A 61157-nucleotide genomic window follows, 5' to 3' on the forward strand; every position below is an offset into this window, starting at 1 on the left:
ACCTTTCTTATCAAGCCATTCTTTCCACCAGGTACCCAGCTCCTTTGTGTGTTGTCTGGCCTTGTGGGGTTCTTGTTTTCCAATTCGGGTGAATTTGGATCACAGTTTGCACATCTGTAGCTCCCATTCTTCCTTATTAGCAAAGTGCGTGTGCTACCAGTTCATTGTACAGTTCCTTTCTTTGTAATTTCTTAATGTATTCCAAATTTCCTAAGCAAAACAGAAAGAGAACTTTAAAAAGGAAGTGAATAATTTCCTAGGTTTAGAGACAACCACTGTTGTTGTTTCTCAGGTGATTCACTCACAATTTACTTCAATCTTTTTGAATGCATGAATTCTCTTTGGCTAAGATAGCTGTTTGTGCTGGCAAAGAAATTATTTAAGCCAAAATCCTCTTTTCCTTGTTCAATGCTATTTCCTTGCTGCAATTCCACTCATTTTTTTCTTTCAGTGGACCAGTCCTGTGCATTCTACTGTTCCTATCCTCTGGTGATTCTGTGAATGGTGTCAGTCATCCTTTTCCTCAGCCTAATTTGCTTTCTTTCTACATGCTATGCTTGCAAAGCTGCTATAGACAGAACTCTCATTTAAAAAAAAAGAACTGAAACTTCTCACCTCAAACATGACAGAAATAGTCTTTTTTTATGCTGAATTTTACTTAAAATAAAAATCACTGATGCAAAAAACATCAGGGGCACTTCTAGGGGTGATGAGGTTATTCTTCTTAAATGTGAAATGGCACAGCAGGGAGCTTTCTTTGTCATGTTCAGCGATCTGTTAAATGTCACCAAGCAGTTTGTACAGGTGGGTGAGAAGTCTGGGCTGTTTCCACTCTGAGGAGCAGCTGATACCTGAGATTGAAATTTTTCTTTTCCTAAATGTCTCAGCCATCACCTAATCATCACTATGAGGTCCTCTTAAAGTCGGGTCTTCCCGGAAAAAAAGAAAAAAAAAAAAAGAAAAAGAAAAAAAAAAAAGGCTGTGGTGAAAGCAGAAGTGTTCTCAGGCCACTTTTGTGATGAGTTTAGATAAGAGGAAGGAACGACAATGTGGTGTAAAGGCTTTGTGTTCTGTGTGCTTTGTGTTGGTGCCCCCAAGTCTCAAACACTCCCGTTGCTGGTAGCCTTTAAAATATTATTAAATGACTGGCCTTATCCTAAACATTTACATCTTCAAAGCCCTCCTGCCATGCTCCTCCCAGGCAGATGTAGTATAAAGGAGGCTAGTTAAAAAAATTAAAGTATTTGCAGAGGATCAATAGGGAGAAAGAACTAATACTTGATTTTAATGATTACTAATCTTTCCATGTTTGCTAAGGCCCAGGCGCTCTGTTACCCCATGGAAAAGCTGTTTCACTGCAAGGCCTGTTCAACACAATCTGTACAGCCAAATTATACAATATTCAGTTCACTTTTAGTAGCAGGGGATTTATCAAAATAAAACTGTGACAGGCTCATTGGAGCATCTCTGTCATCTTTGTGATTCACAGGATATTCTGATGTGCTTTGTGAATTGTTGGTGAAACTGCCTGTAGTTAATTTTACATCCACAGACTTTCATTTGCTCACCAGCAAATAAATAAAACCCCAGAGAAACTGTTTCTTCCATCAGCACAATGTAATGACTAATTTTTTCTTACTTTTCATAAACATATTTTTTACACTCTGTACTTGCTCATCTACTTGCTTGCCCCGCTTTAACCATGAATGACTTTCAGGTCCAATGGAGTTTAATAATGCCACCTTCTGGTGGAAATGTAAAGAAAGCTGTGAAAAATGTGTATTTTATGATTGGCTTTTTGCAAGTATTAAAATGAATATTATATTTTAGAAAGTTATGCTGTATTAATTTTCTTAAGTATTAAATTAACTATTAAATACTGTTTCAGGTTATAACATAATGTTAAAATAGAACCTATGCTATGTAAGATATTTGCTTAAGAAAGGACTTGCACCAGATAGAGGCCACAGGACACCTAAATCAGAGAAAGGGAATTTATTGCTCCCTTATCAGCAGAAAACTAATTTCTTCCCACCTGGCTCAGACAGGAAGACGCCATAAGGATTAAGAGGAAGAGGTTGACAGTGACCAGACAGAATCCTGTGTTTGAATGGAATTTATGCATTATGTATGAGATGTATGAATATGCAACAGGCGATGGTTTTTAAGGGTTAATCCTCTGTTAACCGGGGTCCTTTTTCGGGCTCGTGTTGCCCAGAAAAAGGTGCCCGGACGTCCGTATCTCTTTGTCTTTATTGTCTCATATTGTCCTAATTTCAATTGTTCTAACTTTATTATTCTGATTATATTACTACTATTAAACTTTTAAAATTTAAAAAAAAACCCAAGTGATTGGCGTTTTTCACAAAAGCACTGACATTAAGATGGGCAGAAGGAACGATGGAGTGAGCTCAGGGCAGAGGGTCCTTCATGAATAAGAGTGATTACAGGGATAGTGAGAGGGTGTGGTGACTCTGGAAACATTTGGCTCCAGGCGCTCTTAGCCTTGTGCAAAAAGACAAATGCCACTCTCTACAGATGCACCTTCTGAATCTGACTTGAACTGTAAACGCTGGCCTGGGCATTCTGTGTTGCTTTTATTGTACCTTGAATTTTGTCCATCCCTTCACTGTAGCCTCCTGAAACCTGAACTACCAGGAGGGTCTGGATAGCAAGGCTCAGGAATGGGACCAAGAAAAAGGAACTGAACAAGAGACCAAGTGAGGGTGAGCCTTAATGAGTCAAATGAGGGCTCCCTTGGGGAAAAAAAAAACAATAAAACCAAAACAAAACAAAACACAAAAAACCCCAAACCCCAAAACCAAAACAACAAACCAAAACACAAAGCAAAACAAAAAACATGAGTAGAAAACCAACCAACCAAAAAAGAAAAAAGAAAAAGCTGATCACAGTATGAGGATACCTGTTTTCTAAGACATGAGTCCAAGGGGGAGGGTGACTACAATAAAGCAGAGACTCACTGCAGAGGGGCTCTGAAGCCATTTAGGTGTTACAACCTGGTACATTTTAGTCAGCTCTAATACTGCCATTCCCAAAAGAGGCAAAGCCAGCTTTGAGCCTCCTCAGACACAATCCTTCCAGGGCAAAGAAGATGTGAGGTGAAGGTCCTTCATCTGTACCAGAAGACCTAGCATGATGTCCCTAGGAGGTGCTGAAGAAGCAAATCCTGGGCACGCTTACCAGCTCCCCATGCGCTGCTGGTTCCTGTGCTCCAGTGGGGAATGCTCCCATTGCCTTGTGCTCCAGCCATGGCCAAACTGGCATCGATGAGCTCGGTCTGTGCTCCTCAGCAATTGTTGCCTGAGGCGAAATGGGTGGCAAAGGACTGTGGACAGAGGTGGTTCAACAACCTGCTCCAGGTGTGTTTCAGATTTACCATTCCCTTCTGGTTCGCTCCGACCTGCTCGGAGACTGGAAAAATAATTGAAGCAGCAGCTCAGGGTTTCAAGCAGGGTTTCAAGGAATCATCCTGCTCCAGGGCACAGGAGATTCCTCATGGGGAGAGTGGCTCGTGTGTGACACCAGGGGGAACTGTCTTGTCACAGGAGCCATTGTCGCTCTGCTCCTTCAGCTTTGTCCTCTGACGTGCCCTGCAAGTTTGGCCACTGCAATCTCTGCTGACATTTCTATGCCTCTCGGTGGCGCTGGCTTTAATTTTAATGCAGCAAATTGATTGGCTAAATGTGAACTCCTCATGGGAGAAATTCAGCTTCTCAGTTGCCTTCATTATCCTGGTGTATTGGACCTATGTGTTGTGGGACTGCTGTGCTGCACTGGATATGGGGCAGTGACAAATGCATGGAATTTATCAGAGACTTAAAATCTGAGTGGGGTGGGAAACAGCCTGTTCCAATGACAGCTGCAGTGGGAAAGTGGTTTATATCCCCTATATAGTGAAACAGCAGTGCCAGAATCCTTGCTGGTATTCTCTATCCCATTCACCAACCTCTGCCTTCAGTGATACAAAGTTCATGTGCTCCTTCCTGCTGATTGAAATATCATGGTTAGAAATGTGGTAAATGCAAATTGTTCTTCAAAAGCAAACCATTTTCCTCATGTCCAATGGGAGTGATTTCACAGTATTTCTTTGGGGACAGGAACAAAAAATGCAATATATTAACATTTTTGTGTTGCATATTAGTGTAACAAGAAAATCAGACAGGAAAAGTTGGTGGATTTTTTTTTTTTTTCCATTTTGAAAACAATGTGTTAACCCTGGCCATGCAAAACACAGACCTTGAGGTTTGGGTGTGTATGGTGAAAACCAAGTTCTTACAGTGGCTACCAAGTAAATTAGGAAGTTCTGCTTACAAGTGGCAGCAGAATTACTGCAAATTTCAACAGAAACTATATGTATGTGGTTAAGTGTCAGAAACCGATTTTTAATAGTTAGAAATTGTTCTCAATTTTTGCTTTCATTACTGAACTTCAATTTCAAAATAATAACTCTGGATAACACAGATTTTCATTAGAGTTTTGAGTGTCCTACAGAGTTAAGAAACAGAAGTGTAAACTGAAAAACTTTGAGCAGGACTAGGTATGTTCTTAATACAGAAAATATTTCATTCAGTGGCTATTTTAGAATGGTGTGTTAATGGCCTTTGGCAAATATGCATCATGCTTGGGCTATAACTACATTAGCAGATGGAACCTGAAAAAGCAACAGTGGGTGGAGATAGTACAACATCAGATTTTCTTTGATTGGTTCTCATTTGTTTTTAGTGATAGCAGGACTTGGGATTTGCATGGATCAGACTTGTTCCCTCATTGTCCTGCTAAGACAAGGGCCTTATATCACTCACAAGATCTCAGTGAGGGACCTCACAAAGGTTATAGAGACAAAATGGAAATAACAGAATTTAACCCATAACCCATTAATTCATTAATAGTTTTGCTGTGAAGAACATCACTAAAACTTCAGGCTACCCTGGGCCAGGACTCCAAATCCACTCCCACCAAATGCTGAATCCAAAGGAAATATGTGGGTAGTGACTGGTCCTTCTGATGCCAGTGTTGGAAATGTCAGCTTTCACTGCTGAGCAATTTCCTGGGCCAATGTGATGCTTTGACCGGCTGCACTTCTAAGATTTTTGTACAAGTTTTAAAGTTCTTTGTTGTTAAAAAAATCCCCAAGAATCAAAAAAAAAAAAAAATCTATTGTTTTGGAACTGTGTTGTAATATCTGAATGAGATGCATTCACAGTGGCACCTAAAAAAATACGGATGTCCACGTGTCTCACTGCAGGCAGTTCAGTTAAATATAGGTCTTGTTTATTCTGTTTTTAAGTAGAACATTAAATATAGTCATGAACCTGCCAAGGACATTTGGATTCATGTTTTACTAGTTCCCCAAACTTAACCCAGCTGGGAAAAGATTTATGGTAAGTGTCAGCATGATTCTCAAACAGGAAAGAAGTTGATAATAATGAAAAATTAGGATGCAAAGATAGCTCATCAACCTTAAAACCCCAAAGGCCAACACCCACCCCCCAAACCCAGAGATTTCCTAGCCTTCTTTTTGCACAACTAAATTCTATTCAATGGATAGATATAAGTGTTCGTGCATTTCTATGTGTAAATTGTGACTTGCTAAGTAAGCAAGACTCTGTCCTTAAATTATAGCTGGAAAGGTTTTATCCCATACTGAGAGTGGTTTACTTTCTCATGGATAATGGGGAGGAACTGGATGTTGCTGGTCCTCAGGGATGTGTTGATCCAGTCTAAGGATAAATGTGTCATTAGTGCTGTACATAGAAAAGCTTTGCAGGTCGTAAACTAACCAGGCAGTTAGAAAACACCAGTTTCCTGCTGCAGAGGTTTTGAAAGAGAAGTTGTGTCTTTTAAAAAAGGCTACAATTAACTGAAAGTCCAGTTCTTAAAGAGACATCAATGGGCTTTCTGTCAGGCTCGAATGGTGCAGTGCAGCAAAGAGCAGCAATGCCTGTCTCAGCTTGCAGCTGAACCCAGACCTGGTAAACTTTGCTACTTGCTGCTCTCAGAGCACACGCATGTCCCATGGAGGCCAAAGCTTTTTAAGGAACAATTTCAAAAATACTCTTCTTCTTAACAAAAACAAAATTAAAATGGTGATTTTGGTTTTCACTTGGATTTTCAAAGATTTACCGCTGCTCCTGTGAAGAGGAACCTGCATAAACTAGCAGTTTGCAGTGCAGCCAAACGCCTACAAACCCCCTGAAGTTTTTAATCTCATACAAATACTCACATATTGAGAAACAAAGCCATGAAAATAAATGGCAAACATAATATCTTGTAAATTCACAGCATAAAACTTGACAATGTTATGCTGGCAATCCTCAGAAGTCTTCCATTGCACAGTGTGGCAGAGAAGACAAGAGTGCAGGATTTCAGGAGGGGCACTTTCACTTGGAAGTGAAGGTTTTTGGCAGCTTGCAGAGGACCCAGGGCTGTCGAGACAGTCTGACTCACTGTAGCAAGTCTGCCCTGCCAGAGGGAGATGCATCTGGAAGGAGAGGGATGCATTGTGCTACTGATGGGTAGCATTGCTGGGGAACCACTGGTTCAAAGCAGCAAAAACCTCTCCTTTCCTGGAGAGCCGGCATCAAGCTCTGGGTTTCCACCTTTCATTCTGCAGACAGCACATGGATCATATTTAAAGATGCCTTTTCCTTTTCCCACTCAGTAACTCACCATTGTCTGAAAAATCAAAGGGAAGTTAAATAAACCAAGTGTGATTGCATTGCTCAGTTTGGCAATCCACTGTCTTCAGGCTGACTTCAGGCTGATAACTTCTTGTTTAGTCTCAGAGCCTTCCTCTTTCTTTCTGCACATCTAAGCATTTATTTAAAAAACCTTGTAAAAATACCATTTCTTAAAATACCACTTTCTTGGGGGGAGTGACAAACAAAGTTGCCTTATATCACTTGATTGGGCAGACTGAATTTTGAAAAATAATTTAATTTCAAGTGATTCATGCTACACTTAATCTTAGACAACAAGTCTGGAGTCTGGAAGCCTACTTATAACTGAAAATTACAAAATTGAGCATAGAGAATATATTTCCACCAAATACAAAGAGTTTTAGGAAAAAGTGGTTCAGTTGGGTTTTTTTACTGTAGATTGTGATGAATGTTCAGTAGCAAAAAATGGAATATTTGTGCAATTATGGGGAAATTGCTCAATGGACACACTCTCCTCCGCATTTTCTAGGAAACAAGGTGGTACTAAGGTCCACAAAGAAAGGCCCTACTCCTCCCCCTGACAGTCTGAGACAACTTTATTTTGTTAGTTCAAAAGTGAGAGTGTTTCTCCAGATTTAGTACATTACCAGTTCCATCAGAGTTCAAAAATAGGGTTCCACTGTCATGGACTTGTTTTATAAGACTGGTCCTTGATTTTTCCTTGTAAGGTGATCTCAATTTCATTATTGGCAACAGTCCTTCTTCCATTCACCTAACTCTAGTCCACACTGCCAACAAATTCTCCTCTCTTTTGCAGCAGATGAGACAGGGATGCCTAGGTAAAGGACTCAGTTGTCTGATGGACATTTTGCATCCCGGTGCATTGTTAGTGCACGAGTAACAAGGATATTTGGAGGATGTGCAGCGCACATGGGAAATGTGTCCTCTGGGATGCATTAAGTCCGGGTACAACTGCAGTTTTCCCTGGGGAAATCACCTGTGGTGGGAGAGGCCCCAAAGCTTGAGGAAGGTTGTGGTAAGGAGCATGGGCAAGTGGTTGTGTTGTCCCCAGAGCCACTGTCTGTGATAGTGTAGTCATGGCTGGTGTTTACAACATGTGGCAAGCAGGGCATGGGTGAGAGCAGGGACTTACCGTGCTCAGCTTGATCGTGCTGTATTTGGACCAAGCACAGGGGTATCCAAACCCATATTTCTAGTTCCCATTGTTCCAGAGGCTGCTGATGTCCTCTGGTCAGAGCCCTTGGGGATGTGCTGTGTGAAGGGCTACACTGAGCTCTGGCATTTGGCTGAGGCCAAGCCCATGGAAATCAGGAGATACACCCACTGGCTCATCTCTAATACTAAAGGATGAATTAGAGATCCTTGCTCTGATTATTGCATGCTATAAACACAGAGTGAACAGGTGACACTAAACACATGTTCAGAAATAACTCTTTTTTTTTTTTTTTTTAACAGTGGGACTTTATTACGTATGAAAGCACAGTTAAAACATTTGTTGCAATCAATAACCACAGAATCACTTCCTTCTGGATATATAGCATCAAAAATACACCCCTTTACTATAAAAAATATTCTCCTCTCCTAAAAGTTAGTCACCATTCATTAAAGAGATTTCTCTTCACTTATAAAAAATGAGTTTAGGTCTATGTACATCAGTATCACATGCACATACACTGACACATACACAAGTGCCAATGGTGGAACTGTTCAAAAAGTTCCCTACCCTTAAATTCTTCTCCTCTTTCTTTTCTAGGCATAGAGCACTCCTTTTGTTTCTACTTTCCCTCTTCCTTGCTCTTGATTCCATTCCATGTCCAACACTGACATACTGCATTTCTTTTGTTTTTAAAATCTCTGCTGTTTTAGAATATTTAACCCTTAACTAGAGGCATGTCAGTAATTCAGTGCAGCCTTTAAGGCTCTTCATATGGGTAAATGCAACCCCTCAGTGGTTGCCATCCCTGCAGAAGACACATATCGATACATTTCTCCTTCTGAGACCCTTTTAGACGAAGACAGAGGCATCCTGGTCGCTGGTGTTCTGGGTTATGTTGCTGTTCACCACACTTTCCGCATAACTAACTGAATGAGAGACCTGGTAGTGACTGCAGGGCCCACAGAAACACAGGAATGGACAGTACTTCATGCAGACATGATAAAGGTATTTCCTGAATTTTTCCCCAGCAAAGGCATAGATAAGAGGATTGAGACAACAGTGACTGAACGCAATGGTTTCGGTCAGGTGCATTGCATAGTCCAATGACTTAATTTGGTTGCAATTTGTGAATAACTCATAGTGATTTAAAGTATCCAGAAAAATCAGTACATTGTAGGGGGACCAAAACAGAAAAAAAACCACCACCACAATCAATATCAGCTTTATGGCTCGTGCTTTTTTCTGATTTTTGCAGGATAGGAGGGTTTTGATGATCCCACAGTAGCAATAGAATATGATACAGACTGGGATGAAAAAGCCAACGGTGTTCAGCTCCATATTGCAGAACACTGGCCAGATGTTCTCCAGCTTCTCTGGGAAGACAGCAATGCAGTCATTTTCTATGAGCTGGGAGAACACAAAGTGTGGCACTGACACCAAAACCGCTATTGCCCACACTCCGCAGGTTACAAGAAAGCCATGTCTTACTGTTCTGGATTTCAGAGAATAAGTTGCCCGGACAATGGCCAAGTACCTGTCAACGCTGATAACAGTGATAAAGAACATTCCCCCAAAGAAACCAATGTAATACAGTGAGGAAACAGCTGTGCATGCAATAGTCCCAAGGGTCCATCCACGGACCGTGTTGGACGCCCAGAACGGGAGGGAGATCACAAAGAGAAGGTCAGAGATAGCCAAGTTCAGGAGATAGATGTCAGTGATGCTTTTTTTATTGCCTTTCACAATGGCAAAAACCACCATTAGATTCCCTGTCAGGCCAAGAGCAAACACCACAATGTAAAATAGTGGCAGAAATATTTTCCCAAATTCTTGGATGTCGGTTTTGTTGCAGGAGAAAGCATGTTCATCATAAGTGTATTCAGCTGTGGTTTCTGCGTATGCTTCTGTCATGCTGAATTTGCTGGCTAGAGGCAAAATGGAAAGAGTAAAGAAAATAACATTAGAATGATCTTATATATGCTGTGGTAAAATACTGAAGGACTGCACCAAGCATGCTTTGGGATTTTGTCACTATTTATTTTAGTGAGGGTTGTATTACTGTGGAGCTGATGGTAATTATGTTATGGCAAAAGCCCAGACTCTGCTATTACATGTACTTCATGAAAAGTTAACTCTTTAGGATAAGAAAAAATAATTAATGAGAATTTCAAGCCCCTACTTATTGAAGTGCAGCAGGAGCAGCAGCAAGCTGAGATCTGGCTGAGATCTGTGCATGTGGTGCAGTTCTTGGCAGTTCTTGGCAAAGATCTGGTCTGTGGGCAGTTCTTGGCAGGAAACAACAGTTCACAAGTAGATATTGAGCAGATTCGGTGCCTGTCAACACCCCAAGAGCCCCATCTCCCCCTCTCACCAACCCTGGGCTGAAAGGGTACAAAGCACCCAGTTTGGCCAGGCCTGAGATGATGCTTGCTGATAAGAGAGGAGCAAGTCTGCAGTGAGACATCGCTGGCAGCAAGCCCATCTTTTATGAGGCTTTTCTAAAAATCATCCTATGATCAAAAAAAGAGAAAATATATTGACCCTTTTCCTTAAAAGCATCTCATGACTGCTGCTGCTCTGGTTGTAAGGCTGGACCCAGGAATTCACCTTGGCTGAATCCAAAGAGACTATGAGGTGCAGGTGTGTGACTTCTGGGCTCATTGGTCTGCACACACAAAAACCCAGAGCACCTGTCATTTCATCTGTGCTCCTTTGGGACGTGGTGTTCAAGTCTCTGCAAAGATTTCTGTTTGCAAGGAATTAAAAATCCTATAGGAGTGCAGATGTTGCTGTATTTGGTCTGCTCCCTGGCTAGGTAAAGAGCTTGGAAGTATCCATTACTTGGTCTCGCTATAGAAGATTAAAGGGAGTGTGATATGTTGTGCAGAAGCCCAGGGAGGTGATAACATGGCCAAACCACCCTGTTAAAGCTGAGACCAAAAGAAAGGGTCAGTGATAACCAAACTGCGACTAATAACTACCCCTTGGCCACATCTTCTTACAGGAATCCCCTGCTGCCTGTACAGAAGGCACTCAGTTCAGTGACCACAGGCTGTCTATGTTTACATCTCCTGTTAGTAGGAGATATAATCAGTACAGCCAACAAAGAGCAGTGCATCCTCATCCAATGCAGGTCAGGCCAAATCTGCTTTAAGACAAGACAGACTGCTTTCCAGACTGCTGGCCACACTGGTGAAACTTCTTTTCCAAAGTATAAGGCGAGCATGGACACACTGCTCAGTAGTAGGGGCTGATGGTGCACAGCTACTCCGACTCCTGGCACCTATAGCTAAGTGATTGGAATGCACATTTCACCAACAGCAATAGTTTTTATACCTTCTGTTTCAAATAAGCCATGCAAGATTAAACATGAAATAAAGATGTCCTCAGGTGTAAGAGAGTTTTCTATGACATGGTGGTAAGTACAACAATCTTCCCCATAAGCAGCTACTGTGATTATACTGACATTTTCCCCTAATGCCTCATTGCCAGAGCATCGTTTTTGGTGTTGGCTGCGAAGTTCTGGCCTCTTATTTTGTATCAATATTGTAAAGAGTGTATTTTTGTGCTAGTTGGAAATGCAGGCTCTCAATTTTAAAATATTTTTTAACCTGAATGTTCAAACACTAATGATTAGTGCCTGCAGACTCTAGAAAACATCTTTGTGGTTTGCACAGGAAAAGTGGGCTAGAAAAGTCTGTCTCAGCACTGGTAGCTCTGGGGCATGGGCACAGCATGGGGAAAGCTGTTTGCAGCAGGCAGGCACACCCATGAGCAGAGCGGCTCTTGCAGTATCTATCCACTTGAACTGGGAGCTGAGTCTGCCTTCAGAGTCTGTCCAGCCCCCGCCTGTCAGCCCAGTTCAATTCTCCATCCTCTGACACCAGCAGAGTTAAAGGGATGCAAAGCTGGAAAAGCTTAGGTGCTGGGGCAGAAGCTGATAGCAATTGCAAACAAGATACTTATTTTCTACTGGTGAAATAAATAAAGAGTTGTCATCTCTTTACCTGCCCTGTTGAGTGATATAGATACGAGCAGGAGACATCACATATAATCTCAATAACCCATAATTTTCTGCCATCCCGTCCTGATTTCTTTCTTACTTTCTGAGAGTAAATGTATGCAGCAAAAGCAGCAGGGTACACCAAGTCTCCTGTGCCGAGTGTCACTCTAACAGCCCCCCCAGCTCCTTCGCCACTGAGCTGTTACTGCACCCATCTGTGCACCCAGAGCCTATGCCTTTCTCTGCGGGCTTATGTGCTCCACAGCTGGTTCTTCACTCCTGGAGCAGTAGCTGGGGGCTGCAGAAGTGACTGACTGGGGCAGGGGCACATGGCCTATGAGAAGACACTGGATTTGGTAAGCCTCAACAGGAGGTGTCTCAAGAGGAGTTTAGAGAGAAGGTGTAAAGGTGAAACAGACAAGTTTCCTCAGGGGAATAAACAGCAATACCCATGGGAAATCGTTACTTAATGTATGGAAAATAAATTTTTGCTATGATGGTGGTCAAACAGCAGGACAGGGCTCCAGATAGGTCATGGGATCTAATCTCTGGAAGTACTTGAGACTCAGCTGGCCCTGCTCTGTGCATGGGTTTGGACAAGAGACCTCCAGAAGTCCTGTCCTATCCTTGTGACTCTGTGGCAATGCCAGGCAGAGAGCACGCTGTTTCTGCAAACTGCTCCAGCTTCTTCTCTGCCAAATCAGCTCCTGTTTCAGACATGTCATTCCTGGTGTGACAACCAGAAGTCTCATCAGATGAAGAGGAAAAAACTGATTGAAGCTTGCTCGTATCCCCTTAACACCTTTGCTAATTATCCATTTGCTGCCATCCAGAGAGGGCTGTTTGGTGGTGCTTGCCTTGACTGTCTGGGCTGTGTGAAATCCCTGCTCTGGAGAGAGGGAATACACATTGCTTTACTCTCCTCTCTAAGAACCTCGAGTTAAGCTGATTTTTAACATGCTTGCTCCCTTAATTCACATTGAGAAAGACAACTTGTCTGTCTGGAGAGTTTCCATATGTGTCCATAGAAGTCACTGTGCTCTGTTGGACACAGGATATTACACACATATAAGGAAATGCAGCTCCCACCAGGGGTTAGCCCTCAGGTCTGGCAGAATTCTGCAAAAACTTCTGAATGGGCCTTGCCGGGAGAGAAACCTGGGCTTGGGAATGGCCACCTCCTTCACTGGAGAACATTTACACAGACAGGCACGAGAAACTCCCAGCCTTAGTGAAGTAAACAGAAACATTGCTTGTGCTGGGATATTTCTTGAAATACCTTTTCAGTCAAGTAATCTCCTCTAGCTTACTGATGGGGATCATTTATTTCTACAGTAGCAAATTACTTCCTTTACCCTTGGATGGGTGCTTGTGGGGCCTGTGGAACCTACAACAACAGGAAGGGTAAGATTTTGCATTGCATGTCCAGGGGCAAGCAAGGACTGCACTTACCAGAATGACATTGGTGTTTGAATCTGCTGGCAGTCTGTGGCTTATTCACTCTCTATCTCCTGGATTTCATTTACCAGCAGTCATTAATATCCTTCCAGCACCACTCATACTGCACAGGCAATGACACCAGTACTATTTGAATATTTAGCTCTTCTGATACCACTTTGCTCAGCTTCAGCTGATGATTCTCAGTAGATGAGCTGCACATTTCAAAGGGCTCCCAAAACCCAGCCCATGCCAGATAGGGATAATGTGTTGAAATGGTATTGCACCTTAAAGAGAGAAACTTAGATCTGACCATCCTCCATTCTTCCACCCTTTCTTGTCACATATTCTCTGTCAGCCTCTCAAAGTCCACTGCAGCACACACTACAGGTTTCTCACCATCAGCTTCAACACAATTTTCTCTTTTATGCTTACAATAAATGTTCACCTAAGGGACAGAGTGAACTGAAGAGTATACAGGACACAGGAGGACTGCAAGGCTTTGAGGTTTCTCCACCAGATATTTTCCCTTGCTGACTACAGGAAATAGTAGATTCACTTCTGCTTCTCATGGAACTGCTCAACCACTTTTCTCTCTCTCCGGATTTCCCCATCGATTTTACACCCTACTCTTCACAAACACTTCTGCTCCTAATCATGTTTACAGTTACCTCAAAGACCGTAGTCTGCAAGACCAGGACCCCTGTTTCTCAACCCAACCACCATGTGCAGCCCATGAAATACAGAGGGAAGTGAAATTGTGAGAGGTCTGCAAACTCCTCTACGGAACAAAAGTTGCATTTCAATCTCCAAACTACACTGGCATCAGGCTAGGTGACATATGAGCAAATCCTGTTTATATATCTAGATATCAGATAGATTCTTTCCATGTGTCATCCCTGACACTTCAGCCAAGTGCCATGTTACAGGCTGTACTGCCAAAAAGAGAGAGATCTACAAGCAGTTTGCCTCCCCGTGATGCCGCTCCTACCACTAAATTAAAAGAAGTGAAAACAATGACCAAATCCAGACCTCTGCTAGAGGGTCACGCTTCAGATTTGCACAATATGCTAATAAAAGTATTTCAGCCTCAGAAAGATTTTCACACCTTAGTCAGCATTTCTAAGTGATGCTTACACACTTTTCTCATGCTAGAAAAACATGTTTTCAATGCACACTGAATAGCCTGATGAATCAGCAGGCCCTGAGAAGCTGTAGGCTTTGTGAGAACCCATGCGAAACCCTACAGGTGTGTGTATATCCCTTTTTCACCCTTAGATCTGAGCTGCCATCACCCTACCCAAAGATAAATGCTTTTGCTTTTTTGCATTTGCAACTACACCCACCTGCTTCTTACCAGCTGGTGATTCTCAGCAGGAGCACAGGGATGACCTCAGGCACCTCCAAATTTAATGTTGAAGCTATGGTGGCAGTTCTAACACAAAAAAGAAAGAGAACTAGGAGGAGATAGCACTCTGGGTAAAACTTAACCAGCCTGGCTAAGCAGCTACCACAGAATCATTAGACTGCCACAGACACCTCTACCTGTGGTTTAGATGACACACCACCCAAAACTTAGGCTTAGGGTTATTACGTTAACCAGAGATGGGGCCTGGTTGCTAGTCCTATGCCCTGCTAGTTCCTGTAATTCACTTACTTTATTTTTCAGAGCAGGATGGTTCCATTCATAGGCAATGGCCCCTGGAGCTGGTTGGGATCATGTTAGATAGTCAGGGTCAAAAGCAAGCCCATCCCACCAAATGCAGTTACTTTAAATCTTAAATTTCAGTCTTTCATTCAGTCCTGAAGTGGGGAGATGTTCTCCCTATTCCACCTCTACATGCAGACCTTTGAAAGTGGGAAGCAAGATGAGAGGGCTGATCTAACCTAACCTTTAACTCGGGCAAAATGAATTTAAACTGTTAAGGGGCAGAGTGCAGCTAAGGCAAATCTGTGTGGCTTTACAGAAGAGGATTTTTAGTTTGGGCATCTGATGGGATTGCAAGGTTGAAAAAGGGAGCTGTGTGAGTTGGAGCTCTGACTTGCACTACATGCTTATTTGGTTAACACATGTCTCCAGCCCAAAGAAAGACCAACAAAGCATTGCAATGGGATTTGGACCAGTTAGATATCAGATCTCAAAAGACAGACATCATGGAGGAAGCCTTGCTGAACTCAGAGTATTTCTTGTAAAATGTCTGTGGAAATGACAAGTTGAAAGCAACAAACTCTTTGGTGTTTTCATCATTGTTCTGACAGCACACTGGCAATGAGAGCTGGCAGGGGCATGTGATAGAAGGGTTACAGGAGAGTGATTCAGACAATCTGATTAATCTGGGGCTTCCTAGATGATTCACATTGGCCCTAATGGAGCCAAACGTAACCAAGGTGACATGTTTGGGAGTTAAACAACACAGGCCATGTCTCAGCTGTGGCGGCATATCTGAAAGGAAACTTGACTGCAAGAAAAGCTGATGCAACCCTCAGGTGTTAAAAGAGCTTCCAGATGGGAAGGAAAAAAAGAGGGATGACTTTATCATTACCATGTGTAAATAATCTTGCTAATTATTTGAGTGGGATTAGATGTCCATTACAGTGATGCAGGGAAATTCAAACCACAAACATACAAGACAGGAATAAGATTAATATTTTTAACAGTGAAAGGCTAATAACTGGAACAGACTACAGGAAGGAAAAGGACATTTTTGCATGTCTGAGAGTCTTCACTTCAAGAGAAGATATCGGTCTGGGAAATGGATTTAGGCCAGACATATTGGAGAAGCTCAGCAGGAGGGTGCTGGATTAAACCCTACAGCCCATGATAGGCAGGGAAGCAGACCAGGATGGGGCACAATTCTCTGAACAACCACGACTCTCTTCTGGTAATAAATGACTGAAAAAGCTAAACTCTTTGAGCTCTGTTCTGCACCAGCTAGGTCAAATCTTAAATGGGATGTGAGCTCTAGAAGGAAGCAGGATCCTGTGAAAACCATGGAGCAGCTGCTGGTTTTGGGTTAGCAGTGAGGCTATCATAATGGCTGTGGAAAGAAAGCTGCACAATTTGGAGATGCTGTTATCAAATAGCCACCCTGTTGAAACCTGTGTATTTTCCCACCTAACCAGAGCTTTTTTCATTCTTCCCTAGCTTCTGAGTGAGTGTGGAGCAATGCCACATGCTTGCTGTCCCTCCAGTTCTTCCTCCATGACTTTAAGGTGAGGGAATTCCTTCCTTTGGTGTTTCTTCTTTCTTCTGTCATTTACTCTCAGATCAGCTAGACTATTTCTGTGTCACATCAGAATTCTGCAAACCTAATAATTGCTTTTCAGTTTGGGTGATTTAATTTATGGAGGCTTCCCCCAGTAATTTGAGGATAAGTTTTTTTAAAAGCAAGTAGTTCTCTGAGATGCTTTGTTATTGAATTTTCCAATTTAAGGTGAAGTTGAAGGGGCAGAAACATGATGCTGAGGCTTTCAAAGAATTAGGCCTCTTAAATTGTCATAAGTAAATGACTCAGAAATAGGAGGTGATAAAACCACTGCTGATAAGAACAGGACTGAATATTGCAGAGGTCTTGGATCCCCTTACAATGGTATTTAGGTAAAAAAATATTTTTAAAATGCCAGTTTCCTCATCCCGTTTTACAGTTTTTATACCAATATCACAAACTAAATTAGAAGTAGACACCACTACCTGAAAATGAGAAGCATGTAAATCTACAAACTTAAACCAACGGTTTTCGGTGGAAAAATACATTTGGAAAGATCAGATTTTGATCATGGAAGGCAGGAGGAGATAATGCAGAGTCCAAAATCCCTAGGGTCTCTGTCACCTTTGCCTAGGGCATAGTTTTGGAAAGTATTTTCTCAATGATGCTCCTTGCATACCTGGAGGTAACAGCAAGTAATCAGAGCATAAGATTTATATTAGCCCATCATTTCAAAATTAGGTGTATTCATGATTTACAAAGAAAACCCAAAAACATGGACTTTCTCCTGGATGTCTCTGCCAATGTCAAGGGCTATACCACCTGTCTTTCAGAGCAAAACTGGGGTATTATTCTGAATAAGATCTTGCCCTTGCTCCTTCAGAGCACTGGCCGGGCTGGTGGCCTCACTCAGGCTGTTTGTGCTGCCACCACAGCAAAGCAGGCACAGGGGACTGAACCCAGACATCCTGGGCACATCCTGCCCCCAGCAACATCCCCCCACTTGCTGGTTTTTTTGCTCCACCAGGCAGACTTGCTGTGAACCAGCTGGAAGGGACAGCTTCACCACAGCAGTGCGTGGTTTGCGGGGGCCAAGTCCTGCCAAGCCCCTGGCAGCTCACCTCCATGGTCGCTGGTGTATTTATAGAAAGAGCTGAAGCTTTCAGTGGTTTCAGCTCAGCACTGGGGGGACAAAGGCCCGCTGGCTGACAGGATGGATATTCAGGAGTTTTGGTGCCTGCATACTTAATGGAGCAGGGAATAGGTTCATGTTTCAGGGCGTGACCAAGTCTTTTGAGCATGTGAAGCTGTTTCAGAAATGACTCCATGCATTTAGGAAAGACCTGACAGTATGACTCAGACTCCCTCGTCTCCCCTGCATGTTAAAATTGAGGTTCAAAAATCACTGAAATAGTTCTCAAATTTGCATCCATGTCTCTCACCGTGGTCTTGATCCTATGACCAGAAGCAAGGGACCTCTGCAGAGCTTCTGCAGCCCGAGAAGGTTTCTCAGCAGTGCCCTGCTCCCAGGGATCAGCCAGGGGATAGAAAATTAGGTAAATGGTGAGTATTGTTGTAAGGCAACATTTATTTTGGTCCTCACAGAGGCTGGGGAGCACTTTAACTCAGCTACTGGGGAAGCAGTGGCAGAGCTGAGGGTGCAGGTGCCCTCCCAAGAGCTGCCCCCAGGGAACTGGATGTTTGGGGCTGTCATCTGGCAATGGTGACTGACAGGATCAGGATTTTCCTGGAAAATTTATTTCACAGTTATTTCATCTAGCCTGTAAGTTCCCCTAATTGCCTTTCTGCTTGCACAGTTGCTCAGGCACTCTATCTATTTTTTCAGATGTATAGCTGACCATTTTGCTAGTGTTTTCACTTACCTGCTCTTCTTCAGTATTTCTTTTCCCAGTCTTTCTCTTCTGAAGCAGCATTCAAATTTCTTTTGTATTTTCTGTTGAAGGGACAGCAAAAAACAGGTGATTATTTGTAGCTATGAGCACTGTTTTTACTTGTTTATGGTTGCTGTTGGCTCCGTCCTCTCACTGCCTTTATTGTGGCATCTATTTGCTTCCTGTCCCCACCCTCTTTCTGTGATCAATAATTTCAAACTGCCCCAGCATCCCTGAGAAATCAGAGAAGGCTCTCCAGCAATGGGAGATCTTTTAAATCATCTTCTCCATCACATCAGAGAGCAGAGCACATTAAACCTTCTTGATTATGTATGGATGAGATTTACTTTCTGGAGTTGCCAGCTCCTTCCTGGGAATATCAAGTTTAGAAGTTTTTTATGGGATTTAGTCTCAATTTATTATGTGTTGTCTATTGTAAAATTTTAGCTTTTTCTTCTCCCTTTTGGACTTCTTCTGCACTGCCCAAACATTTTTGATTCATCACAGTTGCCCTCTTTTATCCTATGATCCAGTACCCTGCCTCTGGCTGCACTGCCTGCACACAGGGCTTGCCCCAACAGACCAGATTTTGAAAACCACTGCTGTGGATCTGTGTTTATATCACACAGGTACTCAGTGGGTTGCCACCACTGTGGCATTACCCAAAAGTCTCACCCAACCAGCAGACATCTTCATGTAACATCTTTCCCGTGGAAAGCTGAGTCACAGAAAAATCAAGTATCTTATACAGAAAGGTAAGGGTTTTCAAATGTCTTTAATTTCCATTGCTCTCTTGCTGGTCTGTCTGTATCAGACACTTTCTATTGACTCTACCAGATTTTCTGCTTTGGGCTGTCTTTCAGTGCCAATGATGTTTTGGATGTTGGTTCACTAACTAAAAGTAGAAGCAAGCAATGCTGGTGAGTTGTGAAATCTCTGCAGACATCAAAGAAAAATCTTCTAATGAAGTAGAACAGCTGTATCTTCTTGGTCTGTCCTTCTAGGTTAATGTTACACACTAGTCATATATCAGCATTTACTAACCTTGAGGATTTCTATCCAGGGTGAATATTCCTCTTGCTCAAGATGCCACAAATAATTAGTGACCGAATAAAATTTATCTGCCCTGTTCACTTTATTAACAGAAGTGCTTCCCTTTTTACTTTCACAGTTTGTAAACAGTACCCACATCATCTTTATCCAAATTAAATATCATTTAGGTTCCAAGCACTAAGCAGTGAATAATTTCCTTAAGTTCATGAGACACCATTTTGTCTTAATTTGGTTCTGTCAAATTATAGGGGAAATATAATTGTCTCTTACCTTAATTCATAGCTGCATTGAAAACCAATGATTTCTTCAAGCTGAGCCTGTTTGGATTTAAATGTATGTTTCCTCTTCTCTAATGCTCATGCCTACATGAACGTGTTTGCTTCCTGGGCTGAGCTTCAGGGCTGAGCTGAGAAAGCACTGATGTGCTTGCTTGGGTCCTGCTGGCTTCTTGTGAAATTGTCAAGTAGGATGCAGCCACTCAAAGGGACAGAAGTACTTACAGGGGACAGGATTTGCACAGAGACAGAAATGTCTGAGGCGCCACGACAGCATGTGAAAGCTGTCACCCCCTTAGTTTCCCCCCTTCTGTGCAGAATGAGACATTTTTCACTCAGACACAGAACAATGTGTAGAAATACAAGTTTGGTACAATAGCAGGGGCTTTGAGCTGTGGGAATGCAGGATGCAGCACAGAGTAGTACAGGTATGGAAGGGTAGAAGATGGGGCACAGGCTGGCACTGAGGAGCCCCACAGCTCTACACAACTCACTGATGGTCAGATAAAAAATGCAGATCTGGAGATGGCAAAACTAGGTTTAGTGGTAACAGAGAGAACAATATTAGTATCTAACATACATAAGGGGCATTGCCTATTGTTGGTTGTGTATAGACCAGTGAAGAGAGAAGGTATAGAAGCATGTTGGAAAACATAGAAAAACAATCCAAAACAGATCCTGGAAAAAGACAGAAGGAAAATCAGGGTGAACATTGCACTTACCCCAGGCAAGGACTGACAGCTCTCTCTGACACCTCACTTCACCACAACCACCAGCCTTAGGACCCAAAGGAGCAGGGATAAGGGTGAGCATAACACCAAAAAACAAATGGATAGAAACTATGTGTGTGCAAAAAATTGAAGCTGCAATAATAAAGTTCCTCTTCTTCTGCAACCAGCAGATTTAAACTGATAACAATTGGAGCCTTGAGAATGCCATTGCACTCACAATAAATTCTTGGTTCTACCTATGACACATTGTGCCCCTTCTTTGTCTGTAAACAAGATTTTAAGCATAATGTCTCTCTGCAGCCCAGTGGAGTCAGAGGGTTTAAAATATTGGGATGCTCATAAATCAAGGACCCTTCTTGGCCCCTGACCTGAGCATCCTGCTCAGGGTTGCGCTATGAGTGCAGCACAGCTGGGATGCTGCGCAGCACATTGCCAGGCACCACTGGGGCACAAAAAGCAGTTCCTCTGGGGTGGAACGGGACAGGAGGCTGTGCAGTGGGCTGTGTTATAAGAAACAGACATTGCATCCAGTTGGCTGCTCTACCAATACCAAGGCCCTCCAGGACACAAGGACTGCAGTCCTGGAAACACCGCCAGGTAGTGCCCCTGCCTCAAAACTCAAGGGAGAGTAAAATGCCATCTTCCCAAAGGCAGAGTTGTGCTGTCTTCAGGCAGGCTGACCTTGGTGGGATTTTAGGGGTGGAGAGTATCTTCCAGGTTGCCTGAGCTGTTGCTTGTGGATTGATTAGCAAGTTGCCAGGCAAACATCTTCATGTAAGTTCAGTTCTGGTATTTCTGCCACATTTTGTGGTTTTTTACTGTGTTATGCTTTATCTAGCAAATGTTACGCCCTCAACAGCTACACAGCAATGTAATTAAGGTCAAACCATGGGCCTCCAACATCAGCCAAATTATGCAAGTGATGTCAGCCAGCTGGGCCAGGACAAGCACCTGTGGAAATAATCAGGGAACTGACTCCTGGATAGGACAGCAAAGATACACTTCTGGAAGTAAAGTTTAAAGGGTAGGGAATTATAAAGCGCCAGATCAGTGGATTTTCAAAACTCACCTTTTTCTCTGATGAGTGTCAGCAGACCTCTTTAAAAACAGATGTAAAGCACTCTGCACTGTTTTCAGGACAACATCGAAAGGCTGGTTTCCCCCCACACCCTGAAAGTAGGATCTATGACTTCTCAAATTATGAACTTTTAACTTTCAGAAAGATAATTTCTGGTAGATGGTACTAAGGAAATGTTCTCATTGTGTGATGATCATGAGATTCAGAAAGTTGAAATAAGGTTTCCTTAATGCCAGTGATAGTCTGATACTATCAGAGCAGCACCGCCCTGTCTGTAGAGGTGCTGTTGTTTAGAGGACACCCAAATCTAAATTTGTCTCCCATGCTGCCTTATAAAACATGGGCAGAACCCAGACAGACACAGCCACCCTCACCCTGGTGGGCACCCACTCCTGTGTCACCAATACTCAGCACAGTACCTCTGGTGTAGCTCTTTGCAGGCAAAACCCTTGAGAAGGGGGGTCAGGACTTCCCAGAAGGAACAGCAGGAGAGGCTGTCCCCCGGCACTGCTTGCCTCCAGGTAGAAAGAACCTCCTAGCAATAGGGTTTGTCTGAAGGTGATCATCAACCTCTTCTTCCTGTGCTGCCCTGAATTTAACTGGAACCAAGCACAGAGCAGGCTATTACCCTCAGAAAGAAATTAAGTTTGCCAAATTTTTACCCACACAAGTTTTATCTGGCAGCTTCAATTAAAAAGAAACCAAGTCAAGCTGACTCATAGAGATCCTCAGCAGGTGTCCCTGGGAGACACAAAGGCTTTCTACTGTATTCTGCTATGACTGATAAACCTAGATAAGAGTGCTACTCATTATTATGGTGTGCACTTGTAGTGCAACATAGACAGATGTGAAACCAATACCACCTGAAAGACAACTGCCACATCAACCATATATCTGCTCTCCATCTTCAGCCTCTGTTCACATTCATATTGAGGACAGTTCAGGAATAAAAAATTCTGAGGAAGCTGCTGAAAAGACTTTCATTCAGGTCCATACACAATGGAAGAAAACACCTTTTGTTTCTCCAAGCTACAACAAAAAAGACGTTGCATCCCTTGTAACCAGAGAGACTTTTCCTGAGAAGGGCTTGGTACAGTGTGCTGCTTTCCCAACTGGGAGGCACACAATGATTTTACAGGAAGAAATCAAGAGTAAAGGATGTATGTGCAGGGACACTGTGGGTAAAGAGGGGAAAACACCCTTTTCTTTTTATTCCATCTTCCTCTGAGTGGCCTTGCAAATTTGAAAATTCATTTCTTTCAACATTTGGGAAGACCAGAGGTTCTTCAACACCACTGGCATCTCCTACTGCTTCCAGGTCAGCTTGGGGAGGCAGGGTTCTGCACAATATCACTGGCAAGTTCAAACTTTGTGGACTAAAGCACTTGGTAAAGAAATGTCTAGTCTGAAGGATCAAAATGCTGCTCTCCCCAGCACGCTCTGCTTTTGCTGCCATGGAGGAAAGCTTGATGGTGGGGATTTTCTATGAAAAGAGGCTCTCCTGGTTCTCAAGAGTTTCACTGGAGTCCCCTCTGCAGGGCCATTGGAGAACAGTAGTGGCCTGGGGGTACCTGCACCATCCTCCCAGGATGGAGCCCCTGAGTCCCTCAGGAGCTCTGGGATGCAGAGCTGTCCTGCTCGGCACAGCAGCGTGACACACACCATAGCCATGACTGCACTGACCCCTGCTGGACATTTTTCTCTTAATCTCTCCAAAATTCTCATATTTTCTGTCAGCTGGGTAGAGGCGCTTCTGAAGGTGCGCCTCTGCCACATCGGCGTCCTGTCCCTCCCATGCTGCCCTGCAGCAGAGCCCACCCGGCAGCTTTTGGTGCAGATGGGAGCACCAGCTGCTCACACATAGACACACCCAAAAATCACAGAAGTAATTTCTGTGTCTCACTTTTGAGAGAAAACCCAGCAGAGGGTTTCATCTTCATGCCACTGTTCTGCAGAGATACAAGACAACTGAGCTCTGGTGTCTTTCCAGCCACCAGTGGGAGATGCATTTATTCTACATTAAAAAGGTGGGGATGCAGAAATTGCCCAGAGTGAGGAAGAGAGAAGTTATGTCTAGGGATTAAAATGTTTCATTCTGAGGACTGCTGAAGGGAAGAGTGACAGAAAGCTGAATGCTTGCACAGTTTCTACAAGCAGGAGTGTAGCTGAAACAGATATCAAAAATTAAGATAAACATTTGTTCCCACATTAGAAATGTCACAGAAGGGACAGAGGCATTGAAACAGTTTAGTGCTTAGGCTCACTCGTTCCTTGGTGACCCCATTGTGCTCCTGAGCTCCAGCTGTCACACAGATATGGTGCTGTCCTGCCCTGGAGAGGTGGCAGAGGCTCAGCCAGGTCTCCTGTAGGCGTCCTCCTCCCCTGGGATAGGTGATGTGCCTGTGAGTTGCTCGGACCTGCCTGTTTCAGGGTGTACCTGAGTTACACTGATCACTCAGTGCATCATGAGGCTGCCCTGCTCAGGAGGTCAGCTCCAACAGTAACAGCAAGACCCAAGAAAGATGGGAAGAAGCCTTTGGCTGGGCATTCACATCCATTCCCTCCCAGGTTCATCCAGGCAGGAGGAATGGCTGCAGAGCCACACTCCAGCAAGCTGCTGTTCAAGATGCTGAATAAAGAAATGCCTTTCCTCCCTCCTTCCCTCCTCTCCCTCCCCTCTCTCTCCCTTGTGCTGCTTATGAGAACTGAAGCTGTTGGGTACATTTGCACCAGCACCACCCCTCTCTCTGCTGCAGCTGAGCACACTTCAGGGAAGGCTGGTGCTGGGGACACCGAGATGTGAAGGGATGGTGGTGCAAGATGTGCATGGGTACAGAGACAGATGCAGACACAGGGAGAGAGGAGAGTGGAAATGCTGCCTGCCTTGCAGTGAGCATGGACAAAGACCCAAGGAAACCACCCAGCATTGCTCTTTGCTCTCAGCCCAGTTGAATACCTGAGCATTAGGGAACAAGACCTGTTTCCTCTACTCCTTGTTGTATAGGAAAGGCAGCTGGTTTGCAAACATTTCTTGCTACACGGATCTCTTTACTTTGCTGCGTGCTGCAGTCAAGGTTGGTGCTGACTCAAACACCAAGGGCAATCAATACTTTTGCAATGTCCGGGCAGTCTGTGTTAGGCCAGGGCTCTGTCCTTCATTCCATCTGTCCATCCCCACATTCTGCACGCACATTCACACCTTCTCTGAACTCAGGCATGTGGAGGATCACAGAGACTGCACATCCTCCAAGGGTGCCAGGTGAAGAAAGGGATGAATGTCTTGGCAATGCAAGCCTGCATGCACATCACACATGCATTAATGTTAGTGGGAAATCTGCCTGGATATTGGAGCATGGGGAGGAAAAACCGTTTTTTGAGGTCACACAGCTGATGCTGCTGTTTGCTTGGTGGTACTTTTCTGTTGCATAGAGCTCATCCAACATGGTAAATCTGACCCAGCTGCTGACGCCAGCATTACACTGGCTGCACTGGCTGCTGGAAAGCACAGCAGAGCTGCAGGAACACACGGAGGCCCGGAGAGCTATGTGGGGTCAGGATGAGGCCCCAGCAGACACACACGTCAGCAGAGGCTGTAGGAACCCCAGTCAGTGCTATTCTGTATTCACAGTGGGGATTTCTGTGACCTGTTTCCGTACATTTTGGCATTTCAGCCAAGTCAGCAGAAACACAGATTTACCTAGAGAAGAAGCACACTGCTCACAAGTCATGCGTCAAAACTGACGCACTACAGTAGCAGCTCTGCTTTGCCCAGTATTACTCGCTACCTTTAAGGGACATTAACATTTAAGGTATGCTAACTAAATATGAATATCAGCCCACACATTACAGTTAAACCTGATATATTCAGACTAAAGTTACAGTTACCTTTCAACTTTGCAAACTATTTTTATAGTTTGCTATTTAGAATAGCTAAAGTCATGGGGTTTTTTTCTTCTGTCATGAGGCACCTTTCTGGATCCTCTTCTGGCACAGTCAATAATTTCCATGCTGCTTCATAACTGGTATACATATGTCTGTATATAGAAAAAGTGTTTTCAATAGGCTGAAAATAAAACAGGATTCCCCTGGATATGATACAATTAACATGGGGAGTCAGGCCTGGGGAGTTTCATGTACGCTAATGTAGAGGCCCATCCCTATGCAGGAGCATCCTTCAGCTAAGAGAAGAGTGGGACACAAATACCCTTCATCAATCTTTCTCTTTCCCCTTCTTAAAGTTTTTCCTGGTTCTGACCTCCAGGTGTAGCTGGATGTTACCACAACGGAAATAGGCAGAATTGTCCTGCTGGCTGGCAGGGCTCCTCCAGAAGGCACCAAGTCAGTCCCACCCTCATCCTCAGACTGCATGCACAGGTCTGAACAAGTGACCTGAAGGCCAGAGATTCTGCCAAGGATTTAATAAGTTTGTTTCCATATTGTCTTGGGAAGGAGGGTTCAGCATAATGCCAGAGAAAGCCAGATATGTACTAGTTTCTTATTCCCAGATACTGTTTTGGGACAACAGACTATGATTACTTGTGCTAAAGTGGCAATCTGCAACTCAGAGCTGAGGTGAGGAACAATCTGCTAGGTCCCACTTGACACTATTTGCTGACAGATCTAGCAACATCATAAGCTGCCATGTCCTCATACATCCCACTTTTTGCTGCTGTAGTTGAACAGCATGGTCCTTAAACACGCCCATACAACTGCTGCACTTATTTGCTGTGTGGCAAGTGATGAGCACCCCTGATGCCACTGCAGTGCTCCAGCCCATCTAGGCATTTCCATCCAGACATTCAGAGAGCATCATGAGTGGTGTCAGACAAAGTCTCCATCTTTCTAAGAGACCCTCTGTAGAAGGGACCCTCTGGTACAAATAACACTAGTAAATCAAAAGAAAACAAGTATTTACTTTAGGTTTAAGCTTGAATGTGGGTAACAGTTACTCGGGTCTCTCTTTCAAGATAATGTGCTGAAGCTAAAACAAGATTACATCTGACTGTTCCATGTGCCAACATCATTCTAAATCCTCTTTAACCTGCATTATCTCAGCAGAAAGAAAAAGCAAGATCAGAATATGAAGGTAAGCAGCAGGTATGAGCAGGAGACATACAACAGCTGTGGTGGAACAGCTGTGGTGGAATAGCTGTGGTGGATACCTAATATGCAAGTAGGTAAACAGGCACTGGGGCTGTGCAGGATGCTTTAGCTTCAGCTTCTTGTGATCCTTGCTCTCAGGAAAACCCTAAAATTTGGCATTTTCCTCAAGCTGTCAGCTTGCACACATACAGGAAGATGTCTTCTGCTCTCAATGCCCTCACAGGCATTGGAAGGGCAGCAGACTGCTCCAGGCTCGTCCCTTCAGAAAGCAGAGGAGTTCTGTGACCTGCAGGGATGCTTCTGGCCACCCAGAGTGAAACAGGGCAGCTCTTGAAAGCCAAACACTCTCCGGATGTGGGTCTCACCCCCTCCCTTTGTACAGGAAGGCAGCATTACCAGCTTAGAGCAGTTGGGCAGTGAAGAGAAGTTGAGGTCAGGTCCAACTCAGAGCTCCTGGTGTTGCTGACAAAACAGAAGCCAGCTGCCTCTGGCAGAAAAAACCCTTTAATCTGCAGAAAGCATCTCCTGCTTCCTTCCTAGAAGGTGATGCTGCAGAAAGCATCTTCTGCTTCCTTGCTAGAAGGTGATGCTGTTGTGACAACAGCAGGGCAGAATGTCCTCCAGTGAGAGCTCAAAAAAGTGAAAGACTTTGCAAAGAAGGCTCTGCATGTTTAGGCTACCCTCATGCCACTTGGCTACAGCCCTTGTGGGGAAGCCCTGGATCACAGCCTCACTCCAACAGCTACATAACAGCAATCAATGAAACCTCTGAGCAGAGGAAGGTGTCCCCTAGCAGAAACGATCAGCAACCAGAGAAAAGCCATCATTATCTTGCCAGCTTGGGAAAATGGGCTCCAGCACCTGTCCCAAAGCACTCACACTCAAGGGGTGCAGGATGAGGCTGTTGAGGCTGCAGAAATCATTCCCATCTCTTGTGCTTCAGGTGAGTGATTTGTGCTCTAGAGGGTTCATACTGTGAATCTGCAAGGGAGAGAGTTGGAGCCGTCCTCTTGCCCACCACCCTTTGGCTTTGCCCTGAATTTTGTGAAACCCCTTCTAGAGAACTCAGGGTTTGCATAACCAAAAAAAACCTGGCTGGCAATAAGGCACCTGAAAAGTAGAGACTGTACTGCTGTGCCAGGCAGTGATCCTGCTGCTGGAACCAGGCAGCAGGTGAACTGAAGAGGGGGGAGAGAAGAGGCAGCTGGAAGGACTATCAGTTGTGTAGATCTGTTCAGGACAGAATAAAATGCAGATGCTGACACAAATAATGATGAAACAGGCTCCTCAGGTGTAAAGATTGTGCAATTACACTGCACACAGTATCTTTATTATAAAACTTAAAATATCGTGATATCTTGTAGAGACAAATAGAAGAGAACAAGAAGCTTTAGAAAACCATTGCAATTATCTAACAGTATTTGCACATATAAAAGTATATATATGTATATATATGGGTATATGAGTGTGTATTTGTGTATATATACACACATGGGCAAGTATAGATATGCATGTACATGTACATAGCTCTACATATAGAGACACATATAGATATATCTATACGAATGGGTAGCCATTCACATATGTAAAATCAGTCATTCCAAGTTGGAACAGTAACTGGAATGTCAACCCCACCTGCCTGCTCAAGAGCAGTGACCGCACTGGCACACCAGTTACCAGTTCAAAAAGTTCAAAAATTTCAGAAAGTCCCCTGACAGGCATGTGTGACAGCTTACACCCACTATTTTTCCAGTCTTCAGCCTTTTTCCTGGTAACAATTTCTCCATCCATTCCTACAGCACTCATTCATTCCCTTAGGGGTTGTTCCTTGATATTCACAGCATCATTTCTGAGCTACAGCTTCAAACTCTTCCAGCCAAGAAGGTGCAGGCCCTGGTAGCAGATGGGGAGTCAGGATCACACCTAGATATTAATTCACATTGATTTTACCAAAACATGGACAGCATTTATTTCTTGGTTGCTTATCCAGTTACTCACTCACTAAGCTCTTCTGGGGCTGGAAGCATTGTTCAGATCTGCCAACTGGGAGCCAGGCCTTGGCAAGACACCTTAAGCCTGGGCCCCATTGCCCTTCAAAGAGCAGGTTCGCACTCCTGCAGCAAGTCTCATCCCTGCTCACAAAGCAAACACACTCTGCTGAGACAAGGAAAGGAATGGCCAAGTGTCCAGGGTTTGGAAACATAACAGTTCTTTTCAGTATTGAGTCTGAAGGCGGTAAGGTGTGTTTCTAAGGTACCTCTCCATGTTGCTCTGGCAGTCTGGGAGTCTGCTGGTAATTTCACAAAGCAAGCAAGGCAGGATGTGCTGAGGGAAAGGGAGGATGATGCTAAAAAAAAAACCCTCTAAAAAGTGAGAACACCAAAAGCAACCACAATAAAAGCAAAATCAAGCAGCTGCTTCCACTTTTCATGTCCTAAAAGGTTGCTCAAACAGTCCATGGCTGTGGATGCACAGTTGCGGATTTCTCAATTTTAGGACAGGCCACCTGTCCAGGATGATAGTTTTGGACTTGTAGTTCTACAAGACAGTGCCAACAGAAGACAGCTGTGAGGACTTTGTGTGTAGAGAGGAGTGCTTGTCCGGGCTGCGTCCACTGAAAGCCCCGTAGCCTTTGCAGTTCGACAGCAAACATGGAAATTTTTTGAAAGTGTCACATAGATGCTTCTTGAACTTTTCACCCACAAAAGCATAGATGACTGGGTTGAGGCAGCAGTGGACAAAGGAGAGTGCCTCAGTCAACTCCACGGCTAGGTCTAGCCTTTGGCTTGTGTGGCAGTCATTGATGATGGACATGTTCCTCAGAGAGTCCAAAAACAGCACAATGTTGACAGGGGTCCAGGAGAGAAAGAACACAATGACAACAATAAAAACCACTTTTATTGCTTTGTACTTGTTCTTGGTATGGCACCTCTGCAGGTTTTTCAAGATGCTATGATAGCAGAAAACAAGGACAACAACAGGAATTAGCCACCCTAGGATGTTGACTTCAAAATTACTGAAAGTCTTCCAGCCATTGTTGTCACCAGGATAGTGAGGGAGGCACTTAATCTGGTTATTGTCATTCACTTCCTGGAAAAAAAGTAAGTCTGGCATTGATGCTAAAATGGCAACTGCCCAAACGACCAGACTGGTGATAAACCCAATGGCAGTTGTCCGAATCCCTTGGACATGGAGGGAGTGGACTATGGCCAAGTACCTGTCAATGCTCATGATGGTTATGAAGAAGACATTGCTGTAGAAACCAATGAAGTAAACTGAGCTGATGATTTTACACAGTGCGTTTCCAAAAGTCCACTGGCTCACAATGGAGTACTGAACCAAGAAGGGTAGGGAGAACACCAAGAGGAGGTCAGAGACAGTCAGATTCAGCAGATACACATCAGTCATGGTCTTGATTTTCATGGAGACTGTCAGAATCCAAACAACCAAAGCATTTCCCATGAGGCCTGCCACAAACAGTATGGAGTACAGCACTGGAAATAAGGTAGATGCAAATGCTGGAATACCTTCAGGATGACAGATGATGTATAGTTCTGAGTAGTAGAAGGCATATTCATAGGCTGCAGAGGACTTAGGTGTTGGTGAGGTGTAACTCATCTGTTCAAGGACAATGAAATTCATATGAGCCAAATCCCACATTAGTAGATATACCAGGAAAGAGTCAACTCACACCAAGCTACATAAGGACAAAACAGATGTGCCACAACTGTGGTACAAGATGCAAAAGAGAAATGAACATGAGTGATTGGCCATACCCCTGCAAGACCCAGGATAAGATCCTGGGGCATCACAGGGGCAGAGGAGATGAAGGAAAACACAGCTGTGGTGGTAAAAGTTAGCAGCACCCTACTGCTGGCTCCATATAGGGACATGGCCCATGCCCAAGTCCAGGCGGGGTACTGAGGCCAGAGACAGGGAACATCCTCAAACCAGCAACAACATGGGCATGGCCAGGAGGTTGAGAGCCCCTGATATGGGTTTTGGGGTCCTATTTTATGTTTCCTTCTGAAAGGAGAAAGGGAGCTTGGCCCAGGGAGAAACTGACATATTAATACTCGTCTCCGAAAAGCATTTTTTCCAGTTAGCTGAGTGCCAGAAATGGGATGCATCAGCAGCAGTGGCATGCCCCCTTTCTGCTCACCAACCCCCAAGCAGCAGCCACCACATCCCTGGGCAGTACTTGTGCCAGCAAAGAATTCAAATTAAAGAAGATGGATAGCAGCATCCCTATCAGGATATCCTCCACAGGACACTCCTAGCACTACCTCTGCCCTCAAGGACATTCTTCTTCTACAAGTACAGTGCCATCAGCTAAAGACATTTTCACCCTGTGTTTTGGTTTCTTTCCAGAGAACAACAATCACACTGCTTTCTTCTAAATACCCATCATCACCACCAGTATGTGTCCCATAGGAAAAACTGAACCTCTAAGACGTGCTACTGGCCCCGGTTTGCAGGAGAGCAACCCGTCAGGGAGTGACTCACCAATGTGTCCTCAGACCCACCGCTGCCCAGCAGATCTGTCAAATTCTGCTCCATAATCCAGCACTGTGTCTGAAAGAGTGCAAAAAAACTGTCTTTATATCACGTATTTTTAAGAAGCAGGCGTAGCTTTGCGTATATAGGCTGGCAATATTTACCTTAGCTTATGCTGCAAATGCCAAGTCACAGGTAAGGTCCTTACTGTAGCAGTGCACAGTCCTAAAATAGCTTTTCCTCAGTATGACCTGTGTTACATTAAAGTTGTATGAAACCAAGCCAGTGAGTTCAGCCTCTGTACTTAACACCTACAAAACGGAAACATCAGCTTTATCTTCTGTGTGATCACAGCTTTCATTTTGAGCACTTATATTCTCCAGTGGAAGAGAGCTGCAATTTCCTCCACGTCTTTGAAGTGTTCCTGTCTCCCACCTGCATGTCCTGCACCTGCTGTCCCTGCTCTGCAGTTCCAGTGTCTAGGAGAGAGAAAGTAGTGCTGTCTGTGCCCTGCTCCAAGGACTTTTGGTGAAGATGGCTGAGGGGGATGGTCCAATGCTGCCAATAGCCAGCGATGGCAAAGGGCCCCGTGTTTGCTTTAACATTTCATTTTTCCTTGGAAGGCACCTTCCCCCTGCACCCACACAAGCACAGACAGGAATACCTAAAGGAAATGATCATAGAATCATAGCCATTTAGTTTGGAAAAGACATTTAAGATCATTGAGTCCAATTGTAATCCTAACACTGTCAAGTACATTTGAACCTTTCTTCCCAGAACACACACTGGGAAGGTTGCTCTCACAGACTAACACTGAAATAAAGCCCTGAACAGCCCTGAATTCCCACCAACTCTACCACATACCTACTGTGACCTCATCCACACCCAACACAGCTCCCATCCCACAATTGGCTCCGATCTTCCCCACAACACAAGATACAGGGGAAAGAGCAGCCCTACTGAGCAACAGGCAACATCTGAAGTGTGAGTTATCTCCTTAAATACTGCTGCTCCTCACTAGAGCTTGGTGCATTACTGAAATTCAGGCAAGTCATGTTGCATTAATAAACAGATGAGACTCAGCTTCTTCAAGCAGAAAAAGCAAATTCTTTATTCACATAACTCATATTTTTTACAGTTTTCACAGACCTTGTGTTCAACACCAATTTGCTACTAGTTTTATTGCCACTCAATTAATTGGTTAATAACTGGCATTTTACCTTTCCATCAAATCTCTCTATTCTTGGGTTGTTTACATATTTTCTTCACTGATTCTCATGGGACAGATCTATTGTTTATGCAGGTGTAAACTCATTTTTCTTACTAGAACAGGTTGTTGTGTTAACTGCCTAGCTTAACTAGAGTAGCAGTGCCTAAACCATATTTAATAAGACCTTTCTTTTGTAATATTTCTACCTGTCTGCAACAAGTCACATAATCTTTTTGTTCGTTTTTGAACAAACAGCACCTCATTGGGCATCAGTCCATAGATGTGCTGCTAGAATTTCCATGTGGAATGGTCTGTTGTCTTTCTCAAACCCTTTGGATGTCCACCTTCACTCACCACCACCCCAAAGGTGGAGGGATAAATTTCTGTGAACCAAGAAAATCTGCAACTATTGCATGTGTAGCAGTGGATGGCTTTCCTCGGCCGTGGTGGGCAGTGTGACATCAGGTCAAAGTTTTATGTGTGAGTCAAGCCATGACAGCCAAGCTCTGCTGGGTACTAACTCTTACAAAACCTGAAACTAGGAATTAAAACCAGAAACAAACTCTTCTCTTACAGGCAGTGTTACTGGCAGTTGCTGGCAGTGTTGATGCTTGATCTCCACTGCCCTTATGCAGGTTTAAAATGGCACTCACAACTCTGTTGGTGCTAAAGTGCCAAAGAATTAACTGAATAACCAGGAATTATTCAGTGTGGAAAAGATGTGTCCACCAAATGGCAATTTGGCATTCCGTGCCTCTCATCTTTCATCTCCTAAATAGAGATGATGGGCTATTATAGTACAAGGAGGGCGACATGAAGGGACGCGGCTCCCTCTGCTGGGCATTCCTGCAGAATTGAGGCACATCCCTGCAGAGATGTGAGAGATCAGCAGTGCTGTTTCACCTCTTCGTTCATCATGAGGCTTATTTTAAGGAAGAAAACGCTTCCACAGCAAGATAAGAACCTGGAGACCGCTGTTGCTGCCACGGTTTAATGCTGGATGAGCTCTTTCCTGGGATGCATGCCATTTGGCCAATACTGTTGCAGCCTGTTTTGCCCCAGAAAACTACAAAAATGTCAACTGTTGATCCACCCAAAGATACGGAGGGAGAGGATCTAGCCACACCATCCCCAGTTCCATACAGAAACATTTCAAATTCATCACTTGAGTTTGTCAGCCTTATTAGAGTTAAGCTTACTCCTCTAAACAATCTACTTACCCAGTCCCATCCAGAACAGCCAGAAACATGCCAAAAGAAACAGTCAAAGGGGCTTTTGCAAAATGACACATATATCCCAGAGAGCTTCCTTATATAATCAATTGTATAACAGATACATTGGGTTTGCAAGGAAAGGTTTTAGTAACAAGGAGGCTGCAGGGCTGCCTGATGTGAGAAGATGCCAGAATCTGCCCCCGTGGTGGTAGTAGCCACTTCCAGCTGTGATAGATGATAATGCCATGACTGACTCTCACAATTAATGGACAAATATCATGTATACAGTTTAAGAAAAGTTTATAGATTTATAGTTGTGTTGCACCCCCTCTCGTGGTTATCAAGGGACAATGGGAGTTGGCACATCTGGGAGAGCTGGCTTGTCACTATGGTGACATCTGACCTCCAATCAGGATTTGAGGAAGAGATCTCCACCACTGGACAGTGAAGAAGGGGTGGATAGACAGAACTTTGGGAGGGGTAAAGGGTTAAAAAGGGAAAAACCTCCATTGTGAGGGGGCTGAGCACATGGAGGGGAAAATATTTTGCTCCCAGCGCCGTAACCTTTTTTCTTTATTCAGTCTTCTGTTGTATTTTTGATAAGGTCTAATAAACCTTCCTAAACTATGAAAAGCGAGTAGCTATTTCTCACACAGCTGGCTCCAAGATGGCCCTGCTGCTGGGCAAAGCTGAGCCCATTGGTGATATTGGTAGTGTCTCTGAGATTCAGAAACACTGTGCAGCAGCATCTGTGAGAGAGGGAGAATATGTGAGAGAAACACCCTGCAGAGCCCACAGTTGGTGAAGAGGAAGGGGAAGGAGGAGCTCCAGGCAAGTGGAGCAGGGATTCCCATGCAGCCTGTGATGATGCATGTTGATCCTGTGTTGGGGCACAGTGGAGCAAGAAGTGAGGCAGGGAAAGAAGCACTAGGAGGGAAGGGGACAAGCTGATCTTCTTTTCCATGAGTAAGCAGACAAAGTTAGTTAATGAAATAAAAGGCAGTCACTCACTCAAGGAGGGAAGCACTTAACAAGACAGGAGCTTGCCAAAGGGAAGAGGGAGTCCATAAGGAATTGCTTTTGCTAGCCTGTGTGTTACATTTTCTCAGAAAAGTATGTTCTCTCTTTCTTCAGGGGCTGCCACAAGGCAAAGTGAGCCCAGGAGAGGAAGTAGTTTGTGCATTATGGCTACTGCTGCACACAGGGTTTTCCTTCTAGGAACACCTAGAGCATGACGTTCTGGACGTGTCATTCCTTACTTGGCCAAGGCACAGCAAACAGGCAATTCTTAGAAAAGCAGCTTCCAAAGCCATAACTTGCTCCTCCCAGCACCTCCAGTTTTGCTGTTGATAAGCAGTGTCTGGCTCTGCAGGCACAGCGAAGCCACAGTCTCAGAGCTGGCACAGGTCTAATACTGAAACTCTTCATTTTGATGCCTCACTTCTTCAATGCTCTGGAAAGCCAGCCTTCCTCTGCTCTGGGCCCAGGATGTGGATGAACAAGTGGAAACACTAGCGACAGCGGTAAGGACACATCTCAGGTTTCTGAACAGCATGGTGTAGGAAGCTGGTTTTGTCGGGAAGTGGGAGGTGTGAACTGAGGGAAGACATGAAAGCTGTCATTATGAACTGACCCTTCCCACTGCCCATGTCTGATGGAGTGTGCTGGGGCTCTGGATACAGCACAGAGCATTGGAATACAGAGTACAGTTGCTGGAACTGAGTAAATTCTGGTGACCCCAACTTCAGGCCTTGGAAATGTTGGAGAAAGTCCAGATGAGGCCACAAAGTTGATCAGAGGGCTGGAGTACCTGCTCTATGGAGACAGGCTGAGCATTGGAGCTGTTCAGCTTGGAGAAGAAAAGGTTCTGTGGAGATCCCACAGAAGCCTTCCAGTATCTGGAGGGAGCCTACAGGGAAGCCAGGCAGGGAGTCTTCATCAGGAACTGCAGCGATAGGACAGGGAGTAATGGGTATAAATTGAAAGAAGAAATTTAGATTAGATATTAGGAAGAATTTTTTTTCTGTGAGGGTGGCAAGACACTGGAATTGGCTGCCCAGAGAAGCTGTCGATGCCCCATCCCTGGCAGTATTCAAAGCCACACTGGATGGAGCCTTGAGCAGTGTGGTCTAGCGAGAGGCGTCCCTTCCCGTAGCACAGGGGCTGGACCTAGATGAACTTCAAAGATCCATTTCAGCCCTTTTCCGTTCTACGATTCTATGTAGAATGTCCAAAAGCCGTCACAAACCCGCGATCCGGGGCCAAACGCGGCTGGAGGGCAACCGGCTGGGGCCGGCGGGCCGGCGCTCTCCCCGGGCCGAGGCAGAGCGAGGCCGCGGCGGGCGAAGGGTTACGGGAGCCGCATGCGCCGGGCGGGGCGGTGCTGCGGGCGGGGCTGGCTCGGGCCTGAGCCGGGCTGGCTCGGGGCTGCGCCTCGCCGCTGCCCGCCGCGCTCTGGGGCAGTGGGCGGCGCTGGGATGCCGGGCCGGGAGGCGGAGGTACGGCTGCGCCCGGCCGGGCCGCTGCGCCGGGCCCTGCTCGCTCGCTCTGCCGAGGAGAGCCCGGGGGCAGCGCTCCGGTGGGACGCGAGTGCGCTGCTGCGTTCCGCGGCCTCGGGGCAGCGGGGGGGACGGGGGATGGGTCCAGCCCCGTCCTGGGCGGACCTCGGGGCACCATTGCTGGCTCGGAGTGTGCCCCGATCACACTGCTTCTGATCTGTGCGTGCTTTCTAGGCTGTCGTGATTCTGCTGCGCCGAGAGGCGCAGAAACTCGTTCTTCATTAGCAAACACCGTTATATGTTTATAATGTTTACAAACCCTCTCTAAGCACTTAAAAACCTTCACCCTGTCGTGGGCTTTGTGCCTCCTGCGGTGTTATTTCCCGAGAAGTGCCGGGCGGCGGCAGCCGCTGTGGTTAGCAAAGGCAGCCTCAGCTGAGCAGGCCGCGCAGTGCTTTGGGCGCGTTTGGGCCGGGTTTGGGGCTGGGCAGTGCCCGTGGCAGCGGGGGCACCGTGGCGTGCAGGGTGGAGGGGAAGGGTTGTGCCCTTCTTAATTAAATGGCCATTTAAAGTTCTGGTTTTCCTCTTTCAGATGCATCCAGTCCTAAAGGCCTTTGTGTGCGGCTCAATCAGTGGCACTTGTTCCACGCTCCTCTTCCAACCCCTTGACCTGCTGAAAACTCGCCTGCAAACTCTGCAGCCTGCTGTGAATGGGTGAGAGGAGGGGGATGTGTCTGCGTGCGCGGCCTGGAGGTGCTCCGCCATAGGCTTCTGCCTTATTTGCTGGCTGGGGCTTGGAGTTCAGAGTTGTAATTTGGGAAATCAGGCTTTGTAAAAGAGGAGGTAGATTTTTGTATTACGGAGAAGGATTGTTATTTTGCCCCAGAAGAGCAGAAATGTCTGTGAGTGGTTGTGAATGCCACTGGAATAACTTGTAACCTCAACATTTGTTCTCATCTGAGAGACTGGTGTTTGCTGGAGTGGCTACCATGCAGTTTTGTGGTGTATCCTGTGCCTGAAAAAAATCCTGTATGGTTGTCAGATAAGTTTTCATGCATGCAGCTTGGTGTAGTCAACCTACAGTCTGTTGCTGCTAACTAAGGGAATGGGCAACTAAAAACGCTAACAGGTGTTAAAAGTTGTGAGATACAGAAGGTGATGGAGAAGTTCTGGAAAGAGCAACCAAGAAAAGCAGACTGAGGTGAGGAAGAGCATCTTGGAACTGCCGAGTTAATGCACAGAGATATGAGTGAAAGGGGTGGCTGTGGAGTACATCTGCCAAAGAGCAGAAGTAGGTTATTTCTTCAGTTCCTGTCTTGTCTTTCTTTCAGGACTGGTCGTGCTGGGATGGTAACGCTGCTCTTTAGGGTTGTTCGTACTGAGAGTATTCTGGGGCTCTGGAAAGGTGTCTCTCCAGTAAGTGGCTGGTCTAACTCTGGTTTGTAAAAATAAATAAATAAATAAGCTTACTGTTTATTGCTAATTATGTCTGCCTAAATTTAAATAGCCAATTCTTATACAATTATGAATGAAACCACATGATTTAGATTACATCCTATTTTAAAGAGTTAATGTTGTGAATTTCACTGATCTGGTTATGGCAGTCCTGAGCAGCTGAACGTTTGAATACTTTTGGAAATGTGGTGTGACAACTGCAGGAGCTTCATTTTGGTTTGGAATATGCTGTTCCTAGAAAACTGACATTGAGGAATGCAATAAATCCTGGCATCATTTGAATAACTTGTCTGTCAGTGCCATAAGTGATTTCTACCTTATCTTCTTTCCTCAGCATGTTAGCTTTAGTGATATTTTTGTCTTCTACAAAGCTTCCTGTCAAGTTGGACAGTCTCAGAAATGTTCGGTAGTGTATTTTGTCTTATGTAAGCTTTTCCTTTCTTCATCTGCTTCTGTTTCTCCTGAAGTCCTTTGCAAGATGTATTCCTGGGGTTGGGATTTACTTCAGCACTTTGTACGTGATGAAGCAAAAGTTTCTTGTGGACCGTTCGCCCACAGCCGTGGAGTCTGTCTTCCTGGGTGCTGCTGCTCGTGCAGTTTCTGGGATTTGCATGTTGCCAGTGACTGTAGTGAAGACCCGATATGAGGTATGACTTTCCAATTAGTCCCCTGTTAATGGTGTCACACACCTTCCTTGAGATGCAAAATATAAATCCTTCTGCCTGGAGAAGATTGCTGCCACTTGGGTACCGCAGGAATGTAGGCCTGATTTCACCTCAGTTCACACATTGTGTAGGAAATTATATTTAGGCAAGAAGATGAAATAGAATTTGCCCTAAGATTTGTAAGTTTCAGTTGTATACAGTATTTGTGTAGCATCTTTCATATGTTACCTCCCTGAAGGATTCTTTTAAAGGCCGAGTTAGGTGAAACCTGGTTTTTGCCTTAGGTTGTCCTCTGTGTTTCCATCTTGGGCATCACATTAAGTTCACACTACCATTTGTTTGGCTGTTATATCCTCAGAGTGTGTGTAGGGCTCCTCAACGTGTGCCTGGCACATGGATGACTGACCTTTGTCTGCTTTTGCAGAGTGGAAGATTTGGTTATGGGAGTGTGTATGGAGCCCTGAAGAGTATCTATCAGACCGAAGGGGCTCGTGGCATGTTCAGTGGGCTCACAGCAACGCTGCTGCGGGATGCGCCCTTCTCTGGCATCTACCTGATGTTCTACACACAGACCAAAAACCTCACACCTCAGGGTGAGGCTGAGTGTTGGATGCTGGAGTAGAAAATGTTCCTCTTCTCAGATCTTGCCCTGCAGCTGACAGCCTGCATGCTCTGCTTGTTGCCCTCCACCTCAGAAGTTAAATTAGTCTCTTTTGGGGCTTTGGGTCTCTCACTCACATTTGTCTGTGGAGAACTGTAGACCTAGAGCTGAGGTCAGTGCAGAAATGGAGACTGGCCCTAAATTGATTGATTGTCTTCATGAAGGCTGATGCATAACTGGGTTAGTGAACAGTTAAGACAGGGTGTCTTAAGCACTGCTTGCTGCTTCTGCTTGTCTTGCATACTGCTCAGTTTCCATTAAACCGGGGCTTCTCTGGTATTGGAACTCACTGGGGCACCATTTGTAGAATTTTTCCTTTTCTGATTTTCTGTTGAATTCAGTTCCCCAGCAAATGAGGTTTTTCAATAGTGCTAACTTTTGACTAGTAGCCATTTTTCCCCCTGAATTGTTTCTTTAGCTGCATGGATTTTAACTTTTCTTAGGTTCTCATGTTGATTTAACCATTCAGTAGCTTTCATGTTGTCGCACAACATGAGTGTTCCTGGCCCGAATGGTGTCTGAGTGTGTTCCCTTTGCTCTGTTGCAGACCAGCTGGATCCAGTGGTTGTGCCCTTGCTGAATTTTGGCTGTGGGATCTTTGCAGGGATCTTGGCCTCTTTGGCAACACAACCTGCTGATGTCATCAAAACACACATGCAGCTGTCACCCCAAAAGTACCACAGGACAAGCCAGGCCATTGCCTTTATCTACAAGGTGAGGTGAATCCCTTTTGACATGCACAACCACATCCTCAATTCTGATCCCCTTGCTCAAAACACAGCTTTGCTGGGGAAGCTGTTGCCTTTTCAACGAGGTGAACAAGTGTCAATGCTTTACCTGCTCTTGCAGTTGGACAATTCAGTGTCAGCATTTTCAAGATGATGAAGGGGGTCATGCTGTGGTAGAAGAAGACTATAGTGTGCAGTGTGAAATGCTGGTTTCAGATACAAACCAGCTACAAAATAATTTTTTGCTCTTTAGACATCAGAAGAGAAATAAATGCCCAGGTCTTTATCCCAGGAATGGGATGGAGAATTGGCAGATTCACCGTTTCCATATTGAACTCTATTCCTAAGCAGAAATGCTTATTTGTGTATGCATTTTTATGTACTTTTTTTTTTCTTTCTCAAATCATAATGTTTTTTGCTTCAATACTTAGAAATCTCAGAATAGCTAAGAGACTTTCATAAATATGAAGCTCTAAAATAAAGACTAGTCATTTTCCTGTAGCATCTGGAGAAGATTACACCCTTCTTTTCTCTTTGTTGGATTTGAGTGTGGCTTTCCCTATCTGTTTTCTCCATCCTGGCCTTCCTTTTTTCCACTCACTGCTCTTCCTGCTTTGCTGGGTAGCCCTGCAATAGTGCAGTGCTACACGTTCTTCCTAAACACTAAATGCTGTTTAAGCCCGGGTCTTTCAGAGACTGATCTGGGTCTGAGTTGAAATACATCCTGTGCTGTTTCATGTAATAAATGATGAGAAATTAAAACCCTCCAGGCAGATTGGGATGAATTGCTGTTTATCTCCTGTTGCAGGACTTTGGGCTGGTTGGCTTTTTCCGAGGCGGTGTGCCCCGAGTTCTCAGGCGCACTCTGATGGCAGCAATGGCATGGACGGTGTATGAACAGATGATGGAAAAAATGGGCTTGAAATCCTGACTGAGCTGCACGAGAAAGGACCAGCTTCACTCCTTCTCCCGCTTGTGATCAACTGGCACTGAGAAGTTCCCAGTTCCACAGAGGAATAAGTCGTCCTCAGCCTGGAGGAAGAAAGCCCTTCTGAGATGGGGTTAGGCCTTTTGGCAAGTAGAGGAAAGGAAGGATTGGATTTTTGTGTTGTTTGATCAATGCATTCCAGAAGGACTGCACTTGCAGACTGCCATGGGAAATGGCAGGGTTTTCACAGCCTAGTAATTATGCTGAGAAGCCCCTTTTAAAAATAACTCTGTGCTCACCACCTTTATGCAATGAGACAGTATTAGAGCAAAAGTGTTTGAGGAGAAAACAGTGATGACAGAACCTGCCAGCCTGTTCCTTGCCAGAAAGGCCACAGTAACCACCATTTGATATAGATCCTCCTTCCTAATGTGCTTTATTCTTATAGAGGAACACCAGGCCCTGGTGGGAAACTGGATGTGTGTCGTGGTGCTTATATTGCGGAGTGGGTGGAAAGAAATGAAGTTCAGAGGAAAAGCTACAAACATGGTCTCTGACATCACTTTTGTACTGTGGGTGGTCACAGAGAAAGTAACTGGAACCGCCTTGCTGTGTTATGTGTTATTATGTTATTGAGCACCTTAACACTCTTGAAATGTCCTTCTGCCTCTGCAGCGGAGTTTGAGAGTTTGCACAGGAATTAAGAAGCATAAGGCACTTTAGAATTGATTGCTACCAAAGTTCTACTTGTTCTCTAAAAAAAAAAGGAAAAAAAAAAAAAAAAGCTGCTGGTCTAACTACAGCAGGAACACTCAAGTGGGTTTTGTTGGGGTTTTTTCATGCAGTTGTCATAGAGACTTATTTGTGTCTTATTCTTTATTTGTTAATCCCTGATCAACACCCTCAGTGTGAAGTGGTCCTTAAATGTAGCTTTTAGGGCCATGGCTCATAATGCATAAATGTATAATGGAAACAGATGTACATACTGGCACTTCAGATTTCCCTTAAAACATCGCTGATTGCATGTGGAGTATGTTTTGGTTTGAAAAGAAAAGGTTGCTATTTCTGTAAGCTTTCTCCAAAGTTTGAGCCCTGTGGGTGCTTGGTAGTGACCTTTAATTCCCTTAGGGGCTCCACACAGACCCTTCCCATTTTCCTGGCTGAGCCTTTTCTCATATCAGGTAGTCTGTGTTCAAGTATGCCTGAGTTTAAACACACTTTTCATCCTCTGTGCCTTCTTACTCTTTCCTACTGTGTTACTCAGACCTCACAGTGTGTGCCAGGTGCAGCCTGATCGCCCTTTACTTGTGCCTCTGTGGTGGGTTGGGTCCCTTGCAGCTCTGTTAGCATAGCCACGAAGCTGGCATGGAAGTGTGCATCCTGTTCTGTAGTGTGCCTTGCAGAAGACTTAGCTTTGGCTTTTATTTTCTTAAATATCTAGGGTTATTGCAATTCACTTTAGAACCAGAGCACCTGTCTCTAAACATGAAGATATGGCACTGTAGCTGTATGAACAACCGGTGCTACCTGCTGTTCATAAATTTTAGAGTGTATTTTGGACAATCATTGCCTGCCCAGGCAACTTCCTGAGTGCAAGAACAGAGGGGATGTGGGTTGTTAAAGGTGTTCTTCACCAGATTTCAACTCCAAAAATGCTTGATGACTGATGTAAAAGTTGAGGGAAGTGTAAGAGGACAGGCTAGAGGCTTGGAAAGTGCTGCCTGTTTTCAGACTCAGCCTATCTATGAAGAGAGTCTGGTGCTCTGCAGTGCAGGAGTCTCCAAGAATGGGTGGTGGAGGGTTCTGTGTGCACATCTATGTGTTAGCAACAGAGCACTGCATCAAATCAGGCACGTGGCACGTTGTTTGCTAAATCCTAAATGTGAACACCTGTTTCTTTCTTTTGCTGTTACTTCTGCCCTTAGTGACCAGAACTTGTGAAAGTGCATGAAACCATGGTAACTGCACATCCTGCTTGTTTGCTATCCTGAGCACTACTGACACAAAGCTGGGGAACCAAGTCTAGGATTGCTGACCTGGCAGAATAAGGTGGCAATTAGATGAGTTGCCTCATTTGCCCTTTATTCCCCTATGTATGGGATCAAACCAGCATTGTGCTGGGAGCCTGAATTTATTTGGTGCTTTATAAATCTGGCGTGAGTGGGTCTGTTGAACATCCTGGGCTGTGGTAGCCAAGGGCAGTGTGTGGGGTCACCTGCAAGGTGACCTCACACATATTTTGTTCCTGATTTAGCAATGGCAACGCAATGTGCAACCTGTGCAGACAGAAACTAAAGCTCTTAAAAATGAGGCAGGCAAGCAAAGAATGCGAGGTAATCTGGAATTAAATAAGATCCTCATCAGAAATCTGAATTTCAGGAACACTTTGGTGGCTTTTATGTCCCTGTACTCCTGCCTGGTCAAAGGAAGAAGTAGAGAGTTTATTTCCATGTGTTAATGTTTTAAGGTCTACTGTGGGGTTGTTTGTTTGTTTGTTTTAAATCTGGAATCAGGCGTAAAGCAGTGTTAGCTTTTACTTTGGGAAAGTTTTTCCATTCTGCTTTGGTACTTTGTTATTGAAGTAAAGTGAAAAGCTATATGGTTTTTGGCTTGTGGATTAACCTGGGCTCCTCTGGGTTTAAGGAACACACACTGCACTGTGTTTCATCTACCATTGGTGCTGCAAATCCAAAAGCTTATCTACCTGTGAGTTGGGGAGAATGAATTCTGTGGTGCAAGCTTGTTTGTTTCTCTTTGTTATTTCTTTTTTCAGGTGTCATATATGGGGGAAGGGAAAGCCTGAAGTTCTGCTTCACTCTGTTCTGAAAGCTTTATCACATATCACATGTATAAGAATATTTCTCAGCTCTGATCCTTACTGTCCTTCACCCTTTTCCCTTCTTCAAAAACATTCTGTTTCTGAAGTGATTTATTGAAGTTGCTCCTTGATAGCTATAGCAAGTCAAGACAATCAAGTGCGTGGACTTGAAGTTCAGATGTATTCCCCATGAGGTTTAATGCTTCTACCTCATAACAAATTGTCACTGTACAGCCTAAAGGTAAAGTAAATCAAATAAAAGGTCTGGACAGAGGTGGTTAATCACCTACCTTCATCATGCCAGCAATTCAACACTGACAGTCTTTCAGATAATCATTTCCAAAGCCATCCTGGCTTGGATTCCGGAGGCAGGGGCGCGCTCCCTTGGACTGACCTCTGTTGCTGGCAATGCACTGTTAGTGATCGTACACTGTCTCTGCTTGCCCCTGCAGCTGTGGCTAAGAACACAGCTGGCTGGCATGTTGAGGCAGGCAGTGTTTAAGTGAGTTGTAAGGACACAAGAGAAATAGTTTGATTATTCATGCTTTAGAAACTTTATGTTTCCACTCCTCCTGTGTGATGACTTGTTTGGGTTTTTTCCTCTCAGTCTCTTAAACAGAACTGGAGCTTTGAAACATTGCATAGCTTTGAGTATTGTGAGTCTATATAGTATGTGTCTATATAAAATATTTATGTGAAAAGGTGTATTATATGTTTCCATTAAAAACTGGTTGCTAAAATTAAGGATGTCATTTCTTCGGTGTTTCTTTTAAAAAACCCAAACAGACAAGCCCCAAACTGATTAAATGCACAAGGGATTGGAGGGAGTAGAGACTTAAGAAGGCAGAATGAGTTTTCCAAGAGGACAGGACTGTTGCATGTGTTCAGAGCAAGGAATATTCTCTTTTTCTGTGGTGTATAATATGCACAGGTTGTGCTAGTACAACCTAAATCAACTTGGCTTAAATGGAAAAACCACACAGCACTGGAGAATGTTGTTTTACACAGCTTCCTCTGCCTGCCTGCTGTGTGTGAAGACAGATGGCTGTTGAATCCCTGTACTAGCTGGCGAAATACCTGCCTTCAGGACAGTGGGGTTTTAAGCTCTCTGGGGAGAAACTGTTTTTAATCTCCAGCTGATCAGGTTTTTGCTACTCAGGCAGTCTGATCTCAGCAGGGGACCAGAAATTGTGCCTGGGACACCATTGTCTCCTGCAAGGCATAATGGAAGGGAATCCTGGATTGCTGGGATCTCCTCTTGCTGTCACAGTACGGTCCTGGGATTCAGAAGCAGGCAGATTGTGCTAAGCAAAACGCTGTTGATACTGAGATGTGCATCTTCCAGATGCGAAGATCCCAAGCCTCTTCTCTTGCTTAGATAATACATTCTCACATGGAGCAGTTTTCATGGATGGGTTATCTGTGTGTAACAGACCTACCAGACAGCTCTGAGGTGCAGCCTTGTGCCAGCTGAGCCTAAATTGCTTGTGCAGGTTCCTGGTAGCAAGTTGGGCCTGGGATAGTGCCTGCTTCTGCACACAGGGCTCCCCAGGGCTCTCCTGCTGCCTTGAAGAACGGCCTCCTCTGTAGTGGGTGTTGCCATCCATGCTGCTGACAGCTGCCCCAGCTGTGAGAAGAGATAGCACACAAGCTCCCTATCCCTTCTGAGTGGTAGAAGGTGGGGAAGATTGAAAGTTTAAAGGCACTGTGGTTGTAACAAAACACTGAGTTACAGATCTCCCTCATTAAAAATGGGCAAACACTTTGCTTGCTTTTTTAATTTTAATGAGTGTTGTGCCACACATAAGCACTGAAGCCAGAATTGAACAGAAAAGATTCCTCATCCTACACAGGCACATATATATGTGTGCTTTTGTGAACTCCATGTGGTTTCTTGAATATGCTTATCCCTTCTGGCTTTGGTGCTTATTTCAAAATAGCAAGCTGATTTTCCACATTGTAGTTTCTTAATTTGTGATTTCAGCAGTGTAAAATGCTTTAGGAGTTTTTATCATAATGCATTAAGGAGTTTTAGTAAAAATGACAAAACCCTAGTGAGAGGTTAAAATGAGACCTCTGCAAGTTTCTGTAACAGGTGTTAGGCAATTCTAACTTTGTAGAACTAGAAATAAATTTGCCAAAATATGTTTCCCCAAAACGTGTAAAAAGTAATAACAAACCTTTGAAACACAAGCCAAAATGGAATTTACAGGGAGGCACAGTAACATTAGTGCAGTTTCACTGAAAGTGGGTTGATCTTCATAGCTCTTCTTTGCCTTCTGCAGGGGTGCTACACAATCTCTTGGGTGACACCCACTGTCATGTTTGGTGGGGAAGATACTGCCTGAAAGGCTTTCTGCCTGAGCTTCTTCCCCAGACACACAACCCAACCCCTTCATTGCAGAGCTGTCCTGGCAGCACAGAACACCTCCTCTGCAGCCCTGTGAGGAGCCCTCTCTCCCAGCACTGGGGTCCTGGTGCAGCCCCCTGCTCAGAGGCTTCTGGCCAGGGCTGCTGCTCTGCTGCAGCCTGGGCTGGCTCTCTGGGAGATGCTCTTTCTAGGGCTTTGTGACCACCCCAGGCACCTACTTGAGGTCCTCAGTGTAGCTCTGTGATGCTTCTCTCTGCACCTGTGGGCCTCGAGTCTCCCTGGCTCTTCAGGAGGACTGGTGCCTCAAATCTGCCTTTCCTGGCTTTGCTTGCTGCAGAGCAAGGCTGTTCCCAGGGGCTGCCAGCAGCTCTGCATGTAATTGTGTAACAGAGCTCAGTGTGAACTTTGGACAAGGGAAAACTTGTCTAAAACGTGATAAGATAGATACACTTTCACCTCAGGGACGTCCATTCATAACATTATTTTAAACTGTCTCAGCACGCAGATGAAAAAAAAAATAAAGGCAAGCGTTCAGGTTATTTAAGAAAATAGCTAGAAAGATTTTATTGTCCAGCTTCATCACCACTGTTCCAAGCCGTCTCATGGGCTATGGGCCTCATGGTCTACCAGAAAGGGCCCATAAGCATAACAATAAAAAATAAATGAGGTATTAGTGAAGCAAGAGGAGTCTATAACACTTGACAGTGGCACTCTTTTGATAACATCATACAAACTGCAATATTCAATACTTAATTTCCAACCATTATGTTCAAATACACTTTTAATACGGATGGGTTTCAATTGCGCAGAAGAGCTCTCCAGGCGAAATCCATTACCCACACCGCGGTGACATCACCACCACCTCTCCTCTTCCTTCCTGAGATAATATTCACCCTGCTCCTTTCTCCTTAGGAGAAACACAGTTTGTACACAGCCATCAGGTCTCACCATCCACAGTGCACTTACCCAAGTGCCACAGATGTCTATGATCTCTCAGGCAATAATAGTTCACACTCTGGCCGAGGGCTCACTAACCTGTTGCTGAGTTTCATTTTACCTACTTTGTCACCACCGTGTGGCAAATGCTTGAATTACTCAGCATAGTCTAAAGCTGATTTGGTAATCTTACTAATTAACACCATCTGATAAGCACGAAGAAAAGAAGAATAGGGAGCCATTTTCCAGGAGACAAAGAACATACATGAGGCAATGTTGTAACCTGCTACTTGAGCACTTCTGCCCCAGAGTAACTCAGGGCTCAGGCATTGAGAAGGAGAGTCTAAGGCCAGTCACACTGATGTGGTTATGTGAGGTTAAAATAGAAGGGAGAAAACTAAAGGAACACTGTTGTTAGAAAGATGTGAAGATTAATTATCACTTGCAGAAGGCATTGGCAATAGTATTTGCACAGTCCAGAAATGTTTCCAGATCCTGATGATAGCAAGCATAGCAAAGTAAGTATCACTACTTTTCTTTTTCTCCAAGAAATTCCTTCCTCAGGCCTGTGTCTGAGAATAGGACAAAGAAGATGAGAAAGACGATGAAGATTCTTAAATCTCATCACTTTCTCTGGTTTCTTAAAAGCAAACAACAACAAAAAAATCCCAAACCCAACAACACACACAAAAAAAAGGGGCAAGTACCACAAGAATGTCTACTGCAGAACAAGGATGTGTAAATTCAGTGTCAATTTCACCTGGTTTTGCTGTCATTTCTGCAAAGGACAGGAACAGCCTTGGCTGCCCAAGCTCTCCTGCGTGGTGCCAGAGCAGTGCCCCTGCAGGGAGGGGGAATGTGGGTGCAGGGAAGATGCTGCAGCTCCTTAGAAGCTTCCCCCCACAGCAAGCAATTTAGAGCCTAGATATAATTCATCAAATAATCACCAGCCCTGAGAGCATGTTTCACTTTCAGCAGGAAAATGGAATTGTAAAATATTTAAAATAAATCTTTGCTTTCTATTCACTTCAAGACCTCAAAAACAGCCTTGATGTTGTTTGGAGCACAAGCCTCCGGATGCTGTGAGGCAGATCCAGACTGACAGAACCACAGAATCAGCTCAGTTGGAAAAGGCCTCTGAGATCCCGGAGTCCAAGCCATGACCAAACACCACCCTGTCAACCAGACCCTGGCACTGAGTGTCATGTCCAGTTTTTCCTTACACACCTCCCGGGAGGGTGACTCCACCACCTCCCTGGGCGGCCCATTCCAAAGTCTAATCGCTCCTTCTGTGAAGAAACTCCTCCTAATGTCTAACCTAAACCTCCCCTGGTGAAACTTGAGTCCTCTCGTCCCTGGTTGCCAGGGTCAAGATGCCGGCCCCCACCTGGCTACACCCTCCTTTCAGGGAGATGTAGAGAGCGGTAAGGGATCACGCCCGAGCCTCCTTTTCTCTGGGCTAAACACCCCCAGCTCCCCCAGCCGCTCCTCACAGGACTCACACTGCAGGCCCTTCACCAGCTTTCTTCCCTTTCTCTGCATTGGTAATCCCACAAATCCCACGAGCTTCTTTCAGAGCCAGGGTCGGGAAGGGGCCGGAGGAGCGGGCGCAGCCGGGATCGCGCCCGGCCTGTGGAGGCGCAGTAGGAGCGCGGCCCTGGCTCTGCCCCCGCCGCCGCGGAGCCTCGCCCCCGAGGCTTCCCATTGGCTGGCGAGGCTATATATGGGCGTCAGGCCGAGGCGGGCTCTCTTTCGGCTCCGCGCCGCCCGGGCCTCCACACGGCGTTGTTAGCGTGAGTCGGGGCCGGCGGGCGGGGGGCGCCGGGAAGGTGGGGCTGCGTTCCGCGCCCTGCGATAACACCGCGGGGCACTGTGCATCCCGCCGCAGCGCCGGCGGCCGGCTGGACCGGGCCGGGCCGGGCCGGGCCGCGGGGGAGGCCGAGGCCTGCCGCTGGTAGCGCGGGAGGCGGCCCAAGATGGCGGCCGCGGCGGCTGGGCCTCGTGGCGCGTCCCCGCCGGGCTGAGCCGCGTGCCTGTGCCCGCAGGTTCCCTGTCGTTGCTTCCCAAGGGAAACCCCACAATGTCCGGAGGCCTCGATGTCCTGCAGATGAAGGAGGAGGATGTCCTCAAATTCCTCGCTGCCGGGACCCACCTGGGAGGTACCAACCTGGACTTCCAGATGGAGCAGTACATCTACAAAAGGAAGAGCGATGGTAAACAGGCGGGATGGGTGGCCCGGGTTGGGCAGCTGGGATCTTGTGGGCACAACTGGGAGAAGCAGAAAAGTGCTAGTGCTTGATCTCTTTAGCATGAATTCTCCATGGCCTTTGCATACCAGTGTTAACTCAGAAAAGTAGAATAAAATACTGATTTTGGAACAATTGTACTAGTTCTTGACTATCTTGATCTTAAAATCTGGTAAATCAATCACACTTAGTTTCGGTAATTTTGCTAGTTCTTTGCTGTATTAATAAAATGGTTTTAGTATCTCAGTAATGATTTCTTCTTGTTTGTATTGGTCTTCAATATAAGCTGCCCTGTTTTAAAAGATTAAAATTCGTACCAGGACTAGGTTTTTGATAATAGATGCTGGAAGCGTGTGACATTAAAATCATAAGGGGAGAATTTTCTTAGGATAGCTTTCCATTAGCTAGAATGAGACTAGAGTGTCGTCATTTCAGAAAGGACATTGAGGTGCTGGGGCCTGTACTGAGAAGGGCAGTATTGCTTTTGGAAGGTCTAGAAAATGTAATGAGGAATGACTGAAGGAGCTGTGTTTGTTTAGTCTTGGAAGAAGAAGCTCAGGGGGGATCTCACTGCTCTCCACAACTACCTGAAAGAAGGGACCACCCTTTTCTGCTTGCCAGCAGTCGGAGGATCCGAGGAAAGGGCCCTAAGATGAGACAAGGGAGATTCAGATTGGATAATAGCAAAATATTTTCATTGTTTGTGTGGGCAGACAGTGGGATAGGTTGCCCAGTTGCCTTTAAGGGGGGGCCTGGATATGATGCTCAGTGTTACAGCTTAGTTGTTACAGTGGCAATGCTGGGTGCACAGTTGGATGGGATGATCTTGAAGGTCTCTTCAAACCTTGATTATGAATTTTGGAGTAACCACACCCATGTGACAGGTTTAATGGCAGAGGAGTGCTATCCTGTTTTGGGATCTTGTATTTGCTGCTTGCTCTAAAGTCTGCTGTTGCCAACAGGTATTTACATCATCAATCTGAAAAGGACCTGGGAAAAGCTGCTCCTGGCAGCTCGGGCCATTGTTGCCATTGAGAACCCAGCTGATGTGAGCGTCATTTCTTCCAGGAACACTGGACAGGTATTGGCATCAGGAAGCCTGCAGTCTTGGGAGCAGGACTCCTTTGCCTTGCATGCATCACTTCCTGCCAGTGACAGCTTGGTGATAGCAGGCAATAACACCAGTTTTAACTATAGGAATGTTTTCTGTAAACATGGTTTTTGTGTTGCACTTGTCAGCTTAAAACAGAGTCGAAACCCACTCCCCATTTCAGGGCATTTGATAATTTGTTTTTCTTCCATATCCATCTTCCTGTTGAGTTTCTGTCATATTAGTGGTCAGTCCCCTGGTGACCCCTTCCTCCCAGAACTACTGTGTGTAATTGGCACTGATTTTCTGGGGACAGTAAGCACCTGATATGAAAATTGTCAAAGAAGAAATTTTCTATTATTGAGCAAGGTAAAGTAGCCAGTATATTTGTAATTTTGACTCTAAAATATTTAGCAGAAATGTTCTGTTGTAGGTGATAACATTTAGTTAGTCACTGGAGTTTGTGAGGTTAGGCTGTTTAGGTAACTGCAGGTGGGGCCACAGATGTTTAGGGAGATTCAAGGGTGGGTTTCTGAAGGAAAAGCTTGATATCCCGTGGGCTTGATGTGCACACTGTTAAAGCTTGATGCTGAGGTCAGTTTCTGGCCAATGAGCTCTCAAGTGTCGGAAGTGTGCGACAGCAAAGATGGCAGGGATTTCGCTAACACCAGGAGAGGGGCTCCCTCGAGGATTGGAGTTTGATAGTAGGCCCTGCCACATGCCTGACAAGTTGGAAGTTGTTACAACTGAATGAGAACTGCCAACTGCAATTTCAATGGACAAAGCTACAATTTGTATGTATTTATTACTGAGTTTTTGTGTAGTTCCTTGAAGTTGCTGGATAATAAAAAGATGTAGATATAATAGGAGAAAACCTGTTTTGCTTTTATTGTTAAGCTTTTTGTTTATTTCACCCTTCCATGATTTGATTATGAGAGTTTGGAGTAGAGCTTGCCAATAACTTGAGGGGAAAAGAAGACTTTTTTTCATGTCCTGACTGAATGCTTTGCTGATGGATATGGTCTTCTAAACTCATGGTGTAGCTCTTTTCAGTAGTATTTTTACTTTGTCTTCTTCTGAGGTGGTGAGCCCTGATTTCATAGCAATGGAGACAAATAGTTCAGTTAAATTTCATGCATCTTCCCTGGCAGTGCCTGGGTGACCTGGCTGAAATGCACTTTTCTGGCTTGGTTGAAATGCAGTTTTCCTGCTTCACCTTTGCTGTGTCCCTTCTGCAGCGTGCTGTTCTGAAGTTTGCTGCTGCCACTGGGGCTACTCCTATTGCCGGGCGTTTCACCCCTGGCACGTTCACCAACCAGATCCAGGCAGCTTTCCGTGAGCCACGGCTCCTGGTGGTCACGGACCCGCGGGCTGATCACCAGCCGCTGACAGAGGCATCCTACGTCAACATCCCCACCATCGCCCTGTGCAACACCGACTCGCCGCTGCGCTACGTGGATATCGCTATTCCCTGCAATAACAAGGTAACGCTTCCCTGTGGCATTCCAGGCAGCTTCCTCCAGAGCTTGCCTTGGGCTTCCAAGATGGAAGCTTTCTGCACGGGAGGGTTGGCTGGTGTCTCACGTGTATCTTGGGGGATGAGCTAATTAATGTCTCTGGCAGGTGGGTGGGGAGGAGAAAACAAACTGCACACAGTTGGAGCTTGGAGCTGAGGCTGGTTTCTGGCCAAGGAACTCTCAAGTGTAGGACGTGTGCTATAGTAACCTGGCAGGATTTTTCGCTGACGCCATGAGGGTCTTTGTGACCCAGTGAGTGGAGTTTGATAGTCATTCTTGCCACAGATCATGAATATGAATGAAAGATAAGTGAACTGATGGAGAAACTGCTCTGAGACGTTACCTTGGCAGAAATCACCTGAAAGGTAAAGTCTAGGAAGACGAGATCTTATCTTGGATCTCTATCGAGGTGTCAGTCACCAAAACCAGTGTAAGTCACATGTGAGGATGTGTGTAAGCTTTGTTTATTTTGTCAAGTTTTCAATTTTTTCATTCTTAAATATGTGGTGAACATCATCCCGATCTTCTGCATGAGACTCATGTGAGGGTGGTGAGCAACATGAAACTCCATAACAGGAGAGTTACTTCAGGCTGTGATGTAATGGCATGATTTCTTCCAGACCTGAAAATGTCACTGGGAACTTGAAAAGTTGCCCTTTTTTCGGGTTTAAGTGCTTAAATCTGGCATTGGCAAGTAATGTCTTTCACCAAGCACGAGTCTTGGATGGGGTACAAATAAGTCTTCTGCTCTTCCTGCAAAGGTTTAGCTTTACAACTCGTACCTACTTTCTGCTGTTGCAGGGAGCCCACTCAGTGGGACTGATGTGGTGGATGCTGGCTCGAGAGGTCCTGCGCATGCGTGGCACCATCTCCCGTGAGCACCCATGGGAAGTCATGCCTGACTTGTACTTCTACAGGGATCCTGAGGAGGTAGGAATCCTCATGGCAGGGATTGTGTCTCTCTGGGATGTTCTGCTTGTGCTCCAATCCCATGGTCCTGTGTGTCTGCAGTTGGGGATAGGTTTTGCTAATGTAATGATGGCACTTCGCACTCTACTGTGGAGGTTGGTTAATTGCATTCCCAGTTGGTGCCTGTTGTCTAATACTTGATAGTAAGGGTTGTGTTCTGGGATGTGTTTCTGGGAGACTCAGGCTGGGCTCTTCCATTGCAGATTGAAAAGGAGGAGCAGGCAGCTGCTGAGAAAGCAGTCACGAAGGAGGAGTTCCAGACTGAATGGACGGCCCCAGCACCTGAATTCACTGCTCCTCCTCAGCCCGAGGTTGCAGATTGGTCTGAAGGAGTGCAGGTCCCGTCTGTGCCCATCCAGCAGTTCCCCACAGGTCAGTTTGGGGGGTGTCTGTGGGAAGGGGTGGGGGTATTGTTGTGGGTGGAAGGAGCTGGGGAGCACTAAGTCTTGTTATGTTTGTGATTGCAGAGGACTGGAGTGCCCAGCCTGCCACCGAGGACTGGTCAGCAGCTCCCACTGCTCAGGCTACTGAGTGGGTTGGCACTGCCACGGAGTGGTCTTAACTTCAGCCCCGCTGTACTGTGAGAGAAATAAAGGCTGGTTTAGTACGTGCTGTGCTGGTGCTGCATTTGTAAAGTTGTTGCCTGGTAACACCTTGGTAGCATGGGACATGGTCCTCAGGCAAGAGTGGGCATGCCTGTTACTCCTTGTTAAATGGAGCTGGGGCGCTGTGGGCTTTGTTCCCTTGCTGGACTGTCCCTCCTGTCTTTCTCAGTGTGTGGGGCTGGTCTCACATTCCCGCCTTCCCTGGCTCCGCCCCAGTGAGAAGGCGGCAGTGTGTGTGCTGGGGGAGAGGATGTGAGGTTGGGCAAAGCAGCTTGCTTTTGGTTTTTTTAATTTATAGCAGCCTGTCTGGGTCCACCCAAATGGGCTGATTTTTTTGCCCTGCCTGGGGTTTCACAAGTTTGCAGGATGAGAATGGTTCTGGTGACCAGGTGTGGGAGGTGGCCTTACTGAACAGTGTGAACAGAGCCCTTGCGTTGGGAGCTGCTCCTCTGACGGAATCCTTTAGCATCAGTATTACCAGTTCCTTCCTCAAAAATACTGCAGTAATCTTCAGGAAAAAAACTACCATATTTATTAATCTGCTTTAGTTCTTGAGGATTTTATTGCTGTGATTATTAACAATAATGGGAGGTAGACCAAGAGAAATGGGGTTTTGCTTGTTGGAGTTGAAGATTGTTCAGATTGGATCCTTTTTTTCCATATTGGTGTGGTTGCAGATGCTCCTTTTTGTACCTTCAGCACTGCCAATCAACCTGTAAAGAATGTTTTCTATTGGTGCATAAGCTTATTTCATTTTACGGTAATAGTGCATATTAGCAGTAAAAACCTAAAGCAAGTTGTGCATATTACTGCACAGTGTCTGTCCAAAGGAGACTGATCTTTCTTCCTCTTGTCTTTACCTATTTATTATATGCAAGGTGACTAAAGTTTTGTTAATAATGAACAGCATTTAGCCAAGAAGTGGGTGAGCACTTCACCATTTGTTTCTGAAAGAGCCCGCCCTGCTGTTTGTTCACTGTGTTCAGCACTCAGAAGTGTGCTTGTGGCACATCCTCTGCTACTTTCCAGAATCCAGCAGGGGGAGGCTCCTTCCTGCCACAGCAGATCTGTCACTTGTGTGTCAAGGTGTGTTGAGAGCCTTGTTGTTTTGGGACTATGTACCTGCTGATTGACTCTCCAGATCTGAATTTGCCCTAAAAGATTTGTTGGCCTGGAGTTTTTTTTTCACTCTGCCACATGGAAGATTTCCAAACTCTGAGCACAGTCTTACCCCTTGGTACATGGAATCTCTGCTATTACTGTTGCTGTTTCATCATTGTCAGTTTTCTTTATCCATTTTGTAACTTCTTCCATGCGAATGTGTTCCTGCTAATGAGTATGTAGAAGTCATCAGACAGCTCCTGTGTGGGTGATGGTGCTGTTTTAAATCAATTGGCTCTGAGTAATTGCTGCTGAAATATTCCTGGCATGTTACTGCAATGTGATTGTTTTCATTTAAGCATTTCCTAAAGTATCACTTTGAATTTGATGATTCTCGTTCTTAGCACCAAGGACTGGCAGTGGCAGGTGGATCTGCACAGCCCGGTCAGGATCTCTGCACCTGGGTTCAGAATCACCTTCTTTGGGGTAGTTGGTAGAGTGGCAGGGCTCGTTTGCCTGCAGCACTGCGGAGGGGTGAATAGCAGCCTTTTAGGAAAGGAGGCAGCCTTGGCTGTGACAGCAGAGGACTCTTTGCAGGGAGGCTATGATCCTCAGCATGCCAGAAGAGCAGGGTGGTGCAGGAGTGGAGACAGCAGCAGAGATGTAGCAAAAGATCCTGTGTCTGTCAGAGCTTCCCCTGTGGTGAATACCTGGCAGATGTAATCTATTGAGACAGTGTAGAGGAATAGGGAGGAGGTAGGAGCAAATCCTTGAGACACTAGCTTGTTCATCATTACTCTTTTTTTTTTGTAAGTGCAGTGTTGATGTTGAATAAGAACATCGAAAAACTTGTAACTGTTGTTCTGGATTGATCGGATTAGACCCAAAATGGCTTAGGCATAGGTCTCTGTATGGTGGCAGTTTCCATTGAGGGTCGTGGTAGTGTTTCCTTTGTCTGTGACCTTCTCTTTGTATTTGATTTGGGCTGATGGAGCTGGGTTGAATGGGGCTGGGTGAACTTCTTAGAATTACCTTCTTCCAGAGTTGGATTCAACAGCAGCTGACTAGGGTTTCTGAGCATCGTAGAACCCCTCTGGACAAATGAGCTGTTGCAGTCCTTGCCAATATGGTACTGTGTGATCCATTAGTGTCTCATACATACAGGCTTTCCAGTTCCCTCCCTAATTTATATGCCACCATTCACAGATGTTCCTTTTCCTCTCCAGTCACTTTGTCTAAATGATCATGATATTTTTAGTATCCATGTATTGTCAGATTACACCAAGGTTTTTCTTTTGCAGGAAGCAAAGTATTTTATGCACAGCTGAAGAGATTCATCTCTCTGCTTAAATCCAGGCTGCAAAAATGTTCCACTTTTCGCATCTGTAGTCTGCTTTGCTTTTGAAACGGTGAAAATGGCTATAGGATGTTTGATGCTGACTTTTAGGAGTATAGTATACGCATTGTGAGCCTGTTTATTCAAATCAGTGCACTGTATAAGTAAGTATGTAAAGGAAACTGAGGTGTGCGTGGTGAATTCACCTCACTGCTCTTCTTAAGAGGCTTCTTCCCCACCCAGAACTGTGAGCATGCAGCATGCAGTTGGAGTGGATCTTGTAACAATTTTTTTTTTCTTGGATTACTAGCATCTTGATGCAGAGACTCTACATGGAGTAAAGAATGTGGTAAATCTGCAAAATGAATGCAGCTCTCTCCAAAGCTGTGTATCTTGTACCTTCTTAGGACAGATGAAGCCTGGCATCTTGAATATATTTTCTCCCTGGCAGAGGGAGAAAAAAGAAAAGCATTCCAGATCTATGTCATTGCTGTAGGACCGAGGTGTTGCTGGAGCTTGTCCCCACTGCCCTGCAGCTTCCAAAGAGACACCAACCAGCATTTCAGGCAGTTTCTTGTCTCTAGCCAGTGCTTGGCACTACCAGCTCCCAGCCCTTGCAGCCTAAAGCTTGTGAAAACCACAAGGCCTCAGAGTTGGTGAAAACCTGATCTGCTTCGAGTGTATGACAGGTAAAGGTAGAACAGTGTTACGGTTGTGTGTAGCACTGGGAATGAGCATCATTGATCGTGGGCTCTGCAGAGGCAGACTGGTAAACACCTTGGGCATGATGGCTACAATCTTGCTATGTCACAACACTGATTTTCTCAATTTCTTACTTTATGGGCACAGATTTCTGAACCTGTTTTTATTTTGTTTTTTAGTACTTGTGATTTTAAGAGTACTCACTGCCATTTTTCTGCTGTCCAACTTTGGAAGCATGTCATTTTCATTTATACGTTGTTCATTTCTACACTCAGTAGTCACTGATGGGAAAAAAAACTACATAAAGAAGATACATTTTTGATATCTCTACAGCTGAAAGAATGTGTATTTTCTGGGCTGCTGCTTAAACCCTCAGTTCATCAAGTGTTAATAAAGACTGAAGTTTACCTGGTATATTTTCTCATGTGCCAGAGTCCTAAATATTTCTGTCAGTGTTTGTTTCACTGGCCACAAGATTGATTGGTTTTGTTAGTTCTGTTCAAGCATGAATAAAATAAATTCTAAAGGGATGCAGGATGCATACTTAGAAATTATGGCTCCCTAGCCATGCTTTGAAGGCCAGAGAAACCTGCTTTGGTAGAAAAATCTCTTCATGCTAAATGCCATTGCACCTCATGCAGATGGGTTCCTGGGCTTGAGTGACACAGCTCACTCTTCATTTTGGTACAGTCTTGCGGGTGACATTTGGGCAGGACAAGGGGTACCACGGTGCACAGGGACAGCTTGTGCCCACTACCCTTGGTATGGGGCTTGTGTTTTAGCAGCTCAGAAGCGGGGAACAGGGTCTATTGCATGGGCCAGAGCTGGATGCTGGGGACTGAACAACATTGTGGCTGCTCGATGGGACTGTACACCCTCTCACCACATTTGTGGGTCAGGTTTAGGGTTTTGCAGCATGACCGGTGTGGCACAGTTCAAATCTCTGCTCTGCCACGGGACAACAGTTGTGCTGAAGACTGGGGCAAGCTTTTGCCATATGAGGGCATGCTGGCATTGCTCCTCCCTGCACTGCAGCTGGAAGGGTGCAGCCGTACAAACTGCAGAGCTGCTGTGAAGCTCAGGTTCTCACCTGGAATGCTGAATTAGCACTGCCCAAGGAACTGGTTCCAAAGTGTTTGCCACCTGACCTCTTGAGAGCCCAGTACTGCTCAGAGTGAAGGAGGTGGTCTCAGTGTTTGCCTTTTGGGTCTGAACCAGGTCAGGACGATGCTACCAGCCCCTTCCACTCAGACACCGGCATGGTGACACAAGTGGCTTTCCGGGAGCAGGCTAACACCTAGGCATCGCTCCCACCTGGCGGGTGACAGGAGGATGGCGATGGTGCCTTGCACAGCTGCGGAATGCGAGTGCAGGGATCCCTCCCAGTGCCCAGGAGATGGGGCTGTGGTTCCTGGTTTCCGCGTCCCGGCCGCCGCTGGCAGCGCGGCAGGAGGGCTGGGCCGAGCGGACACCCGGGGAGGGAAGGTACAGAGCTGCCCCTCAGCTGGCTTTTTTGACTTCCCTGTGCCAGAGTGGTGCCGTCTCACCGGGACCATAAGATACTTTAAAAAACCCCAAAAGGACCGAAACGCTACTATTTTTCTGTAAGTGTCTGAGTGATAAACTTTCTGCCTCCATGCTCAGCTGCAAACCTTGATCTTGACTCTAATTTCCCTCAGGGAGCAAGTGTGGGATGCTGCTGGCCGCGAGTGTTCCAAATTGAAGAAACTCCATGTTAGAAAGCCACGTTTCTAACACATCTTTCCTGTTTGGCTTATTGCTTCCAGCATTTTCTAGAATGGCTCGTCTTCTCCCTAGTACTCCCAAAGCTCCCAGGTATACAATTCACTGCACTTGTTGGCTTTGTTTATGTATGAAAAATTTAAGCAGCACATGCAGAGAGGGAATCAGGTGTGAACCATTTTCTCTCACTTGTTATTTTGCTGTTAGAGGCTCTAATTTGAGAGGAAATATTTAAAAAAAAAAAAAAAAAAGACACCACCATCACACTTCCCTCTCTGCAGCACATTTTCCAAAGGCTCCTTTAAGCCTCATTCCTGCTCCCAGCTGGGTAGGGTTTTTATGAGCCCCAGGTGCCACGGGTTGAAGTGTCTCCTACCTTTTTCTCACAAGGACTGGTGTGGGGTAGGAGGGAATGTGATGTTCGTTGGCTTTTCTTCTTGGCTTTGTAAGGCAAACCCGCTTTGTCCGTGTGCTGTAAGCAGGTAGGGGCTCTTCATCAGCTCTTTCAGTAGGGCTGAGAAGTCTAGCAATTCGTTTTTCTGATTTCAAGGGCTCAAGTCCTTTGAAAAGTTTTGAGATAAGTGTTAAGTCATAATTCTTTTCCCTAAGCCTGTCTTGGATTTCTGCTTGATTCCTATGCTGCTTGTGCTCATTTTACGTTTTGTTTTTGTTCTGTGAAAGCTACATGTTTGTGTTTATTGTTTCAAAATGAGAACTGGGATTTTTCAAACCGTACTTTGAATAAAGAAGAAGGAACTTCATTAAAATGTCAAATCTGCGACTTGTGATTTAAAATATGCCAAATTATCAACTCTGCATGGTCCCCAGGTGGGATGAGTGCTCTGTGAAGCCATTATTTTGTGGCCTGTGCTGTCTCTACTCCCCTGGGATCTCAGGGATGGAGCTTGCTCTGTTAAGGTAAGTGTCAAGCTTTCTTTAAATTTTATTTTTAATCTTCTATTGTTACAAGAATAGTGAATTGACCTTCCCTTCTAAGTGTCCATTTGGTAGGCACTGCTCTTCTGCTGTTAAGATAATTGCAACACAAAGTACAGAGGTGAGCAATGAGTGCCTCCCATGGGGCAGTGTGAGCCAGAGGGGAGCAGGGTGGGCATCAGGCACAGAGCAGCTGCCTCCTTGCTCCCCTAGGCTGGGGTGAGCTCAGCAGCTGTGGTAGCTGCTCAGGCAGCATGTTGCTGGTACCACAGGGACTCCTGTGGCAAACGTGTGCTTGGCGTGTCTTCCTGGTTAGAAGAGATTTAAGGGATGCTGTCTAGGATGCATGTGGGTGTTGTGGTGCCCCTGAAACTGCTGAGAGGCTCCCTTCTCACCTGGAAGGCCAGGTGGAACAGCAGTTTCACAAATAGTTTAAACAGATGTTACTTTCAGAGGCTCTGCCTTGCCTTCTATATTCTTTCCTCTGAATTTGAGGTCTGGTGGTGGCAGGAAAGAGGAAACCCTTTATTTTAGGTGGAGATTTGTTTTTTCTTCTGGACTTTGGGTTGGAGTACTGTGAACAATGCATGTCTGATCCATCCCCAGCAATGTGACGGTTTTGGCTGTTTGGTGGAAAACCAGTTCAAATAGAGTACTTGGCTTCATTACTGGCACCATGGTAGTGTTGCTTAGCCAGGTGGTAACTCTTCCTGTTCCAGCAGGACTAGTTCAGCTCCTCAGAGCCAGCTAAAGGTCTTTAAAAGCTACTTGTCCTCCGTGTTACTGGCATATGCGCTGAGGAGGACATAAAGTGCTGAAAGGGCACGTGCATGAGACTGAACTTTCCCTGGAGACGGATTACAACAGATTTCCACCATTTCTGCACAAAGAAACTGCTTTTGTCCGTGGGTCAATGCTCAGGGTAGTGCTAAGGCAGGTTTTTCCCCACTGTTGGCTCTCTGTGGCTGTGGCACAACCCCATCCTATGTGGTCATGATGACAGAGGTGGGGAAAGTTGAGCAGAAGCTGTGGAGAGTTCCACGGGCAGAGCTGCAGCTGCTTGTGAAGAAAACCTTGCCAGTGGCTCATTTGTTATGTCTGCAAATGCAGCATCAACTTCTGCAGCCTTTTCCTCCAAAAACTGCAGGGCTTCTTGGGGAGCAGAAGCTGAGTTTGCCAGGGCCCCGTGCAAAAGCCCTGCAGCCCTGGCCACTGCAGCAGCTGCAGATGGAGCTGGGGACCTGCAAGCTGCAGTGGTGCTGCTGTGGTGGCAGTGAAGCTCCGTTGGTGTTCAGGCAGTGTTTGTGCTGCTCTGTCCAAGCTGCTGTAGCAAAGTGCTCTGGCTAATGAAGAAGACAGGGTTTTTATTATGGTGGGGTTTTTATTCCTTTCTTCCTGACCTTGAGCCCTCTAGGCACCTTATTAAAATATATCTGATAATAGCCTTCATATTTTGAAGATCCTACATATCTGCCAAGGCACTGAATTATTTACTGCTGCTGTTGCTATCCAAAAAAACCCAGAAGTCCCATATGTGTGAAATGTTTCTTAATTAGAGGAAGGTTTGGATCTGCAGGCTTTTGTAGGAGGTAACCCTTGGCTCCTCCAAACAACTTCGCTTTGAGGGAGGGAGAATGGAGGGAAGGGGAGGACACAACTGCTTGGGATGTTTCTGCAGCTGCTCTTCCCTGGAAAAACGAGTTAGTAAGACCATTAAAATAATGTTCCACCTCCTACTAACCTGGTCTGTACTCTTGATCCCTGGGGTGGTTTGTCTATCCTCAAGCAGTCCAGGTAACAGTGCTGTGCTGCTATGGTTGTTTTAATTTTATTTTCAACTGAGCTGAAGTTATTTTTTCTCCCTCCCACATTGCCAGGAGAGGGATGACATTGGCAGCTTCTGCAAGCATTGCTAGGTTCCTAATGGAGAAGTTCTGCTGCTTTTATATCCTGCAGCTGTTTCCTTGCACAGCTTTTTCACTGCCTTGCGTGGCAGTGGTGGGTGCAGTGTGCCCTTACCCCCACGCTGGCCCTAAGGCAGGTGCAGGGCTGTGGAATTTCTTACCCTCCAGATTTCCCAGCTCTGTGACGTGGGTTAAAGGAGGCTAAATCCCACTCTTGTTCCTTGGGCATGAGCCTCCAGGGAGCACAGCTGAGATCAGCACTGGGGATTCTTGTGTCCCACTGTTGCTGTCCTGCCTGGGTCTGGTCCCCAGGAGGTGAAGAAGACTCTCGGTGGTTGTCCCTCTCCTCCCCTTGGCTTCTCTGCCACCTTCAAGTGACTTTTGTCCATGGG

At 45.3% G+C, this 61157-nt stretch overlaps 4 protein-coding genes and 2 non-coding genes across 7 annotated transcripts; 4 read left to right on the plus strand and 2 right to left on the minus strand.

Annotated features, from left to right (window-relative positions):
* Positions 1-8222: 8222 nt before the first annotated feature.
* On the minus strand, positions 8223-18446 carry CX3CR1 (C-X3-C motif chemokine receptor 1). Of its 2 annotated transcripts, none has more exons than XM_041466556.1 (2): positions 18387-18446; positions 8223-9782 (listed from the first exon to the last, which is right to left on the minus strand). In XM_041466556.1, the coding sequence occupies exon 2, from the start codon at positions 9766-9768 to the stop codon at positions 8707-8709; it is 1062 nt and encodes a 353-aa protein (XP_041322490.1). In that variant the 5' UTR covers positions 9769-9782; positions 18387-18446; the 3' UTR covers positions 8223-8706. The 2 variants fall into 2 exon arrangements, with proteins under 2 accessions (XP_041322490.1, XP_041322489.1); XM_041466555.1 differs by lacking the exon at positions 18387-18446 and adding an exon at positions 14644-14723.
* A 10546-nt stretch (positions 18447-28992) lies between these two features.
* LOC121353095 (C-C chemokine receptor type 8-like) lies at positions 28993-31373 on the minus strand. The gene is made up of 3 exons (XM_041466621.1): positions 31297-31373; positions 31142-31210; positions 28993-30253 (listed from the first exon to the last, which is right to left on the minus strand). Exons 2-3 carry the CDS (start codon positions 31193-31195, stop codon positions 29174-29176), a joined length of 1134 nt encoding a protein of 377 aa, XP_041322555.1. The 5' UTR covers positions 31196-31210; positions 31297-31373; the 3' UTR covers positions 28993-29173.
* A 4241-nt stretch (positions 31374-35614) lies between these two features.
* On the plus strand, positions 35615-43088 carry SLC25A38 (solute carrier family 25 member 38). Its single transcript, XM_041466590.1, is given in 8 exon segments — positions 35615-35942; positions 35945-36054; positions 36647-36768; positions 37386-37470; positions 37977-38156; positions 38599-38767; positions 39383-39549; positions 40372-43088. Coding segments are annotated over 8 exon segments (1116 nt in total). The 5' UTR covers positions 35615-35782; the 3' UTR covers positions 40495-43088.
* Positions 43089-48345: 5257 nt separating this feature from the next.
* Positions 48346-53045, plus strand: RPSA (ribosomal protein SA). The gene is made up of 7 exons (XM_041466589.1): positions 48346-48409; positions 48662-48829; positions 49825-49943; positions 51191-51436; positions 52271-52399; positions 52642-52810; positions 52906-53045. Exons 2-7 carry the CDS (start codon positions 48697-48699, stop codon positions 52998-53000), a joined length of 891 nt encoding a protein of 296 aa, XP_041322523.1. The 5' UTR covers positions 48346-48409; positions 48662-48696; the 3' UTR covers positions 53001-53045.
* LOC121353220 lies at positions 50518-50674 on the plus strand. The gene has a single exon (XR_005955057.1). It is a non-coding gene; the product is annotated as a small nucleolar RNA SNORA62/SNORA6 family (small nucleolar RNA).
* LOC121353221 lies at positions 51598-51756 on the plus strand. Its single transcript, XR_005955058.1, has one exon. It is a non-coding gene; the product is annotated as a small nucleolar RNA SNORA62/SNORA6 family (small nucleolar RNA).
* Positions 53046-61157: the final 8112 nt, after the last annotated feature.

The sequence above is a fragment of the Pyrgilauda ruficollis genome, unplaced genomic scaffold, assembly GCF_017590135.1.
Source record: "Pyrgilauda ruficollis isolate IOZ18807 unplaced genomic scaffold, ASM1759013v1 scaffold2, whole genome shotgun sequence".
NCBI lineage: Eukaryota > Metazoa > Chordata > Aves > Passeriformes > Passeridae > Pyrgilauda > Pyrgilauda ruficollis.

Bases quoted from the DNA above. Each gene is read 5' to 3' on its own strand.
- CX3CR1 (XM_041466556.1), bottom strand. From the start codon at position 9,768: ATGACAGAAGCATACGCAGAAACCACAGCTGAATACACTTATGATGAA.
- LOC121353095 (XM_041466621.1), bottom strand. From the start codon at position 31,195: ATGGAGCAGAATTTGACAGATCTGCTGGGCAGCGGTGGGTCTGAGGAC. The intron at 30,254-31,141 runs GTGAGTCACTCC...GTCCTTGAACAG, and splicing joins GTGGGTCTGAGGACACATTG to ATGAGTTACACCTCACCAAC.
- RPSA (XM_041466589.1), top strand. From the start codon at position 48,697: ATGTCCGGAGGCCTCGATGTCCTGCAGATGAAGGAGGAGGATGTCCTC. The intron at 49,944-51,190 runs GTATTGGCATCA...TCCCTTCTGCAG, and splicing joins CTTCCAGGAACACTGGACAG to CGTGCTGTTCTGAAGTTTGC. The intron at 51,437-52,270 runs GTAACGCTTCCC...CTGCTGTTGCAG, and splicing joins CTATTCCCTGCAATAACAAG to GGAGCCCACTCAGTGGGACT.